Source organism: Gossypium hirsutum, chromosome A02 (genome assembly GCF_007990345.1).
Source record: "Gossypium hirsutum isolate 1008001.06 chromosome A02, Gossypium_hirsutum_v2.1, whole genome shotgun sequence".
Taxonomy (NCBI): Eukaryota; Viridiplantae; Streptophyta; class Magnoliopsida; order Malvales; family Malvaceae; genus Gossypium; species Gossypium hirsutum.
The window spans coordinates 97,611,500-97,674,607 of record NC_053425.1 but is presented as its reverse complement, the minus strand read 5'-3'; the positions used below and the strand labels follow the sequence as shown (position 1 = coordinate 97,674,607).

Genomic DNA, 63,108 nt, shown 5'->3' with positions numbered 1-63,108 from the left:
AAAACATTTTGGGTAAAAAAATATTTTGCCAGCACATCATGTGCCACACATGCAAAAAAAAAAAAAAATAAATAAAGAAGAAAAAGAAAAGGAACGTAACTTCAACTTTTTGTATGAAGTTCAAAACCAGAGAAACAAAACAAAATGTCCATGAAATCTCTAATGGCAATTTTTGGATTCTTGGATCTGATTTCAAGAGCGTAGTCAGTTCCAAAAATCATTTAAATAGCGGTGCTTCAATGTCTAACAAAGGTAAGTAGGATGCACAAGGCTCATCCAAAGACACATAGCAACTGGAAAAGATCTTAGAACATGGCCAATCGATTCAACATTCTTTATGCAAAACGAACAGTTCACTTCTATAGTCATTTTCCTTTTCAAGTGTTCTTCATTCATGAGGAGTTCGTCATTACAAGCTAGCTACAGAAACATGCGCACCCTTTCGTGACCCCGACACTTACAAAACTTCCGCCATATATCCGCTTCACCAGTAGCAGCAACTATTTGTAATGACGAATAAGCTGGTTTTATTGTGAAACGACGCTTACCATCCCAAAGCCACCTTGGAGTATCCTCAACATCCATCTTACAAGGTAATGTCGCTGCTATTCTTCTTAAAGCACCAGTAGGAATAATGTCGACAAATCGATTACAGTTCCACTCGCCAACCCGATTTACCATACTAGCTACAGATAAACAATGATTAGGAAGAGCCCGTGGAAGTAAACACATATCAACTAGAGGAGACTCTAAGCCAAGCCAATGTCTCGCCAAAAATCAACCTTCTTACCATTGCCTAAATTCCACACAACGTTAGAAACGACTTGTTCAAATCCGACATACATCGAAATCCAAGTCCCCCTTCCTCTGGTGCCTCGCAAACCTGTTTCCAATTCACTCCCCTCTTCTGATCCGAGTGGTGGATAATCCTTTCCATTTCTAGGCAAACACTAGAAGGAATGACAGATTTCTGCATAGCATAAATAGGCATTGCTGAAAGAACTGGTTTTGCAAGCATAACACGACCTGCTAATGATAAAGAATGTGCTTTCCACCCTACTAATCTCTCTTGCATTTTCCCCACCGTATAGCCATAGTTTCTTTTTGACTCGACTATGTAGTAGAGGGACCCCCAAATATCGACCGAGGTCCTCAACAACCGAGACACCCAACCCACTACCAATTTTATCTTTTAAACCTCCATTCGTATTAGCTGAAAAAAACACTTGGGTCTCTCGATTCACTGTATGCCCGAAGAATTTACCAAAGTCATTTAGAACGGTGTTAACAACCTACATTTGCTCTTTAGAGGCCTCCATGAACAGAACTAGGTTGTCCTGAAAAAAACAGGTGCGAGATTGCTGGACCACCTCGATTAATCTACTAGGCTCCCAATTCCCGTTTGTCACCTCCCAATTAATAGCTTGTCGAAGTTTTTCTGTGGTTTAATGACAAATTTGGTCACAATTTTTACATCTTTTGTCAATATGGTCCTAATTGTATTTTGAGTCCTTTTTAGCCATAACTTTTGTTTTTTTTTCAAATTGCTTTTTCTAACAGATTCAATGAAATCACCGTTAAAAAAGTTAACAGGAATGATCTGAAATTTCATATGTAGAATATTTTTAATGAGATGTAATTTATTATTTAAATAACTCTATAAGGTAATTACATGTGAAAAACAATAAAATAAATAAATAATACATGAAATTAAAAAATTAATTTAAAGAAAATCAACGTAAGTATCTAAAAAAATTTAAATTAGTAGAAAAACCTCTCAGTAAACAAATGCATGAAAGATTGAAACCTTTTGAAAAAAAAAGAAGAAGAAAGATTGAAATCTTGAATTTATTCATTTAAGTTCGATAGAAAAAAATACTTTGAAAAAAAATCAAAGGTTGATGGCCAAAAAAGGCTAAAAAATACAACTATGATTATTTTGACAAAACATGCAACCGTCAGTAGCCAAATTTATCATTAAACCTATTTCCATACACAATACAAAAAGATATGGTGATTAAGGGTCACCTTACCTTATACCCCTAGATGGTTTGAAGTCCTTTGAGTATGAGCCATTAAACAAAACTCTCACTGATGACGTAGTAATACAACTCATAATAACATTTCATATGTAACATACTTAATACCTCCCAAGATGTGAATAGTGTCAATTCAAGTTGGTACGTGTTAAAATTTTCGAAGTAGATAAAATAGTTATTATTATTATTAACGGAAAGGATAGTTGAATATTATAAGAGATTAAAAAGATTTTTGAATTTAGGAAAATTAATTTGAGTAATGGACTAAATTGTAAAAGTACAAGAAGTGTTGGGCCATAGTGTAAAAAAATTACTAAATTAAAAAATAATAAAAAAAATTAATAACATATTGAGCTATTGTAAAATTAATATATTTGAATTATTTCAAAAATATATTTAATTTTAATTAAAATTTAGTTAATATTTTAATTTTGAGTTGAATTTATTAAATTATTTTTTATAAAATTAGTTAGTTATCATTATTTGGAAGTGTGATTAATGAAAAATTAATTAAAATATAAAAATTAAAAAAATCTCAAAATTAATATTATAATTTTAAAAGTTATCTCAGAATCAATATTATAATTAAATTAAAATTTAAATATTTAACGCATAAAAAATATTTAAAAATAAAAAAAATACCTTAGGGCTTTCAAATAACATGTCATCAAACTAAGTGAGTAATTTTCAAATGATTTTTTTCTTTCCAAAAGGAAAATCCATTATAAAAATATGGATCCTTATGGCGCAATTTAAAGTCATTTGAACTTTGCTAAGCTAACATACGCAGAGAGACCTAGGCGCCCGAAACCATTGGGTGCATCGCCGTCTCCATATCTCTCACCAAGAAATTACCCCTAACAATGTCTTCCCCTCTCAATTCAAACCTCCCCCCTAAACCCTAATCAGAAACCCCAACACGAACAATGTCAATCGCGTTTCAAAACCTCCTTACTCCTTCATCTTCCCTTTTAAACCCTTATCTCAAAACCCCTAATTCTTTCCTTCCAATCACCTCCCCCCATCTCACCTTCCCCCCCACTGTTCTACATTTCCGGACCCGAAATTTTCTCAGTCTCAGCTCCCGCCATCCTTCTTCCCATTCCTTTATCAAAGCCTACGACTCCGGTTCTTCAATTGCCACCTCATCAGACCAAAACCCTACTTTTGATTCCATCAATTTAGATTCTTTTCTCTCAGCTGCTGAACTTTTTTTCATTTTTTCTTCGGCTGTTGTTTCGGTTGTTTATGTCGTTTCGGATTGGAAAGGTGTTGTTTTGGGTGGGGTTTGGAGGAGGGTTATGGCCTGGAATGTCTTAGGCTTGGTGAGTGGGTTTGCCATCGGGGCGTGGATTAGGAGGCGCCAGTGGCGGAGAATTTGTGTGGAAACGGCAAAGGCTGGTGGAAAAAGGTTGAATTTGGTTGACAGGATTGAGAAATTAGAGGAGGATTTAAAGAGTTCCGTTGCCATTATTCGTGTTTTGTCAAGGCAACTTGAGAAGTTGGGGATTCGATTTCGAGTAACAAGGAAAGGTTTGAAACAGCCTATTGAAGAGGTAACACTAAAAAAAACATAGTCATTTGTTGTAATTCTTGTTGATAAATGTTAAAGCTTTTAGTTATATAATTAAAGGAGTTGACTAATTCTTGCTGCTTAAAGTTATAAGGTTTGAATTAGAGAATTAATGATGGAGTCGAAGAAATAGCAGAGGGTAGTCGAAAATTATATGCATTTTGATGTTCAGCAAAATGATTGTTTTGTTAAGGCTAAGAGCATTGAAGGCAAAATGTTTGCCTTGCAGTTCTATTTGATTGTGCCATCTTTAGTCTGTGTAACCCAGCGTTTGATGCTGAGACTTTATATAGATGAGTAAACTAGCATTAGCTATGGCTCCAACTTGATAATAATGAAGATTTCATTCCCCTTGCTGCTTCTATCATGAATAAATGGGAAGGCAAGCTTATGATAACAGATTATATTTTACTAATTTGTAGTGATTTTTTGTATTTATAACTTCCTAAGCATTTTACCGTATCTAAAGACTGCAGCTTTGGCTCAAAAGAATTCCGAGGCTACTAGAGCGTTAGCAGCTCAAGAAGAAATCCTGGAGAAGGAGCTTGAGGAAATTCAGAAAGTTTTGCTGGCAATGCAGGTAACATTTTAGCACTGATTAATTCTTTTAATTTTCTGAACTTGTTAGTACATGATGCTCCGTTGCTGTTGAAGTTCCATGATGGCTTTAAGTGAAGTTAAATTTGGTTCTGATATGAGCTAAAGATTTACAGTCTTGTACTCTTGTTGTACCAAAGGGTTTTCAGAGATCAAATATCCCAAGCTCTATTCTGTCTTTTACAGTGATTTTGAATGATAGAAATAGAGTGTCGCTTGGATTTAGCAAAATTTTAAGCCTCTCTAAAACTGAATTGCTTGCATTTTGTTGCAAAATTGTTGTGCCAATAGAAAACTTCTTGCCTTCATTGGCAACTGGTAATCAGTAAGAACAGTCAAGCTTGTGGCTTTTGGATTCTCAACTTGTCATTAATGATTGATTCAACACATGGGATTTCATTGGATTCTCAACATGTGATTAATGATGATGTATTCTATAGGAGCAACAACAAAAACAACTGGAGTTAATCCTTGCGATTGCAAAGTCGGGGAAGTTGTTTGAAGACAAGCGCGAACCTAGTCAAGAGAAAGATACGGTTGAAGCATGTAAGTCAACTGAGGAGGCAAAACAAATGGAAGTCAACCAGACTCGACCTTTAGGTACAACTAGGGGATCTGGCAATGACAGAACATAAGAATTGAAGCAGTAGATGTTGTCAGCGTGCATGTAATTAACAGTGCATTGCCAATTTATCTGAACCTTACCACATACAAGGCCCTTGGACTGCCATAGATGCCACCGGAGCTTATGTTTGAGCATTAACATTTTTTCCCTGAAATTCTGCTTGTCTGTTGATGGTTTCCCCTTGCAGCCCTGCTGCAATTGAAGATTGATGAAGAGCTAGAAATGTATAAAAACATAATAAAATGGTACACTTGCTTAATTTTTAGTTGAGCATAGAAACTTGCCTAGATGAAAGAAATGGCTTTTTTTGTGCTTAGCTTGTATCTGCAATTCTTTTGCATCATGTTCCTGATAATCATACAAAGCGGGTTATTGTTGTATTTTCTCTATGTTATAGTAAGTTTTTCTAAAATAGTTCTGTTTTGGTACAACTTGGTGGCAGCCTTCTTAGTACTCACCACTCTCCAGTTCTGCAAACTTTTTATATTGTACCAGTTTCTCTTTATCAGAAGCTTTCTCTGGAGAATAATAGTACATCTTTCATATTCAATATCCGACTCTAACATGGATATTGTCCTAAGCATTATAGTTGCTTTCACTTAGCTCCTCTGCTTTCTTTTCCGTACTAAGATTCTCTCTAATCTTTGGATGAAGAAAATTACTTAGAACTCATAATATGTTATTTCAGCAGTGTTTAACATATGTTTCTATGCAGCCGTGTTTCACATGTGCTGATTTATGTACCCTTGATTTACCATTGATTTACATGAGTCCACATGGTATTCCACTATCATTATTCAGGTGATTCGGTTGAAAAGATGTTTTCTTCATGGTGATTGAAAACTGCAGCCCGCCATCGAATCAGATGCTTCAAAATGATGGATTATAATGCAATCACGAGAATAGCTTTCTTCTCTGGCTCGACCACAATGGGACACACGGCTTTGGCTTAATGATGAAGCATTGGAAAACAATGCTTTAAAGACAAGCCGTGGTTCTTTTTTTCTCCCAATCCTCAAAATTGACCTTTTTTGAAATACTTAATTGATTATAAACGTAAGCATTAACTCAAAGTCAAAAAGGATAAAGTATGACAATCCTCCTTTCTGTCACAATCTGATCAATTAATTTCTTTGATATTCCATACAAGTCATCATACACACTATTTGGACCATCTTTACAAATCCCACTACTAATTGTATAATTATTGTAGGTATAGTACATAAAGCATCTGACATGGGGCATGGGAATGCTATGACATGTCGATCTCAATTACTAGGGAAACACATTCTTTTGCTACATATTACAAGTTCTATTTTATTATTATTATTACAAATACTCATAGGAAAACTTGTTTTATATACTACTACCTTATAAGAACAATGTTTGTGCATAGCAAAGGGAAAGCAAAGAAGTGCTCACCGCAGTCTGTCCGGAGCTCGAATGGATAACAATCCCTTCAAGGGGAGAGGGGCCAATCGAACGCAGCATTTTCCAAGTCAAAACCGTCGTAGAACCTCATTTCCACATCTTCTATACTTTGGTCGTCTTCCCAATCCACATCTGATATCACATCATCGTAACCAATACCGACATCTCCGGCAACAAAGTCCCAGGCCAAGTAACCTGAGGAACCTGAATAGTTTGAACAATCATCCCAGCCCTTCATCCCAAAATAATCCACAACAAGAGGTCCGACCACCTTCAGCCGTGAGAATTTCTTGACAAGATTTTCATCCAGCTTCACGTTCCAACATCCTCTCACGTCCAATAATTCAAGCTCAGGGCAGTTTTCAAGTATCTTAACCACACCTTCTGTGCTAATAAGCAAGTATGCTACCTCGAGTTGCTTGAGCTTCGGCATTGTGGTAGCAATAGCAAGGGCCTCATCATCTTGAGACAGTTTGCCAACTACCTCTAACGGGTGCATTGTTCTCCTCAATCCCATTAGTAACTTACAGTGCTTGCCTATTGCTTCAAGTGCTGGAGCTCCAATATTCCTGCAGTAACTAACATCCAAGAAAGTCACCGAAGAGAGTCTCCCAGCAACCTGTTCCACTACTGAATCACTTATTTCACTTCTTGGCAGCCGTAAAGTCCGAAGAGATTTCGCACTAGAAGCAGCAGGAAGTAAGAGTATCCAATATAAGTCACAAAATTGAACAGAATGTAACCATTGATGATAGAATCTTCTACAGATTATTTACCATGAAATTGGTTATTGTTCCCTAATCTATCAGTAAGATATTCAAAATAGAAACTCAGCAAATTCAGAGGGAAATGAAACTTACAAGTAGCTTCATCTAACTATACATTAATTTTCAGTTTCATATTAGTTGCCTAAGCCAATATTTCAACAACACTATATACTCCCATGCCAAAGCCAATATTTCAACAACACTATATACTCCCATGCCATCTTTTCCAACTAAACCGGTTAAACTGGAAGTGCAGATTGAGCTCGTGAAATAATTCATATAGAATCTATAGTGTTGTGTTTCTATGTTCTTCCAATCATAATGCCAAAGGGCTATAAATAGAAAATGCAAATTGAAAGGCATAGATGGAAACATGTTATGTCCTTACTTATCTGCAATGAAAGAAAAACTCTGGCTATTAGGGAGACCAGTAACACAGAGCTTGCGGAGTGAACCCGAACTTCTAGTTATCAGCATTTGAAGCATGCGATCAAGGGTCTCGGGCCGGCATTGTTGGCTCCATTGTTCGATGTCGATGTCCTGCCAGCAATAGGGTCCACTAACTGCTCTCTGCCATGATTTGCACACCCTTGGGATTACAGTGAGTATCTCCTGGAGTGAAAGATTCTTGAAAATCAACCCAAGTGCATCTGGAATCAATTCATCCCAGCACCTGAATTCACCATCCTCTTCCATCTGCAAAAAGTAAGGCATAAAAATATTTCAATAAACAAATTACTGAAAATTATTTCTTAAAAAAAAAAAAAGACAAGCTAATAGAAACTGAATTATAATCTTCTAGTAGGAAGAAAATAAAGATACATGTAGCTCAACAGAAGGTAATGAAAAATGGGGCCTAAATAGGATTAAATGAAACAACAACAAAAAATAAAATCAGGGTTTACTAGTAAAAGAGAAAAATGAAGAACAAACACTTTACCTGTGCACCACAAACCTATTTCAAGCATCTAGAAACCCAAATCCAAACACCTTTTGAAAATTTCTACTCCAACCACATTGATCAGATACCTAAGAAAAATAAACAATACCCATATCAAGAAACAGCTAAAAGAATCCAATTATGCAATAAAAAAAAATTAAAGCAAGCAAGCAAGAAAGAAGACTTTTTACCCAAACAAACCAAAAAGGTCTTTACTAGTTAGAAAAGAAATGGGATCAAAGAGAAACAAGTAGCATCATTAAACGAGTCAATGCAATAACACTGTACCACACACACACAAAAAAAAAGAACTTTCTTTGAACAATAAAAGCAAAACTGACAAGAGAAAAGCTTTACACTTTACAGATAGCAAGAAGAAAAAAAAAAGCATAAGAACAGAAAAAGATTTTCACCAGAAGATTGGTTTTTTTTTTGGTGCTGGATCTTAAAACAACGCGGTTTATACGGCAGAAAGAAAGGGTAAAGAGAGAAGAAAGGTGAAAGAAGAGAAGGGGGGAGTGAGTGACAGCAGATGACAACAGAAAGAACAAGGGAAAAAGCAAAAAAGAGAAACGTGAAAGAAAGAGTTTTAAGTAAAATTATTGAATGAGGATATGTCGGGTAACAATGGGAATTTAGATATAATATATAAATATCATCAGATATTTCATATTTGTCTGCTATTTTTATATATGTATCTTAATTCTAATGTTTCTTTTTATTTAATTATATTTGAGTTTAGCAATAGCTGAACAGATAGACGTCGGAGGAATTGATGGTTACCACTGTCTGGTTGATTTTCACTTGATGATAGATAAATTATGTATTTTTTTTCAATTTTTATTGGTAAAGTGAATCATTTCTTTTCTTAAAATATCTATGTTGGTAAGAAGGATCTACATGATTTTACTAATCATACAATAATAACAAATATAACATATTTTGAGGGAGATAAATTAAGTTGTTGATTGGCTTGCTAAGATGGTTATAGAAAAAAATTGTAGATATACACGTGTGTGAAGACATCTGTTCTTGAGACAGATAATGCGGTAAATTATTCAATTATGATTATTTAATATAGATAGTTTGTATTTATTTATAAAAAAAATCTATATTGGATAATTATATTAGATTCTAATTTAATTTAGAGTGGAGTTAAATTGGATATCTAGGTGAAAGTTTTATAAATTTTGGAGCCCCAGTTCCTTCTAAAATGAAAAATTTCTTTTAAAGTTCTTAAATTTTGATAAAATTATATTTTGACCCCCTAAAAATAATAAAAATTTGATTTAATCTTTTACAAATTATAAAGATATAAGTTATTTTTTAAAATTTTAAGGATAAATATCAAAAAGGTAAATTTTTTTTGGAGTCTGAATTTGATAATTATTTTCATATTAGAGTTTGAATTTTTTTGGTCTAAATTAGGATTTGAATTTGGCATTTATTTTTGTAAGGGGCCTCAAAATTATTTTTTTTGGTCCTAAATTTAGTAATTGTTCCTACATTGGGGTTTTTTTTTGTTCATATCAATCTCTTATATTTCTTTGAAAACTCTAAAGTTCAAGTTGAGAACGATTGTCATCAGAAACTAATTTGGACAAAAAAAAGTTCAAGCTCCGTTGTGGAAACAATTGTCTAGTTCAGGCTTTGAATTATGATTTAACCCAATATCAAAATCATACATGAACTTTGATCAAATGTGCAATTTTATATATGAATTTTGATTTTGTATGATTTTATATAAGAAAATTTTATTTGAATCAATTTTCATAAATCACTAACAATATGACCGAATTAGCATTATTTTACGCAGATATATTATATAAGCAAACAATTATATTAATCCAAAAAATAAATGTATATATTCATTTCTTTAAATATATATAATTAAATTAAAATCGAAATTTTATATGCACATATAAACTACAATTCAAGATTTGTATATGTAATTGCACTACATTAAAATATTATTCATATATACATTTAATATTTATTCCAATTTTTCACTCAATCTAAAGATTCTGGTTCGATTAAATTTTTTTGAAAATATTTCGATTCGATTAACAATTAAAAGATTAAAAAAATTTAATTAATACTAATTTAATTTGATTAACTGTTATAACACATCCTATCTGTTTCGTTAACTTTAAAAACCGTTGAAATTGAAGCCTAAAGCTATATATGACCATCTAACTGATAGTGGAGCCATATCAGTTGCACTTGTGTTGTTTCTAACAAATTTTTAGGCGACAATGATCATAAAATGTATACATTGGTTACTAGAATTGTCATACAAGGATCAGATATGTGTTACCCATTGGCTACTAAGTTTGACCCAAAAAAACAAACAAACTTTATAACAAGTACAAAGCACAAATTCCTTCAAAGATGAGATTTTTCCATCATGGTATCTATAGATAAACTTGAGCCCCACTGGTGGCTCCTGCTAACATCCCAACTTCATATGGGTGTGCATCAAATCTGAAAAGGATTGCAGACATTTGTGGACTCTGCAAATCCATAATTGTTCTTCTTTGTGCAGGAGAGATTACATCAACACCTCTTTTCATGGGGTATAACCACCAAGCAGATTATTTGAGAAGAACAAAGCGGGACATAAAAGACAAGCAAAAAGCCACCTTCCAATCTAATTATCTCTTTTATTAACAAGTAATTGTCTTACTGCATGTTTATTTGCCATAATTCTATTCACTATAACACACTATTATTCTTAGGTGTTTCATTAAACCTGAGTTATAAAAAAGAAGAAGAAGAAAACATTGCATAGAATATATTAGTGCATTAAATATTAATTCGTATATATTATATTTGGTCTGAATCATATTTCATCAATGATTTAGAAAAAATTATTGTGCATGAAAAATTTTATTGTGATTCATTGACAATACATATAACCGATGCACTATAAATTTTTATTTGATGAATCTTACATCTTCGTATCCAAATCTAGTCAACATAGGATGCCAATTGACTATAAAAGTATTACATGGTAACATGCAATTACACTGGTCTTCTTAATACTTTTACCACCAATTAACTTATTAAAAATGAATATTACCACTTCATGTCCGCATCTAGTTCACGTAGGTGACTTTAAAATTTTTGTTGCTCTTTATTTTTTTAACTTTCTCCTCACTCATATCTCATTCTTTGTTGTTGCCTTTTTCTTCTTTTTTTTTTTAACTTTCCCCTCACGCATATTTCACTTGTGGTCAGTTTATAAATGAAGTAGAACACAATACGTACTTCACAACAAAAAGGGAGTAAAAAGAGCTGAGAATCCATGGCAAGCTCAAGCTCTCTCCCACTCCATCTCTATCATGGTAACAAGCTCACAATGATCATCAACATGTCACATGCAGTCCTTTATCTTTGTCAGGCGTTCAATTTTAACTATCTAAATTAAATAAGGAATAGATAGATGTGTTGAAGGAAGAAGATGAGGAAAAGGAAAGAAAAAATAATGAAAAAATTATAAGAAAAGGAAAATATAAAAACAATTAAGAATTAAAAAATAAATGGATTTAATGGTTGAATAACCAATTTAATTAATGATAATGACTAAATTAATAAAAAATATTGAAATAATAAAAATAAAAATAATTTAATTTAATTTTAGAATGACTTACATAATGATTTACCTTCGTATAAATAATAAGTACCGGTTAGAATTAATAAAGATAGAATTAAAGACTATGATAAACATTATCATTTATGTCATTAATAAACATTAATAAACATTGAAGATGAATTCAGCAGTTTAGGATTACAACAAAATAATGTAACCTTAATTTTACAATTGATTTTATGGATGGTTTTGTTATCGTTTTATCTAGTTTGGTGAATGCTAGATTTTTTGGTCTATTTTTGCTCGCTGCTCTAGACCATTTGGGGCTAATTTCTTTATCGTATTAAGTGCTTGCAATCATTTCAGATATATCGTGCTTGAGTTGTGATAAGGTTAAACCCTTTATTGTGTTGTGACAAGGTTAAACCCTTTATTTTTTTCCCTTGAATTTTATAGTTCTATTCATTAAATGAATTAATAGATTTATCTTTCAAAAAAAAAAACTAAAATATTCTCCAATTCTTTGTATATTTAGAATTTAGTCTTTTATTTTTATAAATATAGTATCTCTATTTTTTAAATTTAAAAATTTAAGTACGATTGTTATCACTGTTAAAATTATATTATTAAATTTACTGATGTGATATTTTGAAATTATAAAAATACTCACTTAGTAATCATGTAAAAAAAGATATTGTAATAAATCTGAATTTAACAAAATAATTTGACAATGTTAATAATTGAACTTACAATTTTTTAATAAAAAATAGATAAATTAAATTTCTAAAAGAATAAAAAAAATAAAAATAAAATATATGAATAGTACATGGATCCGAAGCTTATTTTTACCTTAAAAATAATGCTTTAAAAATAATTAGATATAGTACAACTGACTTGGGTTGATTTTAAGATTAAATTTACCCCAAATACAGAGTGCAAACTTTTGGGCAAGCCCCTTCCTTTTCCTTTTAACCGGTGGCTAAAATAAAATTCTAAATTATAAACAAAAAATATTTTAAATTATATATTTGGAAAGTGGAAATAAGTCAAATGGTACAGTTTTAACTTGTGGTTTATGTAAGTGACTTCACATCCTTGTTTTTATGCTTATACTTACAAATTCAGGGTTGATAAATTTATAAATTATTACATATAAGTATAATAAAAATAATTTGACCCAAGATTTAATTTGAGGTCAGCTATATTCATAATCCAAATATTAAAAAGGAGCATATCGGGGACGGTACTAAAATCACTTCATTTTTTATGATCCTTTTTTTCTCTGCTCTTTGATTAGAATATTATTTTTTTCTCATTTTGATCTCCATTGATATTGTGTATTAAAATATATTATTACACTCTTTTTAGGGATTTGAATCTATTATAATTAGAATAAAGTATTAAAAAATATAATTTAACTAATAGAAATATATAGGTGTTATATATGCAGCATTTGGTTTTATCAAAATAGGTTTTGCTGAAAGTATCTGTGTCGAAGACTGCCATTTTATCTTTTGGCATAACTCATTTGCAGGACTGGTTAAGCGTAAGATTGGTGTTCGCTAAAGTAGTATAAGGTGCTATTGGTCATCTTAGCATTGACGGTAGATGAAGCCACCTGAAATTTGGTTGAAATGTAACGTTGATGCAGCAAGCTTTGGGGTGGACCAATCAACTAGTTTTGTAGTTGTAGTGAGGGATTCCAATGGTGTTCTTGATAAGAGCCTTACGAGTCATCACCGAGCCAACTTGGAGCCTAAGTTGGCTGAAGCTTTTGCGATCCAGGACGCTCTTTCTTGGTTGTAGGTTCTTTGTATGGATAGCGTCTTTTAATAGAAATTTATTAAGTAATTTTATTTAACCAAATATTTTAGTAAATTTAGATAATATATTAAAAGGCAAGTTTTTGATGTGGCTTTTTAAGTGTCAATCTTATATTTTGTGAACTTTAATATTTTTATTTATACATCAATAAAACAAAACTCAATAAATGCGAAGAGGCAATAAAAGGGACAAAAGGAAACTATTCCTCTATTATTTTCTTAGATTATTTCTTAGAGAAAAAAATTAATTTTTGTTATCTATACTATTATTTAATATTTTGATTGAGTTGAAGTTATTAGTCAATTAATAGAGTCTTAATTTAATTATGAATTTATTAAAATTTATTCAAAACAATAAATACTATTTTTAGAGTATTTTTATTTTATATTTATTTTATAAAATCTAAAAAATATTTATACAAAAGAATTTAAATCTAAAACATCTCGACCTTCAATATTACAATTTCAACTAATTTTTATATTAATTTTGTTATAAATTTATTACGCAATTGTTTCACAGATATTGTGAGAATATCATAATCTAATATATATTATATTAGTTTTTTTTTTATGAAAAATGAAAAAAGAAGTTGGTTTCTATGGCAAGAACTAAAACTGATCACATATTTGAAAATGAAGGTGGGATGGCCAATTTTCTTCATTTGGGTTGGTCTACTCTACTAGTTTTGGAATCTTGGTTTAACCTTTTAGCCTCCTTTTTTTCAACTCTACTGTCCTATGTGGGCTTCCTCTTGTCTGCTTCAACTTTACACTACCTTTTATTTCTTTCATTTTAACTATATTTTTCATAATAAAATGTTAACCTAATTCAAACTATACTTATTTATTTAATGAGAATAACTCAAAAAATAAAATAAAATCTACCTCATCCTAAAACTCAATTTTCCAAAAAAAAAATCATGTTTGAACTCATTGGATTTGAGTAGCAATATGAATCGTGAATTCGAATATTATATATACGTGATTTATTTTTTTGTATTTAAATATTACGGAATAATTAAAAAAATTGAAAATATTTAACCCTATGTCATTCCTAAATTCAAGTTAATTTTCCACTCGTAGTTTATATCAACTTATAAAATACTATTTATTTTAATAACTTGATAAAATTTCAAATATTTAAAATAATGCAAACATTTATATATATTGAAGTAAAAATAAATCATACAAATACCAAACCGAATAACTAATTCAATAATTAACTTAATTTTTACTGATTCACTAGAATAAATCTATATTGAGAATCTGTACATTTAATGTTGCTATTTTAAGTTGTTTATTTGCTTAACATGACAAACGCAATGAAAGTGCTAGATTATAGTGGTCATTACCACTTAATAGTGCAACATTGTGCAAATAAAATAACAAATAATACTGAGGATTTGTTTATGCAATTCGGTTTCCCTATGCTTACGGAATCTAACTCAGTGAGAAATCCCAGTATCTTTAGTCAACAATGCAATAAGTGACTCGCACTCTATTACTCTCCAACTATAGAGACTTCACCATTATACCTAAATACTAGAACTCTCACCTCCAAATTGTCCCCCCTGAGAAATTGGGCAATAAATACTCTCAACAATGTTTACAATACAACATTTATACTCTCTCACAAAAACAGTTCTTCAATGAATAGGTTTAAGTGCTCTCAATAAGCTCTCTTTTCAAAGCCTAGACAAGCCTTACAACATATATTCAATTCGGCTTGCTAACATAGAATCTAATTGAATACAAAGTAACTTATTAAAAGTAACTATTACAATTACAATACAATTAATCGAAGATTTGATTTCCAAAACAACTGCATAGTATCTTCCATGTTTTCTATAAGTGAACTATAGTATCTTCAATAAAACAATAAATAACCAAATCCAAAAATTTTATTCATTAAATTACCAAACCAAATAAGGCAAGTATTAAAACTACCTTAATAGCAATTTGCAGTTGACAATGATGAGTGCCACTTAGTAACTATCAGTTCATTTTTTACTCTTAAAAAATAGTGTGGCTAATAAAATAATCTCATTCTGATATATAATGATCAATTTTTAATAGTAAAAATTAATGAATTTTTTTAATAAAAAACTCGTTTGCTCATTAATTCAATATCTAATGACTAATTTATCTATTTCTTAAATAGATAAAGACAAAACACCATCAAAATTCTAATACAAATAACTCCATAACACTTAATAATTTATAAGTACATTAGTAAATATACAAAAATCAAAATTATTTACAAAGTGGAGGTCGGTTGTTAGCATATCAAAATCAAGGAAACAAATACCTAAGAATCCTTTTTTCTACATCTATTGTACTAAGACAAGACAAGTAATATATATATTCTAAAGGCATGCGTAAATCTAAATACTGCTTGCTAGGGTCATCCAACGTGTTTAAAGTTGGTGAGTAAAATGGAATCTCAATTTTGTACGATTGGTTTCTTCAATTTCAAGAAGATTTTTTCCTTCAAGGTGAAAAAAACTTGTGGATCAAATTTTCAAATTTTAGATTTCAGATAATTAAACCTTCTTCAATCTTCATATAAATGGAATTTATGTGCCTATGATCCTTTTAATTACTTGTTTTTAGCTCATATTTAACCATCATAAATATAATATTAGAATTTTAAATTTTTTTAAAAATTAGACGAACATAATATTATTAGATACTTATAAATAATTATCAATCAATTCAAAATCCGAATCATCATAAAAATAAATTTGGGTTGAATTGGAATACAAAAGACTATGTCTGCTCAGCATGCATTAAGTAGTCGAATTGGATTGGTGTGATTAAAAACAAAAATGAAAAATGTGAAAAATTACAACGATGATTGGAAATATGTGAATTTAATGTTTGTGTGAACTTAGTTAGGATACTATTGACATGTCAATAGGGTCTTATGTGCGCTAGTATAGGATATGTGATTATACGAAAATTATCACAGACAGTGGTAGAGCTAGAAATATTTTTAGGAGGCTGGAATTAAATTGTATATAAATTTTACGATAGTAAAAATGTAATTTCACCATTTTAATAGTCTATATCTTTATAAATTTTAAAGGATTAAATCAAATTTTTATCATTTGGGGGGCAAAGTGTAATTTTACCATTAATAATTTAAATTTTTATAAATTATAAAGGGCCTAAATGAAGATTTTTTCATTTTAGGGGGGATAGGGCCCCTGCCAACTCCCTGGCTCCGCTATTAATCACAGATCATATTGAGATCTAACATTTGTTGCGGATTATTGAGTATTATATGTCTCTATAGATACCTTGGTGTAGTGGAGAGATGTATTAGCATATGAATATGCACATGATGCCTATGGACTTTGCACTTCGGTGTCCTGGTGTGGTGTAATTTTAGCTCGGACGAGTAACCTGGTGTGATGTAGTTTATTCATGTATCCAAGTCCGCTTACTAAGGTTCTATTAGGCAAAATGTTAAACTGAAGTTGAAAACTCGGAAACGTGATGATATAGATTGACAATCAATTTGATATGCTATTGAAATGAATCATATGTAATTGGTAAAATTTTAAAGGTTGATAATGGAACATGTCATTGAATTGAACTATGTGTATGTTTGATATAATCAATAGATTAAAATGGATTGTGGCATTGAAATGAACCATTTGAAACTTATATGTTTTTAAGGATTAGCAATAGAATATGTCTTTGGGATAAGTTATGTGATTATGATATGAAATGGTATCTTTTAGTTTCTTATGTTATCAAATATACATGAATACTTATGTTCACTTGTTGATATTTATAAGTGTTGTGTTCTAGATAAACTTGTGCCAAATTAAGGTAGCTAACATGCTTGTGAACAAATAAGGTAAGTATAGTATTTTTCATTTGAATTTACTAAGCATTCTAAATGCTTACTCTAGCTGTTACCTTCTCTTATTGATCGCCACCTTGCGAAACTTGCCAAGTCGGATCAACATAAAGCACAAACTATTAAAAGATAGTAGAATTATGTTATTTTGGGTCCAAATTTTGCGGCATGTATATAGAGGCACCTTAATGTCAAATGGTCATTTTGGATAGTTGGTTATATGGAAATTGTGACATAGCTCATCTTGTGTAATATGTTTTCCTTATGACTTAATAAACGTATGGCATTGATCATGTTTCATGCTAGAATAAGTGATTATATAAACTTGTATGTTTTGATATGTAGAAGATTATAAAATATGGTAAATAGGGTAACTAAGTTGATGAATGGTTGGAATTAATATATTTGAATGTTACGCTTGGAAATATAGTTGATGTATGTTTTGTTTTGGCTTAAACTAAGGTCATATAGGTTTATGGTGTACAAAAATGAAATGTATAGGTAAGCTTGTGGTAAACTTGAATGCCATATTTGATATGCTTTGGTGAACAAATGGATTGGTTAAGTCTAAATGATAACATGGATTGAAACTAATTGATGATCACTAAACTAACTAAGATTTACGACAAAGGCAAGTGCACCTATCGAATAATAGTATAGTTATGGTGAGTTGAGAATATCGTATCCACGAGGACTAAAAGTACAAGTAATTACCTTTTCTCTATTATTTAGCCTATAAATTGAAGGGTTATTTTTAATCTAAAATTTAACTAAACTAATTACTAAAAACGCAACAGAGAATGAATTAAGAAAATAATTGAATAAACCAATGATATAGATAATACCCAGGAAAGAATCCACCTAAACTTCACTTATTATTCTGAACTTGAATTAAACAATTTAGTCACTTGTGCCTTGATCAGTAAAAATCCATAAATTATGTTAATATCTCTTTCGAGAGTAAAAACAACTGACTCTAGGTTGATTAATTGAAATCTCTTTCTAATTAAAACCCCTATTGTCGCATTAACTCGATCTAGGATTCCCCTATTAGATTTGACTCTAATCATGTAGATTGATGTCATCCTATTTCTAGGATTGCATGCAACTCCACTCAATTATGCTAGATCTACTCTTAGACAGGGACTTTTGCTCCACTGAATAAGCACATTTAACATGAATTAATATCCTGAAAATATCAAAACACAAAATAAGCATACATAATTGAGAACAAGAATTCAAGTATTTACCATGTAAATCAGAAATTAAATAACAAGATTCATTATAGGTTTCATCTTCCCTAGGTATCTAGGGAATTTAGTTCATAATCTGGAATAACATCTTCTCAAAGTTAGGAAAACAACAAGACATAAAGAAACCCAAGAAAACTTCTAAAAAAAATTAAATGGAGATCTTCAATATTGAAGGAGATCTATTTTTAAAATGAATCCGATGACGTTCTTCAAGTATTTTCTTCCTTTTTCTCTGCGTGTCCCATTTAGGTCCTCTTTTAGTATGTATTTGTAGACTTTAGAATGCTCAGAAAGCCTAAAAATGAGTTTTTTTGCGTGTTTGGGAAACAGGGAGTGATATCGACATGGGCTGGCATATGGGCGTGTGTCCAGTCCGTGTGGCTCACACGGGTGTATGCCCAACTCGTATGGCTCACACGGGCGCGTGACCAGCCCGTATGGAAATGCCTAGGCTGTGTGGTTCCTGAAGATAGCTCTTTTTATTCGATTTTGGCCTGTTTTTTGTTACTTTCACTTCCCTATGCTCATCTAAGTATAGAAACATAATTTTAAAGGATTAAGAGCATCAAATTCACTAATTTACATAATAAATCATCCAAAAATGTGTCAAGAATGAGATTAAAAACATGTTACTTTTATGGTTTATCAAATATCCCCACACTTAAGTGTTTGCTTGTCATCAAGTAAAATTCTCAACTCACAATTAAAATTAAACTTTCTCAACTAATAATTCTTGTCAATAATATTTTATCATAATTCACATACATTTATAATTCAATTAAAAGAGCACTAAAGATTCAAACAATCCAAGTCGAGCATTTTTTTACGCATGAAAACATAGGAATTTCCCCTCATCTAAGTAATTACCTTTAATTCAAAACTGACAAGGATTGACATCCTTACTAAAGATTCACTCAAATCACTCAAAGTGTTTAAGGTTCAAAAATAAGCACTCAATAGTTAAACATGAAAAGTCATTACCATAGGCTTGCATGAAAATTAAATCTCCACCACTATAAAATGATATGATACACAGATCAAAAAGTCTTTAAGAGGTTGTAATGGGGCTTAGGTTAAGGGTGTGGAGAAAGGCTAAAAAAGATGGTTAGAATCGAGATCGAATTGATAAATTACCAAACTAGAAAATAAACAAATGCTAAATTAAAAACAATTACATCAATCAAAAACTATTCAAGAATAATACGAGCTTCTTCTCAAAATATGAATTTAACTGTTCAAGCTCACTTAACATAGAACTAAATAATAATGTATTATATATATTTTTTCATTTTTTTTTGAGAACAATAAGAAATAACTTAGCAAATGAAACAAAAGAGCATAGTTAGGCAACTAACCAAATCAAATCTCGATAAAAAGGGAGTCAGTAAAACGGAGAAAATTCTCAACGAATCAAAAGGGTGAGCTATGGGTTAACATGAATGGGTAAATCAAGAAACGGTGTATTAGGCTCAATGGGGTCCATTAAGGTTAATTATGAAGGTAGGCTTTTTATGGGATAAGTGGGTTAAATCTTAAGTGCCTTTACCATATCAGTATATCAAATCAAAGGTGTGGTCTCGACATGCATAATCGAAGCAAGTTCTAAAATAACAAATCAATATTGACATACTCATAACCAATAATAAAATGAGCAAGAAAAGTGTATGCTCTAAAGGCTTAAAATCTCACAAAAAATTATAGTTTTTGGTGTCAATCTTGCAAATCTCAAACTTGAAGGTAATACCTCAATTCAGGGAAACAACCTAAAATTTTTTAATTTTGAAAATAGACTTATCATGCTTGGTTCTCTCATATCTTAAAGTTTAAACAATCAATGCACAAATACCTATGAATTTAATCCAAAACATATCAATAAAAATCATAAATCGATAAAAAATCATTCTAATAGTAATATCAGAAAATTACTTAAACACAAGACATAATTCAGTGATTTTCTAATAATCATATAAATAACCTCCCCACACTTAAGATGTACATTTTCCTCAATGCACAAGCATAGATAATCACAGTATAATCAGAATATCATAAGAGAGGGAGAGAATTGAAACTGCCCTGACTATTGGATGAAATCTTCAAAAAAGTGAAAAGCGGAATTGTAGACAAATCTAAATGTAGTGTATGATTCTGAGCAACTAATAAGAAAATAAGCACAAATGGTGAAGAAGATTAAAGGGTTACTAACCCGATTAGAAACAACCATAATAAATAAAAATATAGTTCAAAATATAAAAGCAAAAGAAGTCTAAGAAAATAACAAAAAACATAAAAATAGAAATAAAACTAAAAATAAAGATAAAAATAAAATAAAAGAAAATAAATGGACTCAATGGTCTTCATCATCAGACACGTCGGTGTCGTGAGTCGTCGGCACTGGAGAGGAGATATGGAAATGTTGACAGATCTGCTGAAATGTCGCGTCAAAAGTGTTGAACTTTTGAGTGCAGTACTACTCAAAGTGAGTGAGCTGCTCGGAGAGGTCATCTGAAGTAGTAATAGAAGACAGGTCGGTGGCTCGAAGGTGGAGGCTATGGTGTGTCCTTGTGATGGAAAGGAACATCATCAGTGAAGTCCTCAAGTTCATTCTAAGCGTCAAAATGAAACAATCAATACTGAGAGGGATCCACTCTACGACGTCGCTCGATCATCCTCATATGTATAATGCTCGAGATTCCTTGTAGGGACATTTGGCCAACTAGTGTGAGTGTAGAGAACTACTTTAGTGTGTCTAGGAGACCGAAGTGTCGAGCGAGGCGAGTCATATAAGGGCCTAAACAGATGGGGCCCTTTCTGTGGTGGTCAATTTGATGGCGAAAGGCTAGAGTAATGAAGTATGCCAAATTAATGATATGCCCATTTGCCATGCTCCATAGAAAATAAGCATCATGAGTGCTAACGACTCCGGTACTCTCTCTCCTACCTGTCAAAGTGTTAGCTAAAAATGCATGAAGGTACCGTAAAGCTGGAAAGAGAGAAGTTACCTTCGAGCGACTCGTATCATAAAGTGTCTAGCTCATTGTAAGCCCTATCCAACAATGTGATGGTTTGTAATGGATGTCTCGATTAAGTCGAAAGAAGTTCTCGGCGCTCATAAATTCCTTTGTGTAGAGTCCCATAATAGTATCGAACTCAGGGATGTTCATATGGCGCACCAAACCACCAAGTCGAAAAGTGATGGTGCCTAACTCATCATGAATCATCATGACCTACTGTAGAAGCAATGTCGTGTAGAACTCCAAGTAAACTTCATGTAGGTGGGTTTGATGATGGAGAAGAATCTGTCCTACGGAGCTGTGGCAATAAATGTGCGAACATCATCAGCTAGTTAGACCTACTCTAACACGACCCAATCGATACAGCGGCTTAGACCGAGCAGGTGCTGTCTAAGTAACTGAAATAGATCTTCCTGAGGGCCTGTAGAAAATCGAAGATAAGGGTGGGAGGCCTCTGCGGAAGCGCTCAAGGATGAGGTCGCACCATGGGTGTTCTGCTTTTTCGAAGCGGGGACGACGACCTTAGATTTGCCTCGTGTGTTCGTCATGGTGTGCCTGAAAAAGGAAAAGAATTCATCACTAAGTAAAGCATCACCAAAGGCCAAGAAGGTAAAATTCAATTAATCCTAACTAGCAAATTACTCCTAAAACAATAAGGAATAATAAAAATCAAATCATGGCATTTTGAAAAAAAAATAATAACAGGCATAAATAAATTAATAAATAAATCATTCAAATACTAAGAACAAAGAACAATAGTAATTGAAACAGTAGCAAGAAAGTAAAAATAATAAAACAAGAATGAATCATAATAGTGATTATAAAAATAACTAAAATAGTAGCATGAAGAATAAACAGTGGATAGTAAGAAAATGAAACAAAATAATAAAAAGAGCAAGTATAATAAATATATATATAATAGATTCAAAATAATAACAATAATCATATTGATTAGAATAACTAACCTAAACTAGCTACAGCGAAATAGAAGTCAACATAATCAAAAATTAGAATAATAAACTAAAATAAAGGATTAATAGAATAATGAAATAAATAAGATACAAAATAAAATAAAATAAAATAAAATAAAAAATAATAAGAATGAATTAATAAAAAATAATAATAAACAAAAAATAAAAATAGGAAAATGAGGAAAAGACCGATGGAAAAGTGTTGGGGTGGACACGCAGCGGTTGGGTGGGCGGTGGTGGAGCGATCGTGGGGTGTGTTGTGACGAGAGTGAAGGAAAGGGAAAGGAATGAGAGGGGAAAGTGGGGTGGTTCAATGGAATGGGAAAGAAAGGGAGAGGGGAGTGGTGCGACCGGGAATGGGGGCGTGAGGTTCGATTGGAATAGGACTACAGGAAAAAATGGGATAAGGGAAAAACGAATGGAAGGGAGAGAGGGGGATGCTAGGGGTTGTGGTGCGTTGGGGAAGGGTCGAGTAGCTGGAAGTGTTGGGGGAAAGGGGGGAAGGAAAAATGGATAAATATGGTGGATTCAGCGATGGGTAAAGGGAAAATGTTGAAACGACAGAGAAAATGGGCTGTCGGGGTTGGTTGGATTTACAAATGGAGGGTGAACGACGGCCGGAGAAGGGTGGTTGAAGGGTTACGACGGCTAGGGTTGAAGAGGGGAGGAAGAAGACAAAATAAGAAAAAAGAAAAGAGATTAGGGCTTTTATGGGGTGACACGGTCGTGTCACACACTCGTGTGGTTCTTTCTAACCCGTGTGCATTTTAAAAATACAAGCCCAGTCTTCACACAGCCTTGGCCACGCCTATGTGTCCAGGCCGTGTGGTACACACGACCGTGTTACATGGCCGTGTGCATCCTCCTTTGCTTCTCTCATACCCCTGTGACCTCCCACACGCCCGTGTGGCTCGGTTGTGTCTCGTACACGGCTGTGTGCCTTGCCCGTGTAACTCTCTAACTTGTTTTAAAATTGAAAATTTTAGCTCCAAGTTTCACACGGCTTAGGACACGCCCGTGTGTCCAGGCCGTGTAGTCCACATGGTCGTGTCACACGCTCGTGTGGACTATTTTAGGTCGTGTCTTTATCAATTTTTGAAGAATTAAGTCCTAGGATCCATACGATCAAGGACACGCCCGTGTGTCTAGGCTGTGTAACTCACTGTCGATTTTCTTCAAATTTTAAAACTAAGTCATAGAATTCACACAGCCTAGGACACGCCCGTGTGTCCAGACCATGTGGGTTTTAAAAACTCTTTTTTTTAATTAATTAATTTAAGAAAATGTCATGAGAGAAGTTAGCAATGTTAACGCCTGGGTTGCCTCCTGAGAAGTGCTTATTTAAAGTCTAAGCTCGACTTACCTCGTATTCATATTATCACGGTGGTTTGCGGAGTCTAAACTTCCCTTTCTCGCTGCCAATTCTATTAACAAAATAAGGTTTGAGTCGAGTAATGTTTACCTTAAAACTTTCAAATTCAGAATCATTTACCTCGATTGTACCGTATTGGAAAACATTCAGTATTGTAAAAGGAGTTGCTTCGTTCATATTAAGCTCTGAAGTGGCAATTTGATGATCTGTTTTATCTAACATTACCTAGTACCTAACCTTAAATTGGTTCGTTCTATCCTTGTGCTTGTCATGGCGTCGCTTTGGTTCTGTATTTTGTATTCTCGGTTTCTCCTTGACATGTGTCTGCCATTTGTCTAGTTCATCGATCTACATCCTTCGTTCTTTATGAGTTGTTCTGTTTTTGTCGCATAAGCTAGAACGTGGCTCTATCATGTTTTTCCAAGGTGTTTCCTGCAAAGAATGTTGAGCCACAAGGTTACTCATATTAACAGAACTCGTATAATCAACTCAATCACTAGATATCTTAGCTGAATCATGAGCTTAGAGTTTAATCGTGTCATCACCTACACGAAGTATTAATTCACCTGTACCAACATCGATAATAGTTCTGGCAGTTGCTAAAAAGGTTCGTCCTAAAATTGAAGGTACGTCACTATCCTCATCCATGTCTAAAACAACAAAATCAACTGGGAATATGAATCTATCAATTTTCACAAGTACGTCTTCAACAATACCCCTAGGAAATCTAATGGTTCAATCTATTAATTGAATACTCATCCTAGTTTGTTTAGGTTTCCCAAGACCCAGTTGCTTAGACATTTTATAGGGCATTACATTAATACTTTCCCTTAAATCAGCCAAAGCATTAGCAACATTTAAAGTACCAATTAAACAAGGAATAGTAAAACTTTTTGGATCTTTTAATTTATTGGGTAGTTTATTTTGCAAGATAGCTGAGCAAATTGCATTTAGCTCTACATGCGACGAATCATCTAACTTCTATTTGTTTGCCAAAAGCTCCTTTAGAAATTTAACTGAATTGGGCATCTACGAAAGAGCCTCAATAAACGGTAAGTCAACTAGTCCATACCCAATATGACATCAAACTCATTGAATGGTAACAACATCAGATCGGCTGGAAAACAGTGACCTCTAACTATCAAGGGACATTTCTTGCATACTTTATCGACTATCACATGCTTGCCTAAGGGGTTTGACACCTTAATCATAAACTCCATAGACTTACCAGGTATGTTTATGCTAGACACCAATTTCATGTACACATACGAATGAGTAGAGCTAGGATCAATCAAAGTAATAACAACATTATCATAGAGAGAAAATGTACCGGTGATCACATCGGGAGAAGATGCATCTCACGTATGCGTATGGCGTAGGTTCTAGCCGGAGCTCTAGCTTCGGATCTCCCTGTGGTGTTTCTCATCACATTCTTGATGCTAGCCCCAAATCTAACATTTTTCTCTGGTCTTCCTTTAAATTTGTGCCACTCGGCCTTGTACTCTGAAATTTTCCTTTCTCATTTATCTCAGGGAAATTCTTCATAAAATAGTCTTGAGAACCACATCAGAAACAGGATCCATCGTTCATTCTACACTTGCCAAAATGACTTCTACCACAATGCTGGCACTTTGGTCGAGAAGACCAGACGTTACCCACACTAGCTACCGATGTAGCAGGAGATTTAGAATCTGAATCTTATTTCTTACGATCTCTATACGAGTGTTTGGCTGACGCATGAGGACGGAAGTAAACGTTTCTGGATTTCTTAGACTGAGATGGAAATGACTTGCTCGAATGTCTCTTCCTTGCATCCCTAGTTTCTGCCTCGATTTTTTCTCCTTAATCAATTCTTTGGCCTTACAAGCTCGATTAACGAGCACCACTCCTTTAATTCAAAGACATCAACTGACAATCTGATATCCTCATTAAGTTCATCTTCAAACCTTCGACACATCTTAGCCTCAGAGAACACACACTCCTGAGCATACTTATTAAGTCGGATGAACTCCCTTTCATATTCAGTAACCATCATGCGGCCTTGTTTCAAATCAAGAAATTCCTTATGCTTTTGATCCATGAATCTTTCACTAATGTATTTCTTTCAGAATTCTTCTTGGAAGAATTCCCATGTAACCCTCTCGCGAGGTACTACTGAAACTAATGTTTTCCACTAGTGGTATGCCGAATCACTCAACAAGGATATGACACACTTCAAGCATTCTTCGGAAGTACAAGATAATTTATCGAATACCCTGATGGTATTCTCAAGCCAGAACTCTGCCCTTTCGGGATCGTCATCTTTATTTGCACGGAACTCCTCGGCTCCATGCTTTCAGATCTTGTCTACTGGAGGTCTATTCAGTTTCAAAAAATCCATACTTTGGGGTGCTACAGAGACAGGTTTAGGAATAAATGGAGGTGGAGGGGGTTAAGTATTCAGGTTTGCTCGAACAAACTCTATGTACCATTCATTCATCATGTGGAGAAAGGCTTTCTGAGCTCCTTCTCCCCCCTGACTAACAGTGGGAGGTCAATTATTGGATGGCACCGCCCATTCAGCAGGAGCCGGTGCATTACTTTCTACATCGCCCACCATAGTTCGATCGGGATCTATTATTATAAGAAAACATGATAACAAAATCAAGAGTCATCATACTATCACAATTTATTTGTGGCATGTATAGCTAGACTCATACACACGCTAGGTTAGTCCGAGAACCGATTAAACCATAGCTCTGATACCACTAAATGTAACACCTCTTACCCGAGTCCGAGGCTGAGACTGGCCACGATGCATTACCATGCTTAACCACATGCATACATTTGTTTCTGTGTTACCAAGACTTGATCAAATTTAAAACTCTTTTAAACTTTGCTTAAACCCCTTAAAATGGGCCTACGAGGCCTCAAACTTTCCTTGGAAACCATTTGGAATCAACTCGGGTCCTTAAATAGACTAAATAAAAATGACTCTTGAAACAGGGCACACGCCCATGTGGAAGGGCAACACACCCGTGTGGTCATTATAACATGGCCGTACTGATGGGGTGTCATTATAACATGGTCATTATAACACACAGCCTAAGCATCTAGGGACACGCCCGTGTCCCATACCCGTGTAAATTAAATTCTAAATTTGAACCTATAGGGGTTTTCATACGGCCTGACATATGCCCGTGTCTGTGGCCCGTGTCCTTCACACGGTTATGACACTCCCGTGTCTAAAAACCTTGACATTCTGTTTCTGACGTTAGTATCCCATTAGGGTACATGGCCAAGGCACGCCTGTGTGCTAGGCTATGCCTTTTACACGGTCGAGACACACGGTCGTGTCACTACCTGTGTGTTTACTACCATACATACTGACTTGAAAAATTTACGTGCAAGAGACACACGGCTGGACACCACGCCTATGGGGTGACACACGGCCTAGACACACGCTCGTGTGTTTATCCGTGTGGAAAATATAAGGCTATTTACAAATCCTTATGCCACCCTGAAACAAAATTTAATACCAGCTAACATGTCAAAGTATAATTTAATATGAGTTCTCAACCAACAACCATAGCTAAGGCCTATATACAATTACAAATTTAACCATGTCAACAATTTCACATTCGCAAAAGACTATCTTGCATTCATATAATGATTATAGAAAATGAGTCAAATGTTAAAATAAGCTAACATATTTGGCCCCAAAACAATGTGACACAAAAATAAAATCAAAGGTTCTTATACATGCCATAATCAAAATGATAAAACTAGCTATACCAATTGATTTAAGGATAATGTGACTGGCTTTAATGACGTAGGCGACGATCCTCGAACTACTTTGGCGGCACTATAAGAAAAGGGGAAGAAAAGAGGGTAAGCATGAGAGCTTAGTAAGTACATATATGCAAATAAGTGTAACTAGAAACACATTCATCTAACAATGGCTTATCATACTTAAATGATATATCATTTTAACTTCACTATCTTGTTCTTCTTTCTTTTACTCATACTTACTACATCTCATCATACTAAGGATTTCATTCGAGAGTTTAGTATACATACCTGTAATTACCCATAAAACAACTCAAGTTTATTCTCTCTATTGACATACCTCATTAGAAGTATCGCCAATCCATTCGTCGAGTTACCCATTTGGATACTCAGAAATACCAATGAATACACGGCTAGTTTACTCTTAAGTACTATACAAGTAGCCAAAGCTACCTCGTACTTTGTAATACTTTCATATTTGAGCTACTCACGAGACTTTTCACCAAGTCAGTACCATACCCCATAGCTTTATCATGTAACACTCGCTCGTTGAGCTACTCACAGGTCTGCACACAAAGTCAGTACCTGAACCCACATTACGTAATTCACTTATCTCATGAAATCAGACTCAACTCATGAGTTCAGATTGCTCAATTTCTCATGACTTATATTTTATATCCTATACTATTTTCGAGGTTCGACGAGTTCTCGTGTCTAACCTGATGTTGTCGCACTCGTTCATAATATGAATTTACTCTTATTTCGCACTACTTATACTTTCATGGTATCAAGTAAGATTATGATACATAAATAAAACATTTGAAAGTAAGATAAAATAACACATTATTTACCTATGTACTTACCTCGGCACAAAATGATGGGAACGAGCCTAATCCTCGTAAATTTTGTTCTTCCCTCGATCAAGACCCGAATCACGTTTCTCTTGATCTAAAATGTCAAAAATTAGCTTATTGAATACACAAATCATTCAATTCAACTTAAGACTCATACTTTGGCAAAAAGACTGTTTTGCCCTTGAACTTCACAAAAATTACGAGTTTACCCCTAGGCTCGAAAATCAATTTTTATCAAATTTATTTATTAGCCAAGCCTAACTGACCATTTATTTCTCTAATGACCACCCTAAATTCTCAATATTTCACAACATTACTATCTATTTTACAAACTTTACAAAATGGTCCTATTAGGGTTTTCAAGAGAAGTCCCTTCACAAAAGTTGTTCATTCAATAACCAAGACTCATTTTCTTCCATAAAAACTCAGTAAACATACAAATCCTTTCATGGTAAGTCTCTAAACTATCAATCATTTCACAAAATAGTCCCCTCAATAGCTAGATTAAGCTTTAGGGGTCCCAAAAGTACAAAAATTATCAAGAATAACCCTCAAATTGACTTACTTGCAAGAGGCTATCTTGGCTGAAACTTCAAGGCTTCAGAACCCTTATTTTTTCTGAGAATTTCAGTGAAGAAGAAGAGATGAAATGAGTGATATCACCTTTTGTTTATTTTATTTCTTTTTAGTCAAACAAGTCACCAAATTTTTACCTAACATTGACTAGCCTAATTCTTTGTCCCTATGGCCGGTCATGCTGCATTTTAAGGGTCTATTTTTCATTTAAAGACCTTAAATTTTGGCTCTCTAGCTATTTGGTATGTCTATCAAGTGAAATTGAACTTTTACCCTTTATGCGATTTAGTCCTTTTTTTGCGATTAAGCTAACAAACGCTAAAATTAATTCACAAAAATTTTCATGCACCTTTATAAACATGCCATCACACATAAAATAATATTAAAATAATTTTCCTGACTTTTGAATGGTGGTTCCAAAACCATTGTTCCGATTAGGCCCATAATCGAGCTGTTACATAGGGTCTCTAAATTTATTTGCACGAAGGAAGAAATATCATTCATCAACTTAGCTGTCTTAGCCGGTAGAAAATACTTTAGTAAAAATTTCTCAATCATTTGATCCCATGTAGTGATAGAACCTCGTAGTAAGGAGTTCAACCACTGTTTAGCTTTATTCCTCAACGAGAAGGGAAACAACCGTAGTCGAATGGCATCATTAGAAACGCCATTAATCTTGAAAGTGTCGCAGAATTCGAGAAAATTAGCCAAATGAGTATTTGGATCTTCATCTTGCAAACCATTGAACTGAACAAACTGTTGGATCATCTGAATGTGTTCGGTTTCAGTTTAAAGTTATTCACAGCAATAGTAGGTCTCATGATACTCGATTAAGCCTTAGTTAGAGTGGGCTTAGCATAATCGTACATAGTACAGGGAGCAGGATTTGGATTTACAAGGTTCCCAACCACCACAAGAGGTAGCTGATTATTTTGATTTCTAACCATCTCTTCAGTAACGATAATAACGTCCTCTTGCTCTTCCACTATATTCTGTCGACTCTGCCTTGCTTCTCTATGATTTCTGCGAGTTGTGCTTTCAATCTCACTGTCGAATACTAAAGGTCTTGACGGGTTTCTTCTAGTCATAAACTAAAGGAACCTGCTAGAAACAAACAAAAGAAAAATTAGAAAACAAAAATTAAACTAAAAAAAATAAAATGCAATAAAAAAATGGCTAAACTAATAAAAATCTAGTGTTCCTAATATTTTAGTCCTTGGCAACGGTGCCAAAAACTTGATGATCACTAAACTAACTAAAATTTACGACAAAGGCAAGCGCACTTATCGAATAATAGTATAGCTATGGTGAGTTGGGAATATCGTATCCACGAGGACTAAAAGTACTAGTAATTAACTTTTTTTCTATTTTTAGCCTATAAATTGAAGGGGTTGTTTTTAATCTAAAATTTAACTAAACTAATTACTAAGAACACAACAGAGAATGAATTAAGAAAATAATCGAATAAACAAATGATATAGACAATACCCAGGAAAGAATCCACCTAGACTTCACTTATTATTCTGAATTTGAATTAAACGATTTATTCACTTGTGCCTTGATCCGTAGAAATCCCTAAATTATGTTAATATCTCTTTCAAGAGTAAAAATAACTGACTCTAGGTTGATTAATTGAAATATCTTTCTAATTAAAACCCCTATTGTCGCATTAACTCGATTTATGGATTCCCCTATTAGATTTAACTCTAATCTGGTAGATTGATGTCGTCCTATTTCTAGGATTGCATGCAACTCCACTCAATTATGCTAGATTTACTATTAGATAAGGACTTTTGCTCCATTGAATAAACACATTAACATGAAATATCCTGAAAATATCAAAACACGAAATAATCATACATAATTGATAACAAGAATTTAAGTATTTATCATGTAAATCAGAAATTAAATAACAAGATCCATCATAGGTTTCATCTTCCCTAGGTATCTAGGGAATTTAGTTCATAATCTGGAATAACATCATCTCAAAGTTAGGAAAACAACAAAACGTAAAGAAACCCAAGAAAACTTCTAAAGAAATTAAATGGAGACCTTCAATCTTAAAGGAGATATGCTTTTGAAATAAATTTGATGGAGTTCTTCAAGTCTTTTTTTCCTTCTTCTTTGTGTGTCCCCTTTAGGTCTTCTTCTAGTGTGTATTTATAAACTTTAGAATGTTCAGAAAGCCTAAAAATTGGGTTTTTCTGTGTGTTTGAGAAACAGGAAGCGATATCGATACCGGTTGGCACATGGGCATGTGTCCAGCATACCCAGCCCGTGTGGAAATGCCCAGGCCGTGTGGTTCCTAAAGATATCTCTTGTCTGATTTTGGCCTGTTTTTCGCTCCTTTCACTTCCCTAATGCTCATCTAAGTATAGAAACATAATTTTAAAAGATTAGGAGCATCAAATTGACTAATTTACATAATATATAATTCAAAAATGTGTCAAGAATGGGATTAAAAACATGTTACTTTTATGGTTTATCAGTCATGTTAAATGGTTGATTCAAATGTTATAAACTTGCTATAATAGGTTTTGTCATGATCTGGCATAGGTAAAATTCGTAAATTGATTGAATATAAACATATGATTTGTTTCAAAATTATTGAATAGGTACAAAAGAAAATGTATTTTGCCAAGAACATGGGCAACGTTGCAACCAAGAAATTCCAACATCGCAACTTCATCCGACAATAAGTGACGTTGCGATGTGGAGAGATTTGACGTTGCAACGTAACTCACTGAGTTGACGTGGTCGCGATAAAGAAATTATGAAGTCGTGACGTCGGCCTGAAATTTTTAAAACTTTATAATTTGGTCCTAATTCATGTTCAAGTTAGCAAAAGAGCTTTCGTAAGCTCATGTGGGACTTAGAAATGATTGTGTAACATACTTTTAATAGGAATGGTACTTAGGTTTTGTCATGATTTGGCATAGGTAGGATTGGTAAATGATTGAATGTGAACATATGATTTGGTTGGAAATTATTGAATAGGTATAAAAAAAAAGTGTATTTTGTAAAAAATAGGGGCAACATTGCAACCAAGAAATTTTGACTTCGCAACTTCGTCCGACAGTAAGTGGTGTCGCGATGTTGAAAGGCTTGATGTTGCAACCTAACTCACTGAGTTGATGTGGTTGCATCAAGGAAATTATGAAGTCGCGATGTCAACCCGGAATTTTTAGAACATTATAATTTGGTCCTAATTCATGCCGGAGTTAGCAAAAGAGCTTCCATAAGCTCGTGTGGGACTCGAAAATGATTGTGTAACATACTTTGAATGGGAATGATACTTAGTTACGAGTAGGAATGACTGAATGTTGCAAAACTGTCTATAATTGCTTTGACGATGGTTGTGGCATCCTGCAGCTCAAACCCGATGGTTGAGTTAAGTGAGGGGTGTTAGAAGTTATTAGTGAAGGATAGATTAATGACTAATGTAGAAAGGCTTTGAAGGGGTTTATCTGAAATTGAAGAATGTGGTATATATGGTGCAAGCAAAGAGACGGAGTCGCTTGTAGTTCGCAATTGTGCCATTGTGGTAACCATGTGGATGAGAGTCATTCTGCAACATATGTATGGGGAATTTTTCTCCCCGAATCTGAGTAATTGGATCAGTAGCAGCATTCTTAGTACGAATAATTTAAAGTGGACCGTGGATTGGGGCAACCTTTTAGAATTCCTTTGCTGGAGAATATGGAAACGAAGTAATGTTGTGGTTTTCTCTGAGTGAGACTCGTTGGTTTGAAGATGCGGTTGAGTGTAGTATTAGCTGGGCTAAAATTTTCAAGCAATATAACCATGTTTATTCTTCTACTTGCGTCCTAGATTCAAGGCATGAAGAATGAAGACCACGACTTGCAGGATGGGTCAAATTAAATACGGATAGTTCGTGCCAATTAAATTCTCAATGTGTGGGTTCAGGTGGTTTACCGGGAGATAGTACAGGTAGATGGTTGTTGGGATTTATAAGGTGTTTGGGGGCTCTTTTCCACTCCAAGTAGAGTTATGGGCTACGTTCGGTGGTCTCTCTCGTTAGTTTGGAACGAGGGTTATCGAAATGTGTTTCTTGAGATGAAACTGATCATAATAGCTGCTCCGTTGTTTCAAGCATTAGGGGATTATTGGACTGTCAATGGAATGTTAAAATTGAACATGTGTATAGGGAAGGCAATGTGGCTGCAAACTGCTTGGCTCATGGGCTCTAATGGTGGTTATGATTTATGCATTTTAAGGGATGTTCCTCATAGGTTAGAGTCCATTCTGTTTGATGATTAATCTGGTATTGCTCGTGGGCAAATGTGCCCCGATGCTACGCCTAATAGTTTAGGCTGTGTAGCCTCTTTTATTGATCCAAAAAAGAAAAAAAGGTCCAAAGTCTTACAATAAATACTTTGATCGGATCGAAGATCAATTAGAGATTAGAATTTTTCTTAAGCTCATTTTGTTATTTTATTTTGCTAATTATTCTTTGGATACGAAGCAGTATTGGGATCAAAGTGAGTCTTGAAGCAAATCTTCCTTTTTTTGGGGGTCAAAGTATTGAAGCAAAAATGATAATTTTGTAGTTATTAAATGCTGGAAATTAATTACTACTACCTCCCCTTACGCATTTTTCACCCAATTCCAAGTGCCAATTTTTCTTTTTAAATGGTAGGATTTAGTTTTAATACTTTAATTCGGTGAATTTTAATTTTTATATTTTTTGAATTGGTCAATTTTTATTTTTGTATTTTTTAAATTTTTAAATTTTAGTCTTAATCCATATGGTAACATTTAAATTTGTTTAGCTAAATTTTGTTATTGGTTTTGCACTATAATAAAGTTGTAAATCTAGTCCATCTAGTCTCCAATTTGATCATTGTTAGTCTTCATACTTTTTAGATTTTGATATTTTAGTTTTGATTCAAACGATGGTTATTAATTGACTTTTTTGTCAGTAATATATAAAAATAACAAGTAAATATGACATTAAACATAGAATATTATATTTTTTTGCATAAAATTTTAGAAATAGTAAAAATTAATGAATTTAATAATTATTATTTGGTCAGGATTGAAATTTTAAAATTTGAAAAGTACAATAACAAAAAATGAGGAAATTGAAATATATGAACTAAATGTTCTTGCACAACACACAAACTAATAGTAAAATTTAATCAAAAGAAGCTTTAGCTTACTTAATAACTAAAATAAGGCAGACCTAATATGGTGGTTGGTTACATCGTCCTTTAAAATGTGGTTGGATTTTAATCCCTACTCATGGGAATGTAATATATTTTATGGTCAATTGATTATTTTTTCGAAAATATAGACGATGAATAAATTAACTTGTTTATGATTAAAAATTAGAGAAAAACCCAATCCAATGAAGTAAAGAGAAAAGTGATTAAAGTCCTTAATGGTATTTCAACGACGAAAGTTGAAACATTTTCATGTAATTCCCAATTTATAAAAGATAAAATTAGAGTTATTTGGTCCCCCTCCCCTTTCCTTTCTAATGCAGATTCTCCCAATTTGTTTGCCAATTCTGTATTGTTCTTTTCACTCTTCTGCCACACTTCTCGCCCTCTCTCTCTCTCTCTCCCATGTACATTAATGCTTAGACCACCACCCACCACCACATACACCAATTTTTGAAACCTTCCCTTCCTTTTCTTCCTACTCACTTTTCTCATCGCTGACCCTATTTCTTCTCTATCTTGCTTTGGGTTTTTTACTTCGCAGCAGAAGTAAGTTTCATATGTACTTGAACTTAGAGTTCCATTACTATTCCCATCTTTTTAGTTTACTTCCTTGGTTACATGAAACCCTTTCATCATCATGACCTCACTTGTTTCTCCCCTCCTTAACACCTTCACATTTCTTTTGCCCCTTTCCTTTCTTCTTCTTTCCTCTCCAACCTCTTCCCTTGTTCAGGTTAGGTTTCAGCTCATATATCTTTCATTCTTTTCACCATGTTTCTATATTTGATCTTTGATGATGTTTGGGTTTTCAACAGGGTTTATATTTTGAAGACAAAACAAGGTTGGGATCAACTCCTCCAAGCTGCCACAACAGATGTAATGGATGCCACCCTTGCAAGGCAGTTCAAGTACCTACTACACCATTACTTAGCCATTACCACCAATTTCAACCACCTGGTTCGAGCAAAGCAATCACTAATCCCATGGAGGTTTTTTACCCATCATCAGGCAGTCAATACTCTAATTACAAGCCCCTTGGTTGGAAATGCCACTGTGATGATCATTTTTACAACCCTTGAAAAAGATCAAGCCTTTTAGCATGTAAAAGAAAATTGTTTAATAGGTGATTTTGGTGTGTTTCTGGGAATTTTTTTTCTTCAGATTTTTAGCATTAATGTATACATTATTGTATCTTATAATCATTATGTACAAAACTTAATTCTCCTCAACTTAGCTTTTGATTTTGTCCGCTTCTCCCCTTATCTTCTCGGCATTTTCACGCCCTCCTTGCTTTGGATAATTTATAAATATATATTCATGGTATATGTTATTTACATTAATTACTTAATTTTTTAATATAACAACTTTAGCCCTCAATATTTTTACGTCAATTTAGTCTTAATTCTAAAAAATTTAACTCTTAACATTTACAAATTATGTAATTTAGTCTATTTATTTTTCAAATTTACTTTTCTTTATGATCCTTTCTAAAAAAATAAATTTATTAACTAAATTTAATAAAAAATATACCAAAAATATAACCACTAAAAATTCAAAAAAATAATTTTCATCTTTTCTTATTATTTAAAAATGCAAAAAATAAAATAAAATTCACAATATGTAAATACTGAGAATTAGTCTTTTTTGAAATCAATACTAAATTATCATAATATAAAAATATTAAAAATTAAAATTACTATTATACTAATTTTAAAAACCGTAAACTTATCTTCTATAAATGACCAAAAAAATAATTTAATAATCGAGTGATCAGTAATGTAATTTATCCTAAAATTAAAAACTCTAATAATATTTCTAGTATTATCGCCCAACCTTTAAAGTTGTTTCCACCCATAATTTAGTTCGGGTCGGGTGACATCTCGGGCCAAGCAATGCCCGTATTACCATTCGTATAACGAACTGAGCTCGAACCGGATTTTAAGAAAGGCAAGGGTTTCGCAGTTAGCTTACTGCTTGCATTTCTTCGTTTAACATTGAAAAAAACTTGTAAAAATGGAGTGCGTAGTTCAAGGAATTATAGAGACACAGGTAAAAAAATTCACACCCAAAATCATTATTTTATGTCTATTTTAGAAATTTTATAAATTTGGGGATTGGTTTAAACAGATTTGTTTTTGTTCATTCTTTTTTTTTTTTGGGTGAGATTTGCAGTATGTTGAGGCACTTGAAATTCTACTTCAAGGTCTTTGCGGTGTAAATAGAGAACGCTTGAGGGTACATGAAATTTGCCTTAAAAGTGGTCCAAATCTTGGTAAGTCTCTCACATTTTCAATACACAGAAGAGTTAATTATAGTCTACTAATCTATCCATGACGTGTGATGGTATAAGCATTTTTCCCTATTTAGTTAATTTTGTAAATAACTCTCCTGCTGAATCATGTACTAATTTATAATTTATAAAACAGCAATATAAATTAATTGATCAAGTTGTTAGGTTCTGCCTTGCTAATGCCTAAGAATTTTACAGGATTTGTTACTTCCGAGGTCAGATTATTGTGTGATCTTGAACAGTCCGAGCCTGCTTGGTAATTTGGAGTTTTTAATTGTGCTTATATTATATCAATTCTATATAATTCGGACATGGATGTGTGAGTGTTTGGGATGGATATATTCAATTTTTTTCAAAGGTTGCTCCGTGTTTGGGGTTTCATATTCTCATATCCATGTCTAGATATACAGTGGATACAGTGTCGGACATGAATACTTCAAAAAAAGTAAAGGGTCAAGAATAACGTAGTTGGTGTTATTTTTTGTTGTGTTGGGTGGTTATTAAGTTTATATAATGTTTGTAGGACTGTGAAACATGTTGGGGGTGCAATGAGGGGTGCTGGAGCAGAGCAAATCTCTGTGCTGGTTAGAAGTATGGTAGAAAGCAAAGCCAGCAAGAACGTGCTTCGATTATTTTATTCACTTGGATATAAGTTGGATCATGAGTTGTTGAGAGTGGGATTCACCTTTCATTTCGAAAGGGCTGCTCAGATAACCGTGACTGTCTCATCGGTTAATAAGATGCTGAAACTGCACGCAACGGATGAGGCTGTCCCGGTAACACCTGGTATACAGATGGTTGAAGTGACCGCGCCTGCAACATCGGAAAATTATAATGAAGTCGTTGCTTCTGTCTCTTCTTTTTGTGAATATCTTGCACCGTAAGAGCCTTTTTTCTTCTTGCTTATTAAGATGCATGGCTATTATAGAACTTGTCACCTGAAAATAGGATCCTCAAACATGATTTTGTGATCGTTATTTCGTGGTTTTGATTCTTTCCACTGATGATATTTACTACAATTGGCTAGACAGCATTCATTACACTATGCAACTACTAGGGGGACTGCCAGATATGAGTATTGGTCACTGGTCACACAAGTGTTAGACATGAGTGTTCCTGGGAAAATGAGAAGTCGAAATAACATAACTTTGCAACTGTGAAAAACGCGATGCACAACAAGAATTTAAGTAATTGGTCTAATCATAATCTAGTCTTTTAAGCTCATGATGATTGTATAAATCATCATAAATATGAATTATCATTTGTATTAGGCAGCAGGAAAACCTGTTTCTAGTGATTATAATAGATTAGTGTTTCTTATACCATGGTTATGATTTTAGATATTCAGCTTCTAGCACATAGGATATGGTATTTTGATGGATCCTGAATGAAGGATTTGTGTTAGCGTAAGAAACTGGTGGCTTTGTCATCTAATTTTGATTGTATAATTTGTATCTCGGACAAAGCTTTGTGGTGTTTGATTTTGCAGGCTGCTGCATTTGTCAAAGCCAGGCGTTTCAACCGGGGTTGTCCCGACAGCTGCTGCAGCTGCCGCATCTCTTATGTCAGATGGTGGAGGCACAACTTTGTAATAGGATTTGTAAAGGTTGCAGAATGTTTATAACAGGGTACTTTTTGCATAATTGATGATTCGTCACATTTCCCCCCTCTATTATTATGGCTATACTCAAGGATGCTATTTTTGATCCCATGTTCCAACTTCAAGACGATTTGTGGAGTTTCCATAATGTGTTGGTGGAACTACTGTGTAACTTAGTCGTTTATGTTAGGCTTGACTTGAAATTCGATTCAAATTAAATTTGATTAAATATAAAACTAACTTGAATCATGGTATTTGAATGATTTTTGAAATACAAATTAAAAAAATGTGGTGTCTTAAGCTGAGCCAAAATTTATTTTCATATAATTTATAATTAATATTTACTTTTCTTCGACTTCATTTGTAATCATATATCGAATTGGTTGATTGAATTGAGAATTGATTGAGATACTAATACCGAGAGAGGGTTAGAGGGGTTGGCATGCAAATCCAATTGCAAAATTGTATGCGTTAAAAGGTAACGTTGAAGCTGGAGAGATATCCACAGCCACACGAACCAAACCCGCCAAAAAATTACCTCCTTTTTAACTCGAAAACTCTCCATTTTAAACCAATCAGTGAAGCAAATCAGCCATGGCGTCTCACTCCACACTCTTTATCTCTCCTCAAAACCTCTCCTCCAACTTCTCTTCTCTCTTTTATTACTCACCACGGTCCCTCACTTTCAGAACCAAAAGGTCTTCCTCCCTTTCCTTAACCACCACAAAGCCCCGACGACTCTACCTCTCTGTCTCAGCTTCCCATTCCCTTCAAGCTCTCATTTTCGACTGCGATGGTGTCATTCTAGAATCCGAGCACTTGCATCGCGAAGCTTACAACGACGCTTTCGCTCACTTCAATGTTCGTTGCCCTCCTTCTTCACAGCCCCTTAATTGGGACCTTCAATTTTATGATGTGCTCCAGAACCTGATTGGTGGTGGCAAACCCAAGATGAGATGGTTCTTTCTTTTTTCTAAATATTTCTGGGTTTCTTTTATTGTTCTTAATTTTTCTTGTTGCTGATCGGTTTAATGGAGATTTTTGGTATTTCTGAAGGTACTTCAAGGAACATGGATGGCCATCTTCTACCATATTTGAGACGCCTCCTGAGAGTGATGAGGAACGAGCTAAGTTAATTGACACTCTTCAGGTATTATTAATAATTATATAGCTTTGATGTAGTGACTGCCAATGCCAATGAAATCAAGGGGAAACAGGGAATGGAGGTCCAATTAAGCTTTAATTTGATCTTTGTATAGGAATTGTGAAATTCTCTTTATTGAAGAACTTATGTACGTGGTGCTGTTACATCTTTGTAGGATTGGAAGACTGAAAGGTACAAAGAAATAATCAAATCTGGAACTGTAAGCAGACATTATTGTTTATCACATTGCATTTTCTTTTATCTCTTCATTGATTCTGAATTGGTTATCCATATTATTGAATAAAAAGAGAGTGGTATTGTTTTGATCAGGTGGAACCTAGACCTGGAGTTTTAAGATTGATGGATGAGGCCAAGGCAGCTGTAAGATACTCTACTTGTTTATCAATTGAGATTGATAATCAATTCATGATCCTTTCATTGCAATCAATCCAAATGAATTCAATACAATCCTTTGTTTGTGATGCCATTTTCTTTCTCCAATCTGCAGGGGAAAATGCTAGCTGTTTGCTCTGCAGCAACTAAAAGTTCAGTTGTACTCTGTCTTGAGAACCTTATTGGAATGGTAATTTCTGGTGGCGATTCATACCTAAACTGTGAGGTATTGTCCACTTTGATCCAAAAGTTTCGTGGTTTGTCTCATTAAAGACATCTCTTGTGAGACAAAACCATGAGAGTTTCGAGTGAAAACCAAACAATATCTCGCAGTTTTGATTCCAAAATTATTGATCAACAAGTATCCTCACTTTTGTTTCCTTATTCTTATATTATTTTCCCCTTGTTATAGGAGCGATTTAAGGGGCTTGATTGCTTCCTTGCAGGTATGTTGACTACTTCTAAAACATATGTTTTTGTTGTTAGATATATTTTAGACCTGTGTGAATCAAAATATGCACTGAATACTTTCACAAGTCTGATTCTTCTAAATGAACTGAGCTCCTTATAAAAGTCTTCTAGACAAGCTCATTTATAACCTTGACCTGTTTCTAAAGCAATAACTTCATTGGTTGCCTTTTGTTCTTTGGTCCCTCTAGCTATGCATTTTGGCCCATTTCATTTTGCCATTTCTTTCTTTTATGATGATTCTGTTCTTAAAACCCAATCTTCCTTTTGTTTTTCTTTATGCTTGTAGGAGATGATGTGAAGGAAAAGAAGCCAGACCCATTGATATATCTGACAGCTGCCAAGGTAACTTACTAGTTAACTCTATCATGTGCACTTAACGATAATGTTACTTATGCTTATATTTTTCATCTCAGTGTTTGCTTGCTATATCTGTATCTGATTCAGAAATCTTATTTATGACAGAGATTAGGTGTGTCAGAGAAAAATTGCTTGGTGGTAGAAGATAGTGTGATTGGGCTTCAGGTAATGCTCTATTCTCTAGAAAAGAGATACCATGTCTCCAAATATTAGTTTGGGCATTGTATGCACTGAACAAATATATCAACCATAGTTAAAGTTTTATGCAAAACTTATTCCATCTGTGCAGGCAGCAACTAAAGCTGGGATGTCATGTGTGATTACCTATACTTCTTCAACTGCTGACCAGGTAAGTTCTCGAAGCAATACTTGCTGACAGCCAATGTTACATCGTTTAACACACACATCTGATACATATATTGGCATGAAAACGGGGACATGGCTTCACAAGGACCTTCCAAATACATGGAAAAACTTGAAAATAAAATTGAACATACTCGTGTTAAATATACGCTTCGTATCCTACACTCGCACTCGAATCCGATTAACATAGCTAACAAGTGGTAGCTCAATAGTTTGCTGATTGAGTAACTAAGTTCTTTTTCCAAATTCAATTCAGGATTTTAAAGACTCTATAGCAATTTACCCTGATTTGAGTAATGTGAGGTATGCCACCATTTCATTTCAGGCAGTCTATTTTTTCTTTTTCTCTGTCAAATTATTATTATTATTATTATTTAATTCTGTGGAATCTGTTTTTCTATGCAGATTGAGTGACTTGGAGTTATTGCTCCAAAATAAGGTTGCTGCTAGCTAAGGGATTCAGCCATCAGCACAATCCTTGGATTACAAAGTAAGATATGCCACTGATCTTATAATTTTTTTTTTCTTTTTTTCTACTTGCCTTTAAGCATTTGTTGTTATAATCATACAAGTCAGCCATTTATTTTACTTACCTTGCCCCCTTAAAGAAAAAAAAAAAAAAAGGAAAATGCATGGAAATTTCAGAGATTGGTCGTGTAGTTTTATATGCATGGCTGGGAAATTGTAAATGTATAAGAATTGTAACATTTGAGGCAGCAATATATTGGAATGATTTGATTTTAGATGTCTCTCTTTGTTGGTGCATATTCATGCATACAGTTGATGTCTTGTTGGTTGGGAGTAGGTTGTGCTCTTAGATTGCTTTTGAGCCGGCAGCATATCCAATACGCATATAATTTTGTATGTATATTTAAATAAGGTTAACACAATTAGATGACATGTTTAAAATACAAATTCAAATATTTAGTAAAAGTTAAACTCAATTGCTTGGTACAATAAAATATGAGATTAGGATCACAATATCAACATCTTCTCTAAGACTATTTTGTCTACTTGGTACCAAAATTATTATATATGAAATGCGCTTTCAGTTGCTGTTTCGTCTAACACGAACAGATATGTCCATGTTAGCTCTGCATCATCCATCCTTCATCAATTTGGAGTAAAGGTTGCCTTACCCTTTTCCTATAGCAACATGAGGCACAGATGGATAGTTAAATTTTCTTTTTTAAAGTAGCTGCTAATAATAAAATGTTAAAATATATTATAAGGGCCTAATTTTGTCCGGCCCAAAAAAAAACCAAACAAATAAATAAAAATAATAAAAAAGTCCATTATTAAAGTCCATTTACAAAAAATAATGGCCCAAATACAAAAAACCCTAAAGTTCACTATCTTAAAATTTTCAAAAACCCTAAGAGAAAAAACTTGACTCTAGCCGTCGCTCCTCTGCTTCGCCACGTTAGTAGGCATGCTTCCTGAAGTCCCCTTAACCCGAGGTCTGCCTTCTTTGCCGCCATTTCACCAAAATGGCAAGGGTTTGCTTCTCCCATCGTCGTTGACCACCATCGCAACCTGCAAAAAAAGAAAAGACAGAAGTAGAAAAGCAAAAGCAAAAACAAATATTTGTAATTAATTGGCTATAAAAGCCGAAAAAAATTGTATTTACACACACAAGCAATCGAATAGATTCAAAAAATGAGATACAAAAAGAATAAGTTTCAAAAGAAAAATGTAGCGTTTTTATTTTTTTTTACTTTGAAGCAAAAATAAAAAAAAAGAAAGAAATCTTACTTGAAAAAAGCCGTCGCTGTCACGAGTCCCTTTCCTCCGACTCAGGAAGCCTCGGAACTCTTTTGGGTTCCGTCGAGGGCCTCGTCAAAAAAGGGAGAAACTTTTCGGTTTCTTTTCCTTCAGCTGAGCATTTGTTAAATTTCTAAGGATTTAAACCCCAGATCTATTTTCTACTCGAAGAGAGGGTTTAAAAGGGTTTTTGGATTTTTCGGCCACCGGAGGCGGTAGTCGCCATCGCTGATGATCGGTGGCCACGGCAGACGGGCGACGGGCCCCATGGCTGGACATAGGGGGCTTGAGAGAAAAAAATGGAAGGGAAAGGAATTTAAAACAAAAAAAGTTTTGAAATGATTTTTTTTTTTAAAAATTTACCTTATATAGACTCCCAAAACGATGTCGTTTTGAGTTTGACCTAATAATCTGACTCGACCCCCTTCAGGATCCGCATGTTTTTGAAGGAACGACCTTTTGCTATTTTGGCCCTTCTGCTTTTTAGTATGTTTTTAAATTAGTCTTGCATTTTTTAATTTTATTTCATTTTTACCCCATTATTTTTATTTCCTTGTGATTCAGTCCTTTGACCCACTGTCAAACTTAAGGGAATGACACGGATGGAAAAATAACCTTATGAGTCCCTGTATATTTCTACGTTGTTTCAGTTTGATCCTTTATTATTTTATTATTTTTTTACGATTTATGCCTTAAAATTTTTTTATATACTCAATCCAGTCCTTATACTACCAACCTTTTGGGAGTGATGTGTGCTAGGTCTGGGATTATTCGCCTTTTAAGTCCCTATATTTTTTGTTTTATTTTACTTTAATCTTTATTTTCAAATTTTTTTCATAATTCATCCTTTAAATTTTACCACAGACTTGATTGGCCCCCTATTTTAATTTAAAGCATTTATTTTTATTATATTCTTGTATTCTTAATTTTATTTTATTTCTTTTTTGTGTTAATTTTTGCTACTTGCATTTTTACCCTCTAAATTAAACAATATTTACTTTATCCTTAATTTATTATTACTATCATTTTGTTTTTTATTAAACATGACATTAATTACATCATGATCGTCATTATTATTATTATCATCATCAATTTATTATTAAAGTTGCTTCATCACCATTTGATAATGGTATCTACCGTTATTTTGTTCTTATATTATTATTTTACGGCAGTCATTTCAAATATTATCTATGTTTTATTTATTTTTTTATGTAATTATTTTATTTTATTATAGTTATTATCATGTTAACCATTATGCTTAGATATATTTATTCATTTCTGCATTATGCTCAATTGCATATCATATCAAGTGATGCATTCGTTTTTACATAACTCATGAGAAGAAATTAAAACCAAGGCGATATTCTTTAGTTTGGGGATTCGATAAGTTGTGCCCCTAGCTTAACGGGTACGATTTTTCCTTGAACTAAAATAATTGAATATCCCTTCCTTTTAAAAAAAAAAGATTGTAAGGTTTGGGCTATAATTAAACGGAGAGCATCCTTATTTTCGAGAATTTGAGATTTTGTGCCTTAACTTACGGGACATGATTTTTCGTCTTGATCGACTCAAAATGAGAATGCATCCTCATTAAAAATTCAATTTATATCGGATTTCTTTCAATACCATCAAATAGCACAATGCAAAGAGGGATTGTATTTTAAATTCCCTTTGAATTTTTAATTTTCGACATCAAAACATAAGTAATCAACTAGGTACCAATTTCGGGCGTTATGAGAGTACTAATCCTTTCTCACATGTAACCGACTCCCGAGCCTATTTTCTTAAATTTTGTAGGCCAAAAATCATTGTTTTGGTAAACCTAACCTTTTATGATTAAATTTTGAGGTGATCCAATCACACCTGAATAAAAAGGATTGGTGACGACTCTATTTTCGTTTTTTTAATAAAAAGTTGATTTCCAAAAGGTTTCGACAATATTTACTTCCTAGGAATGAAAAATTAGAAATATGGAAAATTAAAGGGAAAAAATAAAAAGATGGAAAATATAAATTTTCTTTCCATATGTATACTTGGTAGAAAAAGATAGAAAAATTGAAAGAATCTATCCATGGCTTGGTAGAGTTGAAAAATGAAAGGAAAAAAATTAACCTTTAAAAGATGTATAATTTTTGACAAACATATCAGAATGACAATATGAAGAAATGGGATAACCCCCCAAAGGTGTTTGTTAAAATAAACTTTGATGCTACAGTGAATGGTGACAGAGTGGGGTATGGGGTAATCTTTCGTGATAACGATGGCTTTGTGCTTGGCGGTGGGGGAGGGGGGTTTCATCGATGAAAAAATGTCGACCCAAGAGGCTGAGTGTTCAGCTTTTGAGAGAAGTATTGAGCTAGCTGGTCATCTAAATGTTAATGGAGATGTGTTGTTTGAGATTGACCATGGAAGCCTTGTCAACATCATGGACAGATGTAATACGGATATTACCATTACTGGGGATAGAATCAAGGCGTGTAAAGCTGCTTTCAACAATTTTAAGTCGGATAATTTAGTTTGGGCTAATCGGTCTCGTAATAAAGTAGCTAATTTCATTTGTACAGAAATGTGTAGAGAAGCAAAAACTTGGCTTTTTGATACCGATTATCCTAAGGAGATCCACAATATTGTTTTTACTGATGTTACGTAATAAAATTGTTTTGACCCTTGAGATCATCTTCTCTTATCTTTTAAATATGAAATAATTAATTTTTATGTATTAGGACAAAAAATAATAATTTTTTTCTATTTTCTTTCCACTCATTTTTCTTTATTATCAAGCAAATCACCAAGCACATCCTTAATCCCTCTACTTTTTAGATTTTAAAAATCAAGTTCAATTGTTAACATTCTTAAATTTTTAAAAAAAATTATGAGCAATATAAGTAACTAAAAAATAACATTGTAATAAACTTAAATTTTAAAAAATAATTTTAATAATGTTAATCATTGAACTTGAAATTTAAAATATGAAAAATAGAGAGATTAAATTCTTAAATATAAGTGGAATGAAGATGTATAAAGAATAAATACGTTTAAGTGAAAAACAACATGATGTTTAGATGCCCATTGAACTTTTAGGACGCATGGAATGAAGGATCAAATACAACAAAGAGTAAAAAAAGCACGAACCTACACCAATCACACTAGTCATAGGATTCTCAGCTCAACCATCGATAACACCTACAGGATTCATGGCGAAAAGAGCCTCTACATGCTAATGTTTGCGTAAATAATAGAATACGAAAGCAACAGCTTCCATCTCTTTACCCAATATAAGCTTCACTAAATAGTCCTTACCGCCATGAGGCCACATCGAATGTGACATCATCAGAACAACCTCACAAAACATATTAATAATTGTACTTTTTTTTAAGCAAAACCTTCAAAAATTTATGGTCCAAATTTCAACAAATGTAGCCTCACAGCTGTCTAGATTAGCGGAGTTTAAATTTTAGTTAAAATTAAATTAATTGATCGAATTAATCTAATATCTAGTTTAGTTAAAAGTCAGTTAAAGGTTTTTTAGAATTTCAGTTAACAATTAATTTGGTTCGAAACTGGGTAATTAATAGAGTTAATCAAACTTAATAAACAATATTATATATTATATGTATTAGACTATTACTAATTTAGTTAATTCGGTCAAATTAACATTATCAATTTTTTATATGTTTTATACTTATTTTAACTAAAAAAACAAAATAAAACATATAAATTTCAGTTAATTCGGTTAACCGACTGAATTAACTAAAATATTTCTATTCGTTATTTTTTTTGAAAAAAATTTAGTTCAGTTAACAGTTAAAGGATTCAAAAGTTTAATTATTTTGATTAATATTAATTTGGTTCGGTTAATGGTTTGAACACCCCTACCTTAAACGACAATACTATCTCTCGATAGAAGACCCAGCCAAAGAGGGAATAATAAGTCAAGCGGGTGGAAGTGTCACGAGATTAGAATTTTAATATTGCTTTTCGTGCGACCTTAGGCGATCCTTTTGATGCAAACATGCCCAAGTTAGCCTAACCACTAAACAATTGGGGATTCACCAAAAATTCCTCCAATGCACCAATTTATATAGCAAAAACAATATAAATCAAAAGAAGCACAAAAGAATAGAAAACCACAAAAAAGCAACGCACGAGAGGTGTTTGAGTAAATGCTCTCAAAAAATTCTATTACTCTTAAGAATTTAAGATACAATGGGTGATTTACAAGTGAGGGGAGACTCTCTATTTATAGTTGAGCTCCTCCAAAACCGACGGTCTAAATCAAGTTACATCGATGAACGAGATTACTCTATCCCTTAAATCTAGGGATTTACAAGATTATATAATCAATTTACATAATCTAATATTGCAAGGTATGATTCCCCTTAATCTTTTAAGATTAGTTCCCATATTTACCAAGGTAGCCTATTTTTCCAAATCTATATTATTGGGCCACTCAGACTTCAATTTGACAGACTTCATGGGCTAAATGATCCCTATTGTCAACGATAGACCTCCATGAGATACATTATGTATGATGGACACTGACTTTGAACTACGACCCGTAACACAAGGATGGTCCATGATAAGAGAATGAAATCATTCCTTATCAAAATATATTTACGAGGATGGAAGATGGTGTCCCCAGGAAATTGATAGACAATGAACATTTTGTAATTTTAGGGTTGGAACTCCCCAATGCTAAAAGAACCACTAAAAAAAAGAGTAAACATAATCCGAAAGCTAGTTGTGGAAGGACATTTTTTCCTATGTTTTGTATAATCAGAAAAAAATATGCCAGCATCCCACCAATATGCCTCTGCCAATTGCCTAGGAGTGACATGATAAGCTTATAAGACCCTCACAAACCATTAGTTCAGAAGCAGATGAAAAAAATCCTAACATAGATACAGGGGAGAATGAAGCCTTGTCCATGGGTCGTCACTTTGTTGATTTGATGAACACTTGACGGCATTGAAAACTCATATCTATAATGCACAAATTGTAGACATCATCTCTTTCATTATCGTGGTACATAAAAACTCTTTACCTTCCACTACGATGTTCTCTATTAGAGAATTGTTAGTCATTTTTGTGGTTATTTTACCAACTTAAAACAATTAAATATTTATAAGAATAACTTGGGTTCAAAAATATTTATGAGAATGATAGGAAAGGAATAATATCTTGGAGTTATGGCACCTTTATGGTCGGCACCCATATTCCCAATCCCCAAATAACAACCCGATGATTGAAATTGTGATTAAAATAATATTTTTGGGTGTAAGTAGTGCAATAGTTGACATCCATTTTTTTAACCCGTATTTTGTAAAATACATGTAATATCGAGTTTTAAAATTTTTTTTTGGGTGCCGTGTAACAAGTGGTTGACATCAAATTTTTTTAATTTTTTGGATGCCGATAAGGTGATCGGCATTCCTTTTTAATAATTTTTTTTTATTTTTAATGTCGCATTGTGATGGTCTGCACCTAGATAATAAATTTTTTTTACTCTAATATTGTCTATTATTGTCATTTAGTACACAATAATCTAATTTTATTCACGTGGGTGTAGTATGTCCAACGCAGATGGAATCACAGAGTAATTAAAATCATTAATAGGAAGGCTAAGTTTTTGAAGGTGAAGATGGCGGAAGAGAGTGCTGGAGGAATTGATGGAGCCACAAAGGCAACTGCTGGTGAGATCCAGGCCTATCACCAGACCAGTGTTTTGGTCACACTCTATGCCAGCCCATGAACAGCAATCAACGCTTTGAGGATCCCAATTATCAACCTTAGAATAAGCACACAAACCAGCAGAAAATTCCCAAGTACTGCAGGCTGCTTGGATTAGAAAGAAAAGGCAGTAAATTGGAAAGAGTAATATTGAAAAGAAAGCATGCAGATGCAAAAGAGTAATATATAGATGTTAAAGTGTACTAAACGACAATAGTAGAGTAAAATTCCTTTTTACTTTGGGGTTCCGCCACCAGTAATTAAAAAAACAATTTTTTTTATTATAAAAGGGTTGCCGACTATTTCGGTGCCGACATTAAAAAAATAAAAAAATAAAGATGGATGTCGATCATTTGCTACACGGTGACACGACACCTAAAATTTTTTTTTTTAAAACCTGATATTACACGTATTGTGTAAAATACGGATGAAAAGAATACATATGAGTGCCGACCATTGCACTGTCAACACCCAAAACAATATTTTTCTAATCACAGTTCCAATCATCATGTTGTTATTGTTGGCCATGAGGGTCCCATAACCCTAGGACATTGTTCCTTTCAAGTTATTCTCATAAATGTTTTTGAATCTAAGTCATTTTTATAAATATTTAATTGTTGTTAATGTTGTTATTGTGGAAGCATGTAAGAAACACAGAAGGCAAAAAAGGAACAACAAAATCCTACCACAAAGAATATTTTACCAAGGTAACTCAAAACAATTAAATATTTATAAAAATAACTCAAGTTCAAAAATATTTATGAGACTAACTTGAAAGTAACAATGTCCGAGGGTTATGGCACCCTTATGGCACCCTTATGGCTGACACCAATGTCATCAATCCTTAAATTTTTTTTAAGGTGTCGGCCGACACTTATATTTATTTTTTCACCCGTATTTTGTACAATACATATAATATCCCCATTTTCAATTTTTTTTGGTGCTGACATTGTGGTGGCCAGTACCCGTTTTCAGTAAAAAACTGTGATAAGCTTGCAAGAGAGATTTCATTAGATAAAGCAAAGATTGATCGAATGAAAAGGACTAAAATACCAAAAGATGCCATTTTTAGAAAAAATTACGGAAATAGGCCGAAATTTTGAAAATATATAGGAAAATGCTAGTTTTGGTAAAACGCTTGGCGTTTTTAGGGGAAACTTAGAAAAACGCTTCCAAAAGCGTCTTCAGCATATTAACAGAAAAACACTTCTAGCTGAAAATATTTTTACCACATCAGTACTAAAAGTGGCAGCACCAAATTTTTTATTTATTTTGGTGCCACCTTTTAATGTGAAAATAAAACTTACAAAACAAACTTTTATATAGATCCAAAATCTCATTTCCCTTATTTTCTTAAGTAGTGTGGGATATGAGACATGTGTATATATAGACTTATGGATAGATTTGCTGCTTGTTCCTAAATTGTAATATATATAGATAATGTGTATATATAGAATCATGAATAGGGGTCTTCCACCACGTTGCCTAAATAATTACTTTATTTAGATAAAAACTCAAATTATTTATTTTGAATATTTTTTTCACCAATTTTTGAGTATCACATGTAATAGCCCAAATTTGACCGGGCTCAAACAAAACAAAAGAAAATAAATAAATAAATAAATATTTATTTAACAGTCCATTAAAAAGGGTCCGTGTACAAAACCAGAAAATAAAACACTTAACCCCACAACCCATTACACCCAAGCCCAGATTTAAATACTCAGACCCATTTATACTGGATGATCTAATATCCTTGACCCAAGGATACACGGGGCCCAAGAGGCCCAAAACAGTAAATGGATCTGGAAACCCTAGGGCTCTCTGAGAAGTTAGGCGCCGCAAAGGGGGATTCTAGATGCTTCGAGGTTCCAACGGTCATGACTTTTCAGGTCCAGTGGCTCAATTGTCGCCTTCATCAGTGCGCCGTGACCCCTCAACTTCGCCACCATGCATTGCGCCACCATCAGCGCGCGAATCATGCCAGAATCGTCATGCGCTACAATCCAGCACTAGCCCCATCAGCGCGTAGCCATGGGTGTTTGAACGAAATCCTCGCGATTCGCCTGCAAGAAAAGGAAAGAAATTAAGGCAAAGAGATTAGAATAGGGTTTGGAAAGAAATCTTTCGATTTCTTTCCAAAATAGGCAGTAGATTAAGGCTATAAAGCCTTTTCTAAAATCTGTAAAAGAAAAACACAAAAAAAATATTGTACACAAAACATTTTTGCAATAATATATCATAATTATTTCGCGAGAAACGAAGGTGATCTATTATTCTTACTCTATTTTATTTTCTTTTCTTTTACTTTATTATAAACAATCTATGCATAATATATTAAAAAACAGAGAAGGGAGAAGTACCTTCTAAACTCACCTAGAAAAGCGAAGCTTTTCAGATCCCAACCGCCGTGTGTGGCGGGGTTGGCGACGGCGCGTGAGACTGAGCATATAAGTCCGATGAACGGAGCAGGTCGGCCTTAGGTCGGAGCTCAGAGGGCTGAAAAAAATCTCAGAGGATTTCTTTCGTTTTCTTTCTAAATCAGGTGTAAAAAATGATTTTAAAACTCTGAATTTGGCATATATAACACAAATGAAATGACGTCGTTTTAGTTTAATTCAATAAGCATAAAACGACGTCGTTCCAAGGCCTAGGATCCGCCCGTTGACCCGATTACCCGGGGAGGATCCGCGCGTTTTTAGAAAATGGGTTAATTACACAATTAGTCCCTCCACTTTTTTTTATGTTTACGATTTTGTTTCATTTTATTTATGATCTAGCCCTAATATTTTGTTCCAAGTTTTAATTTAGTCCTTGCAGTAACAGTTTTAAGTCCTGGATTGAAACGACGCTGTTTAGGGACAAGGAAAATTTTCCCAATGAGTCCCTAGGGTTTTAATGGCCGTTTCAATTAGGTTTGATCACAATTATTTTCTTATTAAATTAGCTACTGACTTTTATTCATGATTCAATTTAGTCCTTTTTATACCTTTTAATCTGTTTATGACCTATTTATTTTAAACTTTATACATATCCTGTTATATTTTAATATGAATATACGTATTATATATCTTATAATTATTTACTTATATTTTATTATATTATTACTTCATATCTTTCTATTACCATATTAATTAACATCTATTATTATTTATTATTTATTATAGTATATTTATATCCCGTAATGATTATATATCTTTGTATTATATATTATAATTATATTATTATATATTATTATTGTTTACTATATATTATTTTTCACAAATTAGTATTATTTTACATTATTTATATGATATTATTATATTGTGTTATTTTTATATATTATATATTATTTTTACATATATACTTTCATATTATATATTATAATTATTTTAAATTATTATGTCATTTTTCATACCATTATACAATTATATATATTATACAATTATTTTATTATATATATAAATTCTTTCACATATTTGATATTTTATACATTATTTTTTTTTAAAAATCATTATATTTTTGTTTTATATAATTATTATTCTTTTATAATTTTTTTATCATATTATATTTACTATTTTAAAATTATTATTAAATATCATTTTTTAAAGTATATTTTGTCAAAAATTACTCACTTTATTTTATATTTTTATTCTTTTATATATTTTTACTGTATATATATGTCATTTATGTATTAAACGTTATTTTCTAATTACTATTTGATGTTATATTTTATGAGCATGTGCATTGATACCCTTTGTATATATATTAAATTGTATATCATGCATCATTTCTTTGTATGTTTGAATGTTTTGCTTATTCATTTTCAATATATGCTATGTGTATCCTTATATATATGATGTTATGTAATTTTAAACTTGAATGTATATAGTACATGATCTTTGTATTATTGCCATAGTATCGTTTAAAAGCATGTTTTATTCACTTATTATTGCAATATTCTATTCCATAATAATAATATGTTCCATCATGCGTTGGTTTTAAAAAGAGATTTTAAAGTTTTCAAAAATAAAAAGGCAATGCTTAGTATTTGGAAGCTTCGAGAAAGGTAGTGCCCTAACTTATTGGGTTGCAACTTTTCTCGTTGAGTTCGAATAGTCAAGTACCCTTTTAAGTTTTTATTTTTTCAAAATACGAGCAACTGTCTTGGAATTTCAAAGCGTTGTGTCTTAACTTATTGGATGTGGCGATTTGTCGTTTCGAGATAGGGATTTCCAAAAGGTTAACTTAGTGCCAATGTTTTGATATAAGTGAATCCCAATTTTCAAAATCAAGATATTTTAAAGAGGATTGCATCTTAAATTTTTTAAATTTCCGACCTTAAAGACCTTTGATAATTAATTAGGTACCAATTTTTGGGCGCTACGAGGGTGCTAATCCTTCCTTGTATGTAACCGACTCCCGAACCCGTTCTTTTATTTCGTAGACCAAAACTAATGATTTTAAAACAAAATGTTTTAAAGGTGATCCAATCACACCTAAAAAGATTGGTGGCGACTCCTGTTTTCATTTTTCTTAAAGTCTATTCCCATTTTCTAAAACTCGATTTAAAAATAGTTTCGACATCACAGTTCTAAATTATTTAAAATAATAATATGTATGGACAAAAACAAAGATAGTAGGAGGGCCATACTCTTCCAAATTCTTTAGGATTTGGAGCAGCGTGGCCCTCCTACTATTTTTGTTTTCGTCCATACATATTATTATTTTTTGTTAAAATAGATTAAAGTCCTTGTATTCTTGATAAGTTTTGAATTTAGGCTTTTTATTTTTATTTCAAATAATTTAGTTTCTCTATTTTTTAATTTAAAAACACAAGTCTAATTGTTAACATTGTTAAAATCATTTTGTGAAATTTATTGGTGTGGCTATGTGACACCTTATACCCAATCCAGTTGTTGGATCCGAATATAAAATGCCACACTCCGTTGTCAAAGAAACTTACTTTTCTATTTTACTCTTTTTTTTGAGGAAATGTAGTGGTAAAATTATTTTATAAAAATTTCGGCAACATTTCTACCTATTTTGCATAAAACCCATTGCAAAATTTAGATTTCACAAAATATCCACATTCAAATAATCTCCCAAATCAATTGACAACACTTCGATTTCTCAAAACATATCAATAAACTAGATTTCTATACTTTACTATTTCATCAAAACATTAGTTATAAAGTAATAGCAAAGAAAATATAATAAAAATATTTAAATTCAGTTTACGACATAATATTATATATATGCAAGCCTAGGTACATGATATTTACGTCAATTATAAAGTAAACTTTTCACCAACATATTTAAGCTGAACTTCAGTTTTTCGGATGCTGCTAGAACGACCTAACGAATCTAACTACCTACGCACGGAAAAATAGACAAACCGTACGTTGAGCAATTTTTATGCTCAGTGATGCTAATATCATATAAATCATTACATAAATATTGAACATAAATTAATTGATAGAAATAAATTAAACATAATTATAAATATCATTAATAACATCACAATAAAAGAAAATTCTAATATTAATAAACTTTAATATTATGATATTGACAAATCGAATAAAGAAAATAAATTTTTTTAATCTAATTCAAAATCGTGTAATTAATTTAATTCGCACAATATGGAAATTAAAATAAATTCAACTTTTGTTTTTACTTTTCTTTCAATTTAGATCCTGTACTAAAGTTTAGTGATAAGTGATAAGTGATAATATTAACATGTTTTAATCCCGTTTTAATGCATTTTTGGATGATTATTTGATGTAAAATGGTGAATTTTATGTTCCTAATCCTTTGAATTCATGTTTCTATACTTAGGAGAGAATTTGAGAGCAAAAGGAGTGAAAAACGAGCGAAAATCATAAAATTGGAGCAAGGTAAAGGAGTCACACGGGCTGGGCACATGGTTGTATGAGCCACATGGACATGTGCTAGACCATGTGGAAATAGTGAGCTGCACTCCAGAAACACGGAAAAACATAATTTTAAGGTTTTCGGGCATTCTAAAACCTATATAAAACAAAGATAAGAAGAGAGGAGGGAGCTACCATCGAATACTAAAGAAAACAACTCGAAAAATGCCATTGAAGCTGACTCTGAAGCATATTTTCATCAAGATTGAAGTTCTCCTTTTGATTTCTTTAAAGTTTATTATAAGTTTCTTTATTTCTTATGGTTATATTGCCTTTGGGATATTTTTATTTGCTATCATGAACTAATTTTCCAAATACCCAGGGAGATGAACCCTAGGATGAATTCTGTTATTTGATAACTATTTTTTATGCAATAAATACTCGGATCTTGTTCTCAATTATGTCTACTCAATTATGTTTGACGTGCTTAAATCAGAGGATGAATAGACCTTGTTTAAGAGTAGATCTACCGTAATTGAGTGGAGTTGCATGTAATCCTAGAGATAAGACGACATAAATCTACAGGATTAGAGTAAAATATAATAGGGGGTCTATAGATCAAGTTAATACGATAATAGGAGTTTTAATTAGAAAAAAATTCAATTAATCAACCTAGAGTCGGTTGCTTTTACTCTCGAAAGAGATATTAGCATAATTTAGGGATTTCTACGGATCAAGATACTAAGTGAAGAAATTGTTTAATTCAGATTGATAATGACGAATGAAATCTAGGTGAATTCTTTCCTAGGTATTGTTTCGCTTCTTGATTGTTAATCGTTTGTTTTCCTGATTCGTTCTTTGTCGTGTTCTTTAGTTAATTAATTTAGTTAATTTTAGTTTTAATTAATCTCTCCAATTTATCAATTAAATAATAGAAGAAAGTAATTACTAGTACTTTTAGTCATTGTGGGAACAATATCTTTTCTCATCGTAGTTATAATATTAATTGATAGGTGCACTTACCGTTACTGGGGGTGAAATATTAGGAAAATTTTATTCCTATTAATTTAGCCATTTTAATTTTTTATATTATAATTTTTTTGTTTGATTTTGGCAGGTTGTTTTGGTTTATGACTAGAGGAAACTTGTTGGATCCATTACTTTTTAACAATGAGATTGAAAAGACTATTCATAGAAATCGTAAAGAGGTTAGGGAAACAAGGCAAAATCAACGGGATTTAGTAGACAATTAAGAGGAAAATAATATTACTATGGAGATGGGTGATAATCACAATAATCAGCTACCTCCTGCAAATCATGATCATCGCACTATGTGTTATTATGCTAAGCTTACTCTGATTGGGGCTGAATCGAGTATTCTGAGACCTACCATTACTGCAAACAATTTTGAGCTGAAGGCAATCACAATTTAGATGGTACAACAGTATGTTTAGTTTGATAGTTTGAAGATGAAGATCTGAATGCTCATTTGGCTAACTTTCTAGAGACTTGTGACACTTTCAAGATTAATGGTGCTATTGATAACGCCATACGCTCACGATTGTTCCCATTCTCTTTGAGGAGTAAGGCAAAATAATGGTTGAATTCATTGCTATGAGGTTCTATCATTATCTGGGCGCAAATGACTGAAAAATTTCTGTTGAAATACTTCCCGACAGTTAAAACAACTAAGTTGAGGAATGATATCTCTTCTTTTGCTCAAATTGATTTGGTGACATTATATGATGCATGAAAGAGATTTAACGATCTGTTGAGAATATGCCCTCATCATGGGTTGCCTTTATGGTTGCAAGTTCAAACCTTTTACAATGGTTTGCATCCCTTGACTAGGCAACTAATTGATGCAACAGTTGGTGGAACACTAAATAATAAAACACCCAAGGCAGCTCAAGAGTTTATTGAGGAGATGACATTGAATAATTATCAATGACAACTAATGAGAACGAAGCCGATTAAAGCAGCCGATTTTTTAATATTGATGCAGTTTCTATGTTAGCGAATTAGGTTGAAGTTCTTGGTAAGAAAATTGATGGGTTAAATTTTTCTAAGCAGGTGAATCCAGTAGGGTAATATTGATGTGTCGTTGAGAGCACCAAAAGTATCCTATCCCTATAAAATAATGAAAAGAATTAGAATAAAGGAAGTATGGTCAAATCCTTAGGGACCGAATTTGCACAAGTTCCTATTCCTCGAGATTTCGGACAGAGTAGTGCACAAGAAAACCTATGTACCTGGGAAAAAATAAAAAAAATAGAATTAAAGGTCTGATTGAATTGAAATTACGAAAATTAAAATTAAAATTGTAAAGATAAATAGAGTTGAGGAAAGAGAGTTTTTTTTATGGAGAGATTCCAGCCTCTGGTTATCTCGATCCACCTTGGGTTCAATCCTAGGCTTTTAGGTGATCCTTCTTGAACAGAATAAGCCAGTTATAGTGGAAGAGGACAGCTACGACCACCAGCTCCACTTAGATTTTAGATTTACAATTTAGAGGAACTTGACTTTAGCCAACCGTCGCTTTTGTGGGACAGTCTTACACTAGATCATCACTTCTTAATGGCGAATGCCACACCATTTTGTCTCTTGGGCTTGACAACCACTGACGCAGTAAGCTAACAAACCGACTGTGCAACCTTCCCAAAACATACAAAGCGACCATTCTTTGCACAAGTTGAAAAGATCACCTTTGAAGGGAAATGGACGGAAGTGTCAGCCCCATAATGCGGAGAAATGATGAATACTTGTTGAGAAGGCTAAGCACGAATTCTAAGCCTCATGAACACTTTTTAGGGAATTTTGGCAACCTTTGGCTAGATAAATTTAGTGGCTTATGCTTTTTTAGGAAAAAAAGAAATACACATAATGAAAATGAAATTTTTACTAAATAATATGAAAGGAACAAATGCTAAGCTTTTTGGAAGAGAGAGTGTTTATAGAAAAGATGAGTCAAATTTGTGTCACTCCATCCCCTATTTATAGTATTTAGGAAACCTAGTCTATTCCTATCTAAATTCTAAAAAATAAATAAATATAAAAGCTAAAATTAAATCCAAATAATAATCTTAACAAATTATCCTAATATAATTAAAATTTAAATAGAGTCTTGTGTTTATAAAATCTCTTCTTTACATTTTTTCCCCAAGTCTTCCACACTTTGTATTTTCGGCACCACTTTTTTCCTATTTCACATGCTGGCCCACTTTATCTTTAAATTCAGACTTTTCCCCTAAATTTCCTTTTGCCTTCAATTTAGTCCCTACAAGATAAAAAATCATCAATAGCTCAAATTAGTAGGATCATACTCAAAATAAATATGTAATTAATACATAAAATATGTCATTCTAGAGTGTTATCAAATTCCCCCTATTTAGCCCATGCTTGTCCTCAAGTATGGTTTCTATCCACTGTGAAATTTAGATTTTTTCCATGAAAGAAATATCACTTCAAAGTTTTATAAAAATTAGGCATAATACATATGAAAAATAAAGAGAACCTTTAGCTTGCTTTAAGTAAAATTGAAAAAGTATTCCAATTTAATCACACAAAGATCAAAATCAACTTGGATTATTTCATGAAAATTAGGTAATTTACTAAACTTACCAAGACACTCTATCTGTTTCCACCTTTAGTCCCCAAATGCAATTTTATTAATAATACATCTCTCTTTTTTTTCTTTTTACTTAAGAATATATTGAACCTTTTGACGTGAAAAGAGATGACAGCTAAGCACCCCACCTCGGTTACTTAGCCTAACATACTCCTAGTTTATTATATTTATATATGCTTTTTTCCTTAAGAATATATTGAACCTTTTGACGCGAAGAGAGATGACAGTCAAGCACCCCACCCTAGTTACTTAGCCCAACACATTCCTAATTTTTTTTTGTTTAATTCCGGTTAGCGGAGTTTTACCTAACACGTCACACAACCTTTTGACGCGAAGTTGGATGACAACCCAAGCACCCTACCCCGATTATTTAGCTAGTCACATTTTTAAGTTGCACTCATAACTACGGAGACATCTGTACAACCCAATTTTGGCCCGGGCCCACTAAGACCCAAACAAACAGACAAATTATCCAAACAAACCCAAGACCCAAATCAAACCCAGTTAAAAACCATCAGCCCAAAACTAATACAAACCTGACCCAACAATTAATAAGACCCAAAACCAAACCTAAAAAACTAAACCCAATTCAGCCTAACCGGAAGCCGAATTAAGCCCAAAACCATAAAACACACATAAAAAAAAAGAAAACCCTAGGTGCGCCGCACCTAGGTCTGCCCTTGTCACATCCACCGCCATTGGCATGCATGCAGCACCGCCACTGTCATGGCTCCGTCCACTTGCACCTGTAAAAGCAAAAAGGAGAAAAGATTGCAAATAATCATGTAAAAATGGCTATAAAAGCTATCAAAAATCCTTTGTAATTTTCTCTAAACACTTTTGAATACAAAAAAGAAACAAACTTTCAAACAAAAAACTTACAAAAAACAAGTAGATGTATAAAAAAAGATCAAAGATTTAAAGGCCCTGATTGTTCTTATATAGGTATTTTTATTTTATTTTTTTCGAGTGTTTATTTTCAATTAAAATACAACTATACTGGTATAAAAAATATAATCCCTTATCTTTTTCCGGTGATTGGAGGAGGTTTGGAACCGAAAGTTTGCGTGACTATTTTTGATTTTAGAAGGGCTCTCGGGTGTTTTAGTATCAAATCGGGGTTGGGGATGTTGAAAGGATGAAAAAGGCTTGTTTTTGAGGCTCCGTCCGTCGTATACAACGACTACCACGGTGGAGGCGTGGCAGTCCGGTGACCGGAGTAGGGGCAGGTCGATGGCCAGACTCTGGGAAACTAGAGAGAAGAAAACCCCTTCTTTTCTTGTTTTTTTTAAGAAGGATTAAAAATGAATTTTTTTTTAAGAATTGTTGTATTTATAATGCTTCCATACGGCATTGTTTTGGGGAAAGCATCAGAAGGACAAAACGACGTCGTTTTGCCCTTAACCAGTGCGTTGACCCGACTCGTCTAGAGGATCTGAGTGTTTTTGATTAATAGGCTATTTGCGCATTTAGCCCTTCCGCTTTTTTATAGTTTTGCAATTAAACTTTTCCTTATTTATAATTTATACCCCATGATTTATTTTGATTGCATTTTGGTCCTCCCTGAAGCTGTGCGTTTTGGAAGGCAGGGATTATTGCCTTTTTAGTCCCTCCTTGTTATTCACGTGTTCAAATTGGTCCATTTCCTTTTATTTACTTCTGATATTGCCTCAAAAATTTGTTTTAAGGTTCAACTTAGTCCCTTTTTTGTTATTTTCGCTATTTTATTATTAAATTAATTAGTTTAATATATTATTACTATCATTTTTATATTTATATTTATATTTTTTACCTATTTTTTAATATAATACATTTATTTATTTATATTGCTTTGTTATTTATTTATTTATGTCCTCTTATATGATTTTAAAACTTTAGTTTTTTTTTGTTTTTCTTTTTTTTCATTTATTATTATATTAATAATATTATTAATATCATTATTATTTCTTTAAACTATTTTATTTAATATCGTTTTTTTCTTTATTTGCTAATTTTTTTTAATTAAATTTTTATCAGGTCTCATTGTTTATTTATTTATTATTGTTATCTTTTTTAATTGGCTTGTTTTATTTTCTTTATTTTTGCCTATTATTGTTATTTCATTTATATATATACTTTCAAAAATTCATATTATTCATTTCTATTACTATTGTTATTATTATTGTTTTCATTATTATTATTCTATTATGTATAATAGTACCGCAATTTATTTTACTGCAAAATTGAGTTACATTTTACCTGATACATAAAATTTCATTTTTTAAATAAGCAATCTTTCGTATTTTGGAATTCAAAAAGTCGTTCCCTAACTTACAGGGTTTCGATTTTCTCAATAAATCCAAATACCCAAAAGTTTCAAAGCATTAATTTTCAAATATTCTCGGGAATTAAGAAAAAATCGTATTCTAACTTATGTAATATGATTTCTTTCTAAAACCGAGATAATCAAATATCTTTCAAAAATAAATAATTTTTGGCGTCTATTCTCATTTTGGGGATTTAAAATATTATGTCCTAACTTACGGGACATAATTCTTTTTCTCGATTAACGTAAAATACCCCCTTATGAGTAATCGACTCTCGAACCCGTCTTTCTGAATTTCGTGGACCAAAATCGTTGTTTAAATAAATCAAACTGTTTATTAAAAACAACCAATTTTACAAGGTGACCCGATCACACTTCATCAAAAAGGATTGGTGGCGACTTCCATTTTTTTGTTTTCATTCTTAAAATAAAAAGTCGACCCCTTTCACAAAAAAATGGTTTCGACAACATTAAAATTTATTATTATCATTAAACGAAATTTTAATTTTGGATGACTAGGAAAAGCAATCAAGTGTCAAAAATAAGTTTCACAACCACCTAACAGTCATGAACATAATTTTAGCGTGCAATTATATTAAGTGTCCTCTTTGCATTTAGACTTAATCGATTTTACTGTAAGTAAGATTAGGTTAACTCTATTAATCATAATTATTTTAGCCTAATAGAAATAAAACAGTGGAGACGAAATCAAACTAGCAAAATCATTATTAACTTAGTAGACAAGAATCATACTCGTAGGTCAAATAGTGGGTAATTCTTGGTTAAAATCTTGGGCATGAAAAGAGGCAAAATATTCTAAAAAAATAAATGTGGGTAGAAACGGGCATAAGGTAGCAGCAACAATAACACAACAGTAAAAAGAATAGATAAAATGACAGAAATAATGAGGAATGTCTCCCCTTACTTAAAACCCATTGTCCTTGATGTGAAAAAAGAGAGGAAAACAAATATGTGAAGGAAGAAGGTTTTAGGAAAAACTCCCCATGTTGTCACTATCGTTCATGCATATTTGCAAGGAGGAGAAGGTTTGGTGTCGCGTGGAGGAGAAAAAGGTGGGGAAGGCATTCGTCGGCTAAGTTGACGTGCTGGGACGTTGAGAACCGACGCCAGCGACTGTTGATGGTGAAGAAGGGTTCGGCGGTGACACGACTTCTAGTCCTAACCATGGTGGTGGAAAAAAATCGGTGGTGGGGGTGAGGGAGAAGGTGGACGGCGGCTGGAGGGTTATTTGGGTGAAAATGGGGAAAATTTTATGGTTTGAAGGTGTAGAAGAAAGGGTGTTAGGTTGTAAGGTGGGTGTTTGGATGCAGGTTTTGGGTAAGTATAAAGCAGAGATGCGGTATTCTTGCTTGGAATAGGGATAGAATAAGGGATGTTTGTAAAAGCATGCCAATTCCTGAGTTTTTTCCTTGCCGGTTTAATTAGACAGAATAAGAGAAATTTATTAATATCCAAACAAAATAAATTAATAAATAAAATAAAATAAAATAAAATAAAATAAAACAAAACAAAATAAAATAATAAATAATAAATAATAAATAATAAATAATAAATAATAAAATAAAAATAAAAAAATAAAAATTGGGTTGCCTCCCAACAAGCACTTGTTTAACGTTATTAGCTTGACACCTCAACTAGTATTGGGGCTGTTCCAGTTGAATTCTTTCGTTCATATGGGCTTGGAAATTCTTCTTTTTTACCACATCCACCATATTTTGGTTTAATCGTCCATGCTCCTCCTGCTTTGGTTTCGTTTTTTCCTCCAAGAAAATTTTATGTATGCCTCTCAAGGGTAATCCCTTTTAAGTCGGCAATGGTCTCATCATTATCCAAAAATGTGCATTTGAGATGCTCAGGAAGTGGTTTGAATTCCAGATCTAGTGCCTGCACAACAGAAGGTAGAAGTTTAGTATCCATAAGAGCCAATAATTCATTAATAGATTCGCAAATAGATCCTGAATCGAAATTATCATTAAACAATATTTCAAGTTTATCTTCATAAGGTGACTTAAAAGTTTCTTCTACTAATGAGTGAATTATGTCGACACTGTTTACGTTCAAGATTTCATTCGGGTGACTAATAGGGTCATAAACATGAAACTTCACAATCTCTCCGTCAAATTTCATCGTGAGAGTTCTACTATGCACGCCAATCTTAGTATTTGCAGTACTAAGGAAAGGTTAGCCCAACAAGATGTCTGAAGACCCAAGAGCGTTATCCTCTTCCATTTTTATCACATAAAAGTCTGCAGGAAAGATAAGTCCGTTGACTTTCACTAATACGTCCGATGCATAATAGACCTATCTGCTAATTGAATGATAACACCTATTTTTGTCAAAAAACCTGCGTTAAGTGATTCATAAATAGAAAAAAAACATTACATTTATGGAAGCTCCTAGATCACACATGGTTTTTTTAATTCCTAAGTGGCCTATTTTGCATGGTATTGCGAACATGCCCTTATCTTTGCATTTCGCTGGCATCTTCCACTGTAACACTGCAAATACATTCTCACCAACGCTTACCTTTCATTACCAGTTAATTTTTGCTTGTTGGTGCAGTGCTCTTTAAGGAACTTAGCATATCGTGAAATTTTATTTTGATGATATGCAATAGTGGCATGTTGATCTCGACATTTTTGAATGTTTCGAGGATCTCTTTGTCCTCTTTACCTCTCCGATGTTGGTTCAATCATGCTGGAAATGGAGGTTGAATTATGGGCAGTGGAGGTTTCATTCGGACCTGTTCATTGTTCTCCTGCTTTTTCTGGGTAAAATCTTAATCAAGATTCTTTTCGAGATTTGGTTCTAATACTTTTCCACTTTGCAATGTCACTGCATTTGTGTGTTGTCTTGGATTAGGTTTTGTTTGTGACGGCAACTTTCCTTGTGAGTTCATTTTCTCAATTGATATGGTTAATTCTCTTATTGACGCCTC

At 33.0% G+C, this 63,108-nt stretch overlaps 5 protein-coding genes, 1 long non-coding RNA gene and 1 other non-coding gene across 10 annotated transcripts; 4 read left to right on the top strand and 3 right to left on the bottom strand.

Annotated features, from left to right (window-relative positions):
• Positions 1–2,798: 2,798 nt before the first annotated feature.
• On the top strand, positions 2,799–5,214 carry LOC107951728 (uncharacterized). Its single transcript, XM_016886867.2, has 3 exons — positions 2,799–3,595; positions 4,082–4,192; positions 4,650–5,214. The coding sequence occupies exons 1-3, from the start codon at positions 2,966–2,968 to the stop codon at positions 4,842–4,844; spliced, it is 936 nt and encodes a 311-aa protein (XP_016742356.1). The 5' UTR covers positions 2,799–2,965; the 3' UTR covers positions 4,845–5,214.
• A 737-nt stretch (positions 5,215–5,951) lies between these two features.
• On the bottom strand, positions 5,952–8,627 carry LOC107951726 (F-box protein FBW2). 2 transcript variants are annotated; one of them, XM_016886865.2, is made up of 4 exons: positions 8,386–8,627; positions 7,973–8,061; positions 7,421–7,728; positions 5,952–6,948 (listed from the first exon to the last, which is right to left on the bottom strand). In XM_016886865.2, the coding sequence occupies exons 3-4, from the start codon at positions 7,726–7,728 to the stop codon at positions 6,294–6,296; spliced, it is 963 nt and encodes a 320-aa protein (XP_016742354.1). In that variant the 5' UTR covers positions 7,973–8,061; positions 8,386–8,627; the 3' UTR covers positions 5,952–6,293. The 2 variants fall into 2 exon arrangements, with proteins under 2 accessions (XP_016742354.1, XP_016742355.1); XM_016886866.2 differs by having other exon boundaries at positions 8,164–8,624.
• Positions 8,628–20,698: 12,071 nt separating this feature from the next.
• LOC121209946 (uncharacterized) lies at positions 20,699–28,549 on the bottom strand. Of its 3 annotated transcripts, XR_005905204.1 has the most exons (4): positions 28,497–28,549; positions 27,640–27,709; positions 21,511–24,297; positions 20,699–21,449 (listed from the first exon to the last, which is right to left on the bottom strand). It is a non-coding gene; the product is annotated as an uncharacterized lncRNA (long non-coding RNA). The 3 variants fall into 3 exon arrangements; XR_005905201.1 differs by having other exon boundaries at positions 20,699–24,297; XR_005905202.1 differs by having other exon boundaries at positions 20,699–22,077.
• A 5,998-nt stretch (positions 28,550–34,547) lies between these two features.
• Positions 34,548–35,481, top strand: LOC107952331 (EPIDERMAL PATTERNING FACTOR-like protein 1). Its single transcript, XM_016887593.2, has 2 exons — positions 34,548–34,985; positions 35,068–35,481. The coding sequence occupies exons 1-2, from the start codon at positions 34,890–34,892 to the stop codon at positions 35,329–35,331; spliced, it is 360 nt and encodes a 119-aa protein (XP_016743082.1). The 5' UTR covers positions 34,548–34,889; the 3' UTR covers positions 35,332–35,481.
• Positions 35,482–36,100: 619 nt separating this feature from the next.
• Positions 36,101–38,381, top strand: LOC107951725 (mediator of RNA polymerase II transcription subunit 18). Its single transcript, XM_016886864.2, has 5 exons — positions 36,101–36,301; positions 36,425–36,524; positions 36,741–36,798; positions 37,066–37,422; positions 38,032–38,381. The coding sequence occupies exons 1-5, from the start codon at positions 36,266–36,268 to the stop codon at positions 38,132–38,134; spliced, it is 654 nt and encodes a 217-aa protein (XP_016742353.1). The 5' UTR covers positions 36,101–36,265; the 3' UTR covers positions 38,135–38,381.
• Positions 38,382–38,491: 110 nt separating this feature from the next.
• Positions 38,492–41,613, top strand: LOC107951724 (haloacid dehalogenase-like hydrolase domain-containing protein At4g39970). The gene is made up of 11 exons (XM_016886863.2): positions 38,492–39,101; positions 39,199–39,292; positions 39,462–39,506; positions 39,617–39,667; positions 39,795–39,869; positions 40,092–40,125; positions 40,437–40,492; positions 40,613–40,672; positions 40,797–40,856; positions 41,127–41,173; positions 41,276–41,613. Exons 1-11 carry the CDS (start codon positions 38,737–38,739, stop codon positions 41,322–41,324), a joined length of 936 nt encoding a protein of 311 aa, XP_016742352.1. The 5' UTR covers positions 38,492–38,736; the 3' UTR covers positions 41,325–41,613.
• A 14,293-nt stretch (positions 41,614–55,906) lies between these two features.
• LOC121217072 (small nucleolar RNA R71) lies at positions 55,907–56,013 on the bottom strand. The gene has a single exon (XR_005913298.1). It is a non-coding gene; the product is annotated as a small nucleolar RNA R71 (small nucleolar RNA).
• Positions 56,014–63,108: the final 7,095 nt, after the last annotated feature.

Bases quoted from the DNA above. Each gene is read 5' to 3' on its own strand.
- LOC107951728 (XM_016886867.2), top strand. From the start codon at position 2,966: ATGTCAATCGCGTTTCAAAACCTCCTTACTCCTTCATCTTCCCTTTTA. The intron at 3,596-4,081 runs GTAACACTAAAA...CCGTATCTAAAG, and splicing joins TGAAACAGCCTATTGAAGAG to ACTGCAGCTTTGGCTCAAAA. The intron at 4,193-4,649 runs GTAACATTTTAG...TGTATTCTATAG, and splicing joins AAGTTTTGCTGGCAATGCAG to GAGCAACAACAAAAACAACT.
- LOC107951726 (XM_016886865.2), bottom strand. From the start codon at position 7,728: ATGGAAGAGGATGGTGAATTCAGGTGCTGGGATGAATTGATTCCAGAT. The intron at 6,949-7,420 runs GTAAGGACATAA...TGCTGCTTCTAG, and splicing joins TTTTCTTTCATTGCAGATAA to TGCGAAATCTCTTCGGACTT.
- LOC107952331 (XM_016887593.2), top strand. From the start codon at position 34,890: ATGACCTCACTTGTTTCTCCCCTCCTTAACACCTTCACATTTCTTTTG. The intron at 34,986-35,067 runs GTTAGGTTTCAG...GGTTTTCAACAG, and splicing joins CAACCTCTTCCCTTGTTCAG to GGTTTATATTTTGAAGACAA.
- LOC107951725 (XM_016886864.2), top strand. From the start codon at position 36,266: ATGGAGTGCGTAGTTCAAGGAATTATAGAGACACAG. The intron at 36,525-36,740 runs GTAAGTCTCTCA...AGAATTTTACAG, and splicing joins TAAAAGTGGTCCAAATCTTG to GATTTGTTACTTCCGAGGTC. The intron at 36,799-37,065 runs GTAATTTGGAGT...TAATGTTTGTAG, and splicing joins GAACAGTCCGAGCCTGCTTG to GACTGTGAAACATGTTGGGG.
- LOC107951724 (XM_016886863.2), top strand. From the start codon at position 38,737: ATGGCGTCTCACTCCACACTCTTTATCTCTCCTCAAAACCTCTCCTCC. The intron at 40,126-40,436 runs GTATGTTGACTA...TTATGCTTGTAG, and splicing joins GCTTGATTGCTTCCTTGCAG to GAGATGATGTGAAGGAAAAG. The intron at 40,857-41,126 runs GTAAGTTCTCGA...AATTCAATTCAG, and splicing joins CTTCTTCAACTGCTGACCAG to GATTTTAAAGACTCTATAGC.